At 39.1% G+C, this 72,089-nt stretch overlaps 1 protein-coding gene across 1 annotated transcript; it reads right to left on the bottom strand.

Moving 5' to 3' along the window:
* Nucleotides 1–36,211: 36,211 nt before the first annotated feature.
* Nucleotides 36,212–52,080, bottom strand: DAZL (deleted in azoospermia like). Its single transcript, XM_049870694.1, has 12 exons — nucleotides 51,873–52,080; nucleotides 51,536–51,795; nucleotides 45,635–45,781; nucleotides 45,266–45,357; nucleotides 44,541–44,592; nucleotides 43,612–43,675; nucleotides 43,388–43,527; nucleotides 41,941–42,012; nucleotides 41,168–41,218; nucleotides 40,320–40,433; nucleotides 39,133–39,231; nucleotides 36,212–36,265 (listed from the first exon to the last, which is right to left on the bottom strand). The coding sequence occupies exons 1-12, from the start codon at nucleotides 52,078–52,080 to the stop codon at nucleotides 36,212–36,214; spliced, it is 1,353 nt and encodes a 450-aa protein (XP_049726651.1).
* Between the last annotated feature and the right edge of the window lie 20,009 nt (nucleotides 52,081–72,089).

Genomic DNA, 72,089 nt, shown 5'->3' with positions numbered 1-72,089 from the left:
TCTACACTTTGCTTGGATCCTTCCTATGATGGGAAACTCACCACCTTTCTTTGATAAGAAATTCTCTGCCACAAAGCGATATGACTTGAGTTTGCTCTGGTTTTTAAAAGCACAGCCTCCTCACGAAAGCTCTAAAGCAAACAAGTAAGGTAAGCTTTACTTCCCCAGTGACTGCAGAAGGACGATCATGTAAATGTGGGTTGGCCAGATGTTCACAGATGTTGGTCTCAAATTCTGAATGATTGTTATTAATCCTTCTTTTAGAAGGTTAAGTGTGTTTGCTTTTTGGTTTCAGCAATACATAAAATTTTAATTTTGATTAAAATACATTAAAATGGGCTTAGAGGCAGCGTTCAGAAAATGAAGGAAAAGGTAAACTCGTAGAAGGTCAAGGCAGTGTCTCCATCAAACAAACACAAACTAAAATGCGTTGTCCCAGGATTACTTCACTTTGGCCATTTAGAGAGATCGCCTGTGCCCTACATAAATGAGAAAGAAAGCTTCGTCCATTTCTTTTTAGTCGGGGTAGTTCAATGACATTTGAAAAGTACCAGGGAGACTTCCAACTTAAATTTCTGCTATGGTGTGCTACTGAGGACACCAGTACGTGCCCCAAAGCCAAGAACTTTGTTTAACTTTCGTTTCCGCATTGAGGTAAATTGGTTATTGCTTTTGGATTTAAGATTTGGTAAGCATATGAAATTAAACACTGGTTGCGGGGATTTTACGGAGGCTGGGTAGGGTGTTGTGAGTGTTGGGGTCTACTGTTTAAACCTGAAATTAGTATGAACGTGCAAAGGTCAGACTAAAGAGATGTGTGCCCCTGTGACCTGCAAAGGGAAATGTAAGAAGGAGAGAGAAGTTGGCAAATAGGGGTTTTCAAACAGTTCTGCAGCAGAAGTTCATATTCTCATGTGTGCATTACACCAGTGGCCTAAAAGGAACCAGACTTAGGAGACTTAGGAGAAACTGAGGGTGGGGAATCACTGGCACACACAGAGAAGATGCCACCAATCTCAAGCCTCGAAGAGGTAAACGGCCATTGTGGCAGACCCAGTTGGTCACCGGCCTAACAGCCATCGCCTCCTTTTTTAATAACAAAAAACTAATTTTGTTCAGTATCCGGACAGCAGACGGTTGGGGAATGTTGGGCTCCACAGCAGGCTCAGTGTGCGAATCTTGATTAGCATATATGGTTTCCCCTGTCAATGGTTGATTTAGGACAGAGCATGTGACACAATTCTAGATAATGAAAAGTCTGCTGCAGGGGCTTCTGGGAAAGTTTTCCTCACTTTTAATGTTGCTGAGTAAGAATGTGATCCTTGGGCCTTGCAATCATATTGTGACCATGCGGGGACAAGTCTGAGAAAAGAGCAACATACTTAGGGTGGCAGAGTAGAAAGATGGAAAAACCTTGAAACGTGCATTATGTTGAACTGCTGTATCGATAAATGTCGGTACTGCTTACCTAGGGACTCATTGTTATTGCTAGATGTTGTTGTGTCAGTTCTGATTCATAAAACCAAAACCAAACCCACTGCCGTCAAGTCGACTCTGACTCATAGCGACCCTATAGGACAGAGTAGAACTGCCCTATAGAGTTTCCAAGGAGTGCCTGGCGGATTTGAACTGCTGACCCTTTGGTTAACAGCCGTAGCACTTAACCACTATGCCACCAGGGTTTCCTTCTGGTTCATAGACCCTAAAAATAACAGAACAAAATACTGTGCCATCCTCATAATCATTGCTATGTTTGAGCCCATTGTTGCAGCCACTGAGTCAATCCATCTCATTGAGAGTCTTCCTCTCTTTTGAGCTGACCCTCTACTTTACCAAGCATGATGTCCTGCTCCAGGGACTGGTCCCTCCTGATAACCTGTCCAAAGTACTTGAGACAATGTCCCACCATCCTTGCTTCTAAGGAGCATTCTGGCTGAACTTATTTCAAGACAAATTTGTTCATTTTTCTGACAGTCCATGTCAAAGACTAATCTTTCTTAGTTACTGAGTGACTTGGAAATAAGACACTAGAGTCAAAGTTCCCAGATTCAAATTCCAACTATAGCAATTACTAGCTGTATGAATTTAGACCTCGCTATGAGTTGGAATTGACTCACTGGCACTGGGTTTGGTGGTTTCTGGGTGCCTGAGATTTCTGATTTATGAAATGGAGGTACTGATAGTGGCTAGCCTGTAGTATTGTTGTTAGAATTAAATAAGTTAATACATGGAAAATGCTAGAACAGTACCTGACGTATAGTAACTACTCAATTTTTTTTTTAACATTTAAGCAACTTTCTATTGAGTTTTCTAGTTTTTTGCTTTTAAAAGCATACTTTCAAAAAGCATAACTTTCAACTAAATTTTTTTTTTTCCTGTCAAGAAGTTAGAAAATACTATGGGGGAAATATCCCATTCACAAAATCAATGTAAATCACACAATACTTGGGAACAAATACAAAATAAATATAAAACTTGGCCTAAGGTAATAAGAGAAGCCTTGAATAATGAGAAGTCTCAGGGCTGTAAAAATACCAATTATTTCCAAATCAATCAGCAAATTTAATAGACTATTTTTATTTTTAACTTGAAAAATTGATTTTTAAACTCCTCTGGAAGAATACATTTGTGAGAATAGCTAAGATAACTTTTAAAAACTAAAGAGGACAAGCCCCATTGAGACCAGAAGAAATAGACGGTACCCAGCTGCAATTACTGAATGCTTTGATCAAGGACTCAATAGATAAGTCCTGATCAAAAGGTGGAAAATTACGGAAAAGAACTTCAAATTCATATGAAAACCAGACTTACTAGAAACACTTAGACCGGGGGAACCCCCAAATCTATTGCCCAGAAGTCATCTTTAAACCTTGAACTGAAACTATCCTGTGAAGCCATCATTAAACTAAACAACAGCTTAGTGCAATTTATAAGGAATATTTGCCATGAGCGTTTTGTTCTTATAAGAAATTATCTACATGAGTTCAAACTGACAACAATTAATCTAAGGCACAGATGAGAACTTTAAAGGAGGAGAGAATCTAAATTAATGGTGATGAAAAAGTATGGGTAGAGATAAAGAGAACTGCAAGACAGTGTGAAGTATGTAACCAATGTCATTGAACTGTACATGAAGAAATTGTGAATAGATGTATGTTTGGTTGTATATATTGCAACCAAAAAGAAATGCATTAAAAAAGGGGTGGGGGTGGGGGGGAGAAACAGGCCCAATCAGGTAGTACAACATATTTCAAAACTACAATCATTTAGGAAGTTTGTTACCCACCTAGGGATGAACAAACAGATTATTGGAACAGAAATCAGAATTTACCACACGCTAATATTGGCTTGAAATAAGTAGGAAAGGAGAGACTAGCCTATAAATGGACCAAGAACAATTCATTAAAATCCAATATACCAAAATAAATTCCAAGGGCAGAAATAACAAATGAAAAGATTGGTAAATACATTTGACTATATAAAATGTAAAAGAAATGTCTGTAAATCAAGACAGTAAAATGTAAACAAAAACTTGGAAAAATGTTTGCAGTGCATATGATAATGAATTAATATTCAAAACATGTAAAGAGTATTTATAAACCAATAACAAAACAGTAATACCTCAACAGAAAAATAGATGAAGCATCCCATCCAAAACCCAGTGCCATTGAGTCGATTCCAACTCATAGCGACCCTACAGGACAGAGTAGAACTGCCCCATAGAGTTTCCAAGGAGCACCTGGCGGATTCGAACTGCTGACCTCTTGGTTAACAGCCGTAGCACTTAGCCACTACGCCACCAGGGTTTCCAGGTGAAGCATATGAACAGGAAATTTTTAGAAGAATAAGCATATGGAAACACTTTACTGATAAGTTTACTACTACTTTGAAAATACAATTTATTATCAGGTTTTTTTAAATCAAATTGGGAGTATTTTAAAAAGTTATAATTATTATCAAGGATGAAGGGAAAAATGTAACAAAAAGACAAATAACCCAATCAAAATATGGACAAAGGAATTGAATAGACATTTCACCAAAGAGGATATACAAACAGTCAACAAGCACATGAAAAGATACTCAACATCATCAGCCATTAAAAAAAAACACAAAAAACCCAAACCAGTTGCCGTTGAAGTTGGTTTGGTCTCGTGGCAACCCCACGTGTGCAGAGCAGAACAACTCCATAGGGTTTTCAAGGCTGTGAACTTTCAGAAGCAGGTCACCAGGCCTTTCTTCTGCGGCACCAGGGGTGAGTTTGAATCACCAACATTTCAGTTAAAGTTGAGCACATAACTGCTTGTGTCACCCAGGGACTCCACCACAATGGCATTACAAAGGAGGTGTGGGGGGTGAGGGGAGTGTAGACTGAAGCAGGTGACATTGTCAGAGGGGGGTGACGCTAAAATGACTGTCTATAAAATTTATGTGTAGTATTCAGCAGAAATTTATTATTTTTAATAAAAAAATCCCTGTAGTTAGCTATAATAACAACAAACAAACTTTGTACACCCAGCTTACATGTATCAATATACCTACGAGGCCAAAACTCTACGTTAATCTACTTTTTGAACCTCCTAATGTGCTCAGGTCAGAGCTGTCATCGTTATCCAATTACAATGACGCTTTGAATCACTTGGTTTCACCTTCACGCGCTGCCAACAGGCGCTGTTGTTTTTGTTGCTACCAGCTTATTTTGTCAAATTTTCTGGTGTTTTAGCTACAACATTGTGGTAATTGGCATGGGGGGTGATACCATGAGTTACTGCACTGGGTGACACCAACTCTAGCGACACCATAGCTCCACCACAATAAAACACCTCTCAGCCCCACTAAAATGGCTAAGATCAAAATTGGAAAATAACAGGTGTTGGCAAGGAGGTGGAGAAATTGGAACCCTCATCCATTGCTGGTGGAGATGCAAAATGATACATCCATTGTGGAAAACAATTTGGTGATTCCTCAAAAAGTTAAACATAAAACTACCATATAGCCCACCAGTGTCGATCCTAGGTATATACTCAAAAGAACTGAAAGCAGGAATACAAACAGGAGATTGTACACCAATGTTCACTGCAGCACGGTTCACAATAGCCAAAAGGTGGAAACAACTTAAATGTCCATCAACAGATGGACAGGTAAATAAAATGCAGTATATACATACAACGGAATATTACTTAGCCATAAAAAGAAATGAAGTCCTGATAATGCTACAACGTGGATGAATCCTGAAAACATTATGCTGAGTGAAATAAGTCAGTCACAAAAGGAAAAATACTGTATAATCCCACTTATGGAGCCCTGGCGATGCAGTAGTTAAGAGCTCGGCTGCTACTCAAAAGGTGGAATCCATCAGCTAGCTGCTCCTTGGAAACCCTATGGGCTGTTCTACTCTGTCTTACAGGGTTTCTATGATTCAGAATCGACTGGATGGCAATGGGTTTGGTTTTGGTTTACATAGAGACTAGAGTTTATTAGTGGTTAGCACGGGTGAGAGGGAAAGGTAAAGGTGAGCTTTTTCTTAGAGGGCATCGAGTTCCTGTGGAAAAGCCAATTTCAGGGAGGGATAGTAGTGGTAGTTATACAACGTAAGGAACATAATGAGTGTCACTGAATTATACATGTGAAACGTGTTGAATTGGCGAATGTTCTGTTATGTATATATTTACCACAATAAAACAACAATAAAAAAAGAGCAAAGGGGTATGGACACTCACGTTCTTGAATTTGGCAGAACTTTCTGGAAGGCAAACGGCAATACGTATCACAAGTCTTTAAGATGTGCCGATGCACTGACCCAGAAATTCTATGTTTGAGAAAACAACAAAGGTCCTGTGCAAAGACCAGGTAGCTGTGGATGATGTTTAACAAATACAGGAGTTATTCGTTTTTAAATGATCACACTGCCAGAAAATGGAATATTATGTAGCAATTGAAAGAGTGTTATGGAAATATGTTTACTGACATGGAAAGATGTTCCTAACATTGTTATTAGCTGCCTTTGACCCCTGACTCATGGCGGCCCACGTACAAAGGGATTGGACCCTTGTGATCCACAGGGTTTTCACTGGCTGATTTTTCAGGAGTAAATTGCCAGGCCTTTCTTCTGTTTCTGATATATTCAGTGCTATTCCTGACGTAGTCGGTGATGACAAAACTGGTTATAAAATGATTCATATAGTATGATAACATTTTATTAAAAAATACCATCTTTATAGCTATATAAAAAAAAAAATAAACCCTGTTTTTCTCTGGATATGGAGGGTGGTAGGCACTTTTCATTTTCTTTCTTCCTTTGGCCCACATGTGTTTTCCAATTATTCTTCGATAAACACATCATGTTTTTGAAACGAGAAAGTCATTTTTAAATTTGAAAATGTTTTGCTGAAAGAAACAAAAAATAAATATTTATGTATACCGTATTTGTAATTTTGGGCAGTTGGTATGTTGTAAGAGAAAAGAAAAGAAAATGAAATTGAAAAGATGGGTAATCTACTTAAAAAAAAGGAGGGGTGGGGTGGGGGAGATTCCAGAATGAGAGAGAAAGAGAATGGTAACATTTCCTGGCTGCCCTAAGTTAAGGAGAAATCTGGTGAAAGTGGCAGGCCCCCAACTCAAAGCAGCCTGTCAAGAGAGGAGAGTTTAGTTTATTGGAGGGTGCTGGATATCTCAGACAAGCAAAGGAAAATTTGTCAAAATGAGCTATTCACTCAACAAATATTTATGGAGTCCTTACCCGGGCCAGGAACAACCCGCGTGCGCAGTGTGCAGGCTCCAATGCCCTAAGGCCCAGGCCTGCCTTCTTGGATAGGCTAGGCTCTGCCGCGATAACAACTTAACCCAAATCTCAGTGGCTTACTCAACAAGCACTTATTTCTCACTGTTGTCACAAATCCAGTGACGGTTGGTGGAGAGGCCTTTGCTTCACAGATGGAAGAGCACTATCAGGAGCACGCAGTCTCCAGGGTCTGCAAAGCAGGGGAGAGATGGTGGACGACACACACGGGCTCTTAACATGCCTCCGACCGTGATCCACCACTTCCGCTCACATTCCCATTTCCAGACCCATCCACTTGGGCCAACCCAGGTGCAGGGGAGGCTGGGAAATGCACGTGGCTCTTTGGGAAGCACTGCCAGTTAGCTATGAAACAAAGGATTGAAACTCAAGGACTTTGTACCCATCCCTAGGTTTGATGATCTTACTAAACCTTTACAAGGAGCAAATTGTTAACTGACATTCAGGCTGCATGTTGGAATTTTCTCTCTTCTCATTCTTGTGTTAATAATGATGCTTGAATAACAGCCAGCAAGGACTAACTTGGGAGTGATTGGTTCAAAATTTCTTGCCAGTGGGAGATATGAAAGGACAAATGTGTTTTGGTTTAAGACTAGATTTGCCATAATAAGATGCTGAAGGCTGAATGTATCTGGCCAGCCTGCATGGTGAAGCTCCTCACATGGTGTGCTTGGCAAAAGGAGGGGCAGGTATGGAAGGGGAGGCCTGGGCTCCTGTTTAACTCTCTGGGCAGAAGTAGGTACAAAGGAGCTGTCAGAATAGTCATCCCGCTGTGCCCAGCCAATCTGCCCAAATGTTATACAGAAGCGTTAACCTCACCGAGGGCATGTCCATCCAGCCTCGCCTCTTCCCTCAGCGGGGCTTTCAGTGGCGCTTGTTGGAAAAAAAAGAAAAAAGTGCTCATTTCACTCCTAATTGTACAGAGCAGCTGATCAGTGACTGCACGACTCCTTGAACAAAGAATGTATTTCAGACCTTCTTATTGCTTGCTTACTTCATTTAAAATTTAACAGATGTCAATTGTGACACATAACCACTTTCTCCCTAGGTGATGGATTAAGGCAAATTTCATTTTACGCCTGGCACAGAAGCCACGCTATATTGTGTGTTGAAAGACCATTTTATTAAAAGAAAGAGAGGAAGAGAGGAAAAACCATTCTGGCTTTAAATCCTGTAATAATGGAAGAAAACCGATTTCCACAAAGGCATTGTACTGGAAAGCTTTGTTGGCTTAAGGCGCCACCTAATGGCGATGTGGCAGATTACACAAGGCGTTGTGTGGGCGGGAATTCAATTTATGGGATTTCTTTGCTCTCTGAGATGTTACCTTCAAGTTCTACATCTGCTTCTAATTAGTTATGTAATCTTGAGCAAGTCTCTCAATCTCTCTGAACTTACAAGATCCTCATTTAACCAGAGGTTCTTGACCCCTTCTTTGTGGGATTGTTGAAAGGACTAAGGGAAACCCTGGTGGTGTAGTGGTTAAGTGCTACAGCTGCTAACCCAAGGGTCGGCAGTTCAAATCCGCCAGGTGCTCCCTGGAAACTCCACGGGGCAGTTTTACTCTGACTCGACGGCACTGGGTTTGAAAGGACTAAGGGGCTGGGTGTATCTGAAAGCAAAATAAAATGAAGGATCTCAAACTCGGGTAACGACCAGGCAGGTGATGTAATAAAATTACCAGGCCCTACAAGTTTCCTTTTTCTCCTTGTGGTTAAATTGTGGGTTCAGAGGCGTGTTTCACAACAACAATAATAACAATAGCACAAGCTGGAAAACAAACGTCATACCTTGCTATGTGCCTATAACGTTGGTATTTTTTAATAAAATGGTATCATACTATATATCATTGTATAACCAGTTTTTTCACTGAATGTATCAGGAACATCTTTCCATTTTGATAAACATATTTCCATAACACTATTTCGATGGCTACATAAATATTTCATTCTGTGGCTATGTGATCACTCAAAAAAAAAAAAGTATATTTGTTAAATATCATAAACAGCTACCAGATACTTGCTATTTTCTTAAGATTAATCCCCAAACATGGAATTTCTGGGTCAATACATAGGCACAATGGTCCCTATGTGGTGAAAATGGTTAAGTGCTCAACTACTAGCCAAAAGGTTGGCAGTTCGAACCCCCCCAGAGGCACCTCAGAAGACAGGCCTGGTGATCTGCTTCCAAGAGGTCACAGATTTGAAAAGCTTATGGAGCAGTTCTACCTTGTCACATAGGGTCGCCATGAGTCAGAATCGACTTGATGGCAACCAGCAAGAACAGTAGAAATACTTCTTAAAGACTTCTGATACATATTGCCATTTGTCTTTCAGAAAAATTCTACCAAATTAGAGTACGTGAGTACCCATTTCCCTTCATTCCTGATGAATATTACATTTTTAAAAAAATTTCTAATTTGATTAGTTATAATTTATATTTTTTAATTAGTAGTAAAGTTTTTTTCATTATGTTTGCTGGTCTTCTAAAAATGTCCTGTCCATACACTTGGTCTGTATGATATGAAATTTCGAGGACTACAGTAAACTTGACAACACTTGTCTGGTCTCAGAGGGGCGGCCACTGTCAGCCCAGCCCATGATGACCAGGAGGGGCTGAAGGTCAGTGTGGCCAAAAATTTCTGTTTGCCAAAATAAGCTACCCACATAGGATCTCCTGCTTTGTGAATGTTGGCTCAGTTTTTAAACACTTTTTCCAGTTGCCATCAAGTCAATTCTGACTCACGGCGACCCCATGTGTGTCCGAGTAGAACTGTGCTCCACAGGGTTTTCAGTGATTGATTTTTTGGAAGTAGGTTGCCGGGTCTTTCCTCTGAGATGCCCCTGGGTGGACTCAAACCTCCAACCTTTCAGTTAGTAGCTGAGCATGTTAATTGTTTGCACTGCCCAGAGACTCCTTCTAAACACTGCAGGGCTGAATAAATCATAATCCAGAACTGAATTCGGCTCGTAGGTCTCCAGCTCGTGATCTTTGCTGTTAACTTCTACAGTCATATAAGAAGATGGGTTCTTGGAGCTGGAGCCTGCTCTGTGCAGGATCTCTTGGTGGGTAGAGGGAGCTCAACCCTCATGTCTGGGGGAGAGGGCAGTGAAAATCTAGTGACAGGAATGGGAGGGCTGATCTGAAGTCACCGTTTTACTGAGGTGAGAGGCTCAGCCTGGCAGAGATAAGCCCTCCCCTGTTACCCATTCCCCCTTCCCCCTCTCCCCCTCTTTCTCTCCTGCTTCTGGGACAACTCTCCCTGAACCCCCAGAATCTACTGCTGAGATCCCCCCAAAGCCAGGCAGTCACTGGAGGCCATTGAGAAGAATACCAGACGAGGAGTCAGACTCTGCTGATACTCTCTCTGTGTGACCTTGGGCAGGCACCTCCACCTCTCTGAACCTTTTTTAAATCTGTGAAGTGGTTAGAGAAACACTTTTCCTGGCTTCCTCTCAAGATGGTGCCAGGACCATAACGGATGATGTGTGAGGAAGCGCTTTGTGAATCTGAAAGTATTGAACATGACTTTGTTATTTTCAGACTATGTTATCTGCTTTGAGCAAGTCTTACAACATTAAGAATATAACATTCACTCGTTTAGTCAATCATTCACTCAACGAATATTTATTGAACACCTATTACGTACAAGATACTTCTAAGCAATATCTAAGACAAATAATTCCATGAATTTGCAGTCATGGAATGCAGACTCTAGAGTAGGAGGCAGAGATTAAGAAAAGGAGAGAAGGAAAGGAGGGAGGAAGGAAGGAAAGAAGAAAAGAAAGAAAGAAGGAGGGCAAAAAGGAGGGAAAGGGAAAAAAGAGAATGCAGGAAAAAGGGAAGAAGGGAGGAAGAAAGATAAAAGGCAGGAAGGCAGGAAAAAAGAAAGAGCATTTATACCACTAAAATCAACAAACTCTACAAATCAGGGTCCTTCCCATGAGCTGATTGTTAAACCTTTAACATCATCCCACTGGAGCCAGAGGGCAGATCCCAAAAGTGGGGAGCCACTGGGGGATTCTGAGCAGGGCAGAGACACGATTTGCTGTCCATTTTTCAAAGGTCACTGTGATGGTTAATATTATGTGTCAACTTGGCTAAGCCATGATATTCGGTATTATGTAATTATCCTTCATTTTGTGATCTAATGTAAGGGGAGTTTCCTTGGGGGTGTGGCCTGCATCCTATATATACGGACATTCTGGCAAAGCTCATTTACTCTCGATCCTGCATCTGACTTGTCATTCTCTGACCTCCAGTTCTTGGGATGTGAGCCCGCAGCCTGCAGCCTGTCCAGCAGATTTTGGGATTCCCCAGCTTCTGCAACCCTGTGAGCCAGCAGCCTTCAGCCTGACCTGCCAAATTTGGGTTCATCAGCCCCTGAAACCAAATGAGTCAGAAGAAGCCTCCAGTCTGACACCTGATGCAAGGATTTGGGACTTGCCAGCCTCCACAACTGTGTGAGCCATTTCCTGGCTTGAAATAAATCTGACCAAAAGGTCAGAAATTTAAATTCACTAGCTGCTCCTTGGACGCCCTATGGGGCAGTTCTACTCTGTCCTTATAGGGTCACTATGAGTCGGAATTGACTTGACAGCAATGGGTTATATATATACGTTTCACCGGTTTTGCTACCTGAAGCTGGGGCAGGGAGGGGTGCAGACCCACCTAAAAGGATTAGAGCAACAGTGACCAGCACACACACACGGCTGGGAATAGTGCATGTTCCCACCAGCCAGACTTGAAAAATTCACGATTTGCAGAACATTGGGTAGAATATTTGGAAGGCCTTGCCTCAGTAGTGGATACTAATATTTCCAGACTCAGCACTGATCCAAGTCTGCCTAAAAACTCGTAAAAGCAAGATCCTGATAGGTCAAACTATTTCCAAGTAACTTACCTGCATCTCGGAATAAAGCTAAAGAATATTTATAGGAAAAAAATAAAACTGGCAAGCAACAAAACAATTAGCCCCCAAATAAAATGTGTGGCATCCAGTCAAAGATGATCAAGCATACAAAGAAGCAAGAAAATATGATCCATAATAAGAATAATGATCAATTGAAACTGACTCAGATTGACACAGATGGTAGAATGAGCAAACAGGACATTAAAATTGTTGTTGTTGTAGTTGTGTTGCGTGCCATTAAGTTAATTCTGACTCATAGCGACTGTATATGACAGGGTATTACTACTCCATAGGGTTTCCTAGGCTGTAATCTTTATGGGAGCAGATCGTCAGGTCTTTTCTCCAGTACAGCCACTGGTGAGTTTGAACCATTGGCCTTCTGGTTAGCAGCCATGTGCTTAACTGTTGCATCACCAGGAATCCTTAAAATAGTTATTATAACTTTATTTTACATATATGTTCAAAAAGTTAAGCAGAAACAACCATGGGCATCTGCCTCCTTCTTTGGATCTTCTCATCTAAGCATAGAACCAGAAGCCCCACTGAGGACATCTGATGACCAACAGGTCAGTAAGAGGTCTCCAAAATGAAACATAACAAGATGCAAGAAAAGGAGGTAATGGGGTTTCCCTACCTTCGTTCCAGACTCTGAGGCAGCCTTCTGGACAGATTACTTTTGCCTATAATGGAGAGATATTTCTGTAGGAGATGCAGCAAAGACAGCGCAAAGCATTGCATTGCAAACACAGCTCTATTTTGGCTAGACCAAGGAACGCTCTGGTTAGGGCACTTCCTTTCTTAGCGCCTCAGACCCTGCCTCCTGCCCTCTCTTAAGGAAGCTATTTGCCACCAGATAAACTGAGAAGCCCCCACCTGTCTGTCAGTTTGTCGTATTGTGGGGGCTTGCGTGTTGCTGTGGTGCTGGAAGCTATGCCACTGGTATTCAGACACCAGCAGGGTCACCCATGGAGGACAGGTTTCAGCTGAGCTTCCACACTAAGACAGACTAGGAAGAAGGACCCAGCAGTCTACTTCTGAAAAGCATTAGCCAGTGAAAACCTTATGAATAGCAGTAGAACATTGTCTGTTATAGTGCTGGAAGATGAGCCCCCAGGTTGGAAGGCACTCAGAAATGACTGGGGAAGAGCTGCCTCCTCAAAGTAGAGTTGACCTTAATGATGTGGATGGAGTAAAACTTTCGGGACCTTCATTTGCTGATGTGGCATGACTCAAAATGAGAAGAAACAGCTGCAAACATCCATTAATAATCGGAACCTGGAATGTACGAAGTATGCATCTAGGAAAATTAGAAATCCTCAAAAATGAAATGAAACGCATAAACATCAATATCCTAGGCATTAGTGAACTGAAATGGACTGATATTGGCCATTTTGAATCAGACAATCATATAGTCTACTATGTTGGGAACGACAACTTGAAGAGGAATGGCATTGCATTCATCGTCAAAAAGAACATTTCAAGATCTATCCTGAAGTACAATGCTGTCAGTGATAGGATAATATCCATACACCTACAAGGAAGACCAGTTAATACGACTATTGTTCAAATTTACGCACCGACTACTAGGGCCAAAGATGAAGAAATAGAAGATTTTTATCAGCTGCTACAGTCTGAAATTGATGGAACATGCAATCAGGATGCATTGATAATTACTGCCGATTGGAATGTGAAAGTTGGAAACAAAGAAGAAGGATCAGCAGTTGGAAAATATGGCCTTTGTGATAGAAAAAATGCTGGATATCAAAAGATAGAATTTTGCAAAACCAATGCCTTCTTCATTGCAAACACCTTCTTTCACCAACGTAAACAGCGATGATACACCTGGACCTCACCAGATGGAACCCGCAGAAATCAAATTGACTACATCTTTGGAAAGAGACGATGGAAAAGCTCAATACCATCAGTCAGAACAAGGCCAGGGACTGACTGTGGAACAGATCATCAATTGCTCATATGCAAGTTCAAGCTGAAACTGAAGACAATCAAAGCAAGTCCACGAGAGCCAAAATATGACCTTGAGTATATCCCACCTGAATTCAAAGACCATCTGAAGAATAGATTTGATGCATTGAACACTGATGACTGAAGACTGGACGAGTTGTGGAATGACATCAAGGACATCATACATGAAGAAAGCAAGAGGTTATTGAAAAGACAGGAAAGAAAGAAAAGACCAAGATGGATGTCAGAGGAGACTCTGAAACTTGCTTTCGAACGTCGAGCAGCTAAAGCAAAAGGAAGAATTGATGAAGTAAAAGAACTAAACAGAAGATTTCAAAGGGCGGCTCGAGAAGACAAAGTATTACAATGACACATGCAAAGAGCTGGAAATGGAAAACCAAAAGGCAAGAACACACTCCGTGTTTCTCAAGCTGAAAGAACTGAAGAAAAAATTCAAGCCTCGAGTTGCAATAACAAAGGATTCCATGGGGAAAATATTAAACGACAGAGGAAGCATCCAAAGAAGATGGAAGGAATACACAGAGCCGTTATATCAAAAAGAATTAGTCGATATTCAACCATTTCAAGAGGTGGCATATGATCAGGAACCAATGGTACTGAAGGAAGAAGTCCAAGCTGCTCTGAACGCACTGGCGAAAAACAAGGCTCCAGGAATTGATGGAATATCAATTGAGATGTTTCAGCAAACAGATGCAGCGCTGGAGGTGCTCACTCGTCTATGCCAAGAAATATGGAAGACAGCTTCCTGGCCAACTGATTGGAAGAGATCCATATTTTTGCCTATTCCCAAGAAAGGTGATCCAACCAAATGTGGAAGTTATAGAACAATTTCATTAATATCACACACAAGCAAAATTTTGCTGAAGATCATTCAAAAACGGCTGCAGCAGTATATCGACAGGAAACTGCCAGAAATTCAGGCCGGTTTCAGAAGAGGATGTGGAACCAGGGATATCATTGCTGATGTCAGATGGATCGTGGCTGAAAGCAGAGAATACCAGAAGGATATTTACCTGTGTTTTACTGACTATGCAAAGGCATTTAACTATGTGGCTCATAACAAATTATGGATAACATTGCGAAGAATGGGAATTCCAGAACACTTGATTGTGCTCGTGAGGAACCTTTACATAGATCAAGAGGCAGTTGTTCAGACAGAACAAGGGGATACTGATTGGTTTAAAGTCAGGAAAGGTGTGCATCAGGGTTGTATTCTTTCACCATACCTAGTGAGCAACATGATGATAAATGGAGAAAAGATTGAAGTTGTCAAGGATTTCATTTTACTTGGATCCACAATCAACAGCCATGGAAGCAGCAGTCAAGAAATCAGAAGACGCATTGCATTGGGTAAATCTGCTGCAAAGGACCTCTTCAAAGTGTTGAAGGGGAAAGATGTCACCTTGAAGACTACGGCGCGCCTGACCCAAGCCGTGGTATTTTCAATCACATCATATGCATGTGAAAGCTGGACAATGAATAAGGAAGACCGAAGAAGAATTGATGCCTTTGAATTGTGGTGTTGGCGAAGAATATTGAATATACCATGGACTGCCAGAAGAGCAAATACATCTGTCTTGGAAAAAGTACAACCAGAATGCTCCTTAGAAGCAAGGATGTCAAGACTGCATCTTACATACTTTGGACATGTTGTCAGGAGGGATCAGTCCCTGGAGAAGGACATCATGCTTGGCAAAGTACAGGGTCAGCGGAAAAGAGGAAGACTCTCAACGAGGTGGATTGACACAGTGGCTGCAGCAATGGGCTCAAGCATAGCAATGATTGTAAGGATGGCGCAGAACCAGGCAGTGTTTCTTTCTGTTGTGCACGGGGTTGCTATGAGTCAGAACTGACTCGACGGCACCTAACAACAACAACAACAAACTGAGAAGAACCACTGAGCTCCCTGAGACCAAAGGTGTAGCTACATAAATATATCATGTCCTGAGAGCGGTTGATAAAATGTACAAAGGCTGGGTGTATGGAAGGAAGAACAGAAATCTCATCATTTCTGTGGGGCTCTTGAAATCTTAGAGTTTGAAATACCTACCCAGTCCCCTGCTCCCCCTCCACAAGAGAGCTCATAGTACAAGCCATTTTTATGAGCAGTCCTGAGATACCCGGGAGCAATCCAGAGCAAAGAGTAGTTCTATTATTTTATTGAAATTGCACTGCAGTTTTGCAGCTAAAGACACTCTCTGGGGTTGGACTCCCAGAGTCCCTCATTCTAGAAGACCGATCTAAACCATGACGTGCTAGGGAGACGCCCTATGCTGTCTGAGGTCCCTGATGACCTTCCATAGCAGCCCGTTGGGACCATTGAGTTGAAAGGGTCTGGGTGGACTTGATGGAGTCGGGTATTTTTCTCTCCAGGACCCTGCCGAAACCCAGCGGCCTGTTTTCTAGTTTCTAGAGTATGAACACACTAATAAAAAACCAAACTCGTTGACTTTGAGTCAATTCCGACTCGTGGTGACCCCATGTGTTACAGAGTAGAACTGAGCTCCACAGGGTTTCCTTGGCTGTAATCTTTATGGAAGCAATCACCAGGCCTTTCTTTTGCACACCCCTGGGAAGGTCTGAACCATCAACTTTTAGGTTAGTAGTCGAGTGCAAACCTTTGGCACCCCCCAGGACCTGAACACACTAATAGAGCACCTCAAAGTTTTGCCACGAGCCATTTCTCCTTCCTGCAGTTCATAGGGAATTGTGCTCATGAGGAACCTGTACATGGATCAAGAGGCAGTCTTTCAAACAGAAGAAGGGGACACTGAGTGGTTTAAAGTCAGGGAAGTTGTATGTCAGGGTTGTATCTTTTCACCATACCTATTCAATCTGTTGGAAACCCTGATGGTGTAGTGGTTAAGTGCTATGGCTGCTAATCAAAAGGTCAGCAGTTTGAATCCACCAGGCATTCCTTGGAAAGTCTATGGGGCAGTTCTACTCTTGGTAAAGCAGAGGATCATTGAAAAAGAGGAAGATCCTCAACAAGGTGGGTTGATACAGTGGCTGCAATAATGGGCTCAAGCATAGCAACAACTGTGAGGATGGTGCAGGACCCGGCAGTGCTTCCTTCTGTTGTGCAAAGGGTCACTATGAGTTGGAACCAACTCAATGGCACCTAACAAGAACAACAAATGTTATGGATTGAATTGTGCGCCCCCCCGCCCCCGCCAAAAGATATGTTGAAGTCTTAACCCCCAGTACCTGTGAATGTGATCTTGTTGGAGATAAGGTCTCCCAAGATGTTAGTTAACATGAGTTCATACTGGAGTAGAATTAATAAAAAAAAAAAAAAAAAAAGGTTTGCCATCGAGTCAATTCCAACACATGGTGACCCCATGTTATAGAGTAGAATTGCTTCCGAGGGTCTTCTTGGCTCTAATCTTTACAGAAGCAGTTTGCCAGGCCTTTCTTCTGCAGAGCTGCTGGGTTGGTTCAAACCACCAATCTTTAGGTTAGTAGCCAATTGCAAACCACCTGAGCTACCCAGGCTCCTGCTGGAGTAGGGTGGGTCCTAAACTAATCTAAGTGATGTCCTTATAAAAGAGAGAAGACACCGAGGGAAAACAGCCCTGTAACCATGAAGTCATTCTGTAGCTGCAAGTCAAGGACTACCTGGGGCTACCAGAAGCTGGGAGACACAAGAAAGGATCTTCCCCTAAAGCCTTCAGGGAGAATGTGGCCCTGCTGACACCTTAACTTTGGACTACTAGCCTCCAGAACTGTGAGACAATGAATCTGTGTTCTTACAAGCAAAAAAGAAACAGTTAAGCAGAAACATGAAAAAGTTTTAAAAAGACTCAAATCAAACTTCTGGAGATGAAAAGTACTTATGTGCAAGATGAAAAATAACCCAAATGAGATTAATGACATATTGACATGGCAGCAGAAAAGATCAGTGGACTTGAAGAAAGAGCAATAGAAACGATCCAAAATGAAACACAAGAGAGGAAAACATGAACAAAAAAACAGAGAGAGAGAGAAAACAGCATCAGTGAATATAGGATAACTTCAAATGGCTTAACGTGGATGTAACTGGGGTCTCCAAAGCAGAGGATGAGAGGACAGGGAAAAATATTTTAACAAATAATGGCAAAGAAAAGCCCAAATTTGACGAAAACTATATAAAACCCAAGAAGCTCAAAGAACCCCAAGCACAAGAAATAGGAAGAAAATGACACCATGGCACATCATAATTGAATGACTCAAAACTAGTAATAAAGAGAAAATCTTAAAGACCTTACACATTTGTTTGTCAGTTGTGCCCTCCCCCATGAGGTATTTTCGTAAGCGCCACTATGCCAATTTTTTTTACAGGTTGCTGTAAAAAAAATCTGCATAGTGCCCTTACTTAAATACCTCATGGGGGAAGGCGTGGTTGGCAAACAAACCTAGAAGGTATGCATTATTGGCATAAAAATACAGTATACACAGGGGAACAAAGATAAAAATGATGGAAGATTTCTTGTTAGAAATAATACAAGTGAGAAGGTAATGGAGCAATATCTTTAAAATATTGAAAGAAAAAAAAGAGCTGTCAACCTAGAATTTATATCTAGTGTAAATAAAAAAAAATACCTTTCAAAAACAAAGGCGAAAGATATTTATAGGCATATAAAAGTTGAAAGAACTACCAGTAGAGCTGCAACCTTGGAGGCATAGTGGTTAAGAGCTACGGCTGCTAACCAAAAGGTTGGCAGTTCAAATCCACCGGGCGCTCCTTGGAAACTCTTTGGGGCAGTTCTACTCTGTCCTGTAGGGTCGCTATGAGTCAGAATCGACTCAACCACAACGGGTTTGGTTTTTAGTTTTTTAGACCCACGCTGCAAGACATGTTAAAGAAGTCCTTCAGACAGAAGGAAAATGATACCAAATGGAGACATGATTCTACACAAAGGAAATGGTAACTACATGAGTAAATATATGACTTGTCCCTATTATTTAACTTTCTTTAAAAGACTGTTTAAACAAAAATAATAACAATGGACTGTGGAAGTTATAACATGTACAAATAAAAAGCATGGAAAAACAGTATAAAGCCTGGGGGTATCAGGGAGAGGTGGAAGAATATTAATGAAAGGTAATAAACTCTACATTAAGTAGTATGATATCACTTGAAGGTATACTGTGATAAGTTAAAGATGTATACTATATCCCTAACAGCAGCAAATAAAGTAATGACACAAAGAGTTACAGCTACGAATTATACCTATAGCTTTTGGGTTTTCTGGGTTGTACGTCTACAAAGGAGATTAAAATAGAATCATAAAAAATATTCAATTAATTTCAAAGAATTCAGGATAAAAAGGGAATGAAGAACAGGTGGAAAAATAGAAAAGAAATATCGAGCCTAGCTATATATATGATAGTATTAAATATAAATAGTCCAAATACTTCAATTAAAAAGCCGAGATTGTCAGATTGGATAAAAAACAAGACTCAAATTCATTTACTAGAAAAATTTGAATTGCACAATAAATAACTGGCAAAAAAAAAAAAAAAGGAATGAAAGTGTTCTTAAAGGTATTCATTTTATATCGATGGCTTAAGACCTTTTTATCACTCATTAGCTTTCTGTAATGACTGAAAAACCAAACATGATTTAGGGGGGAAACCCCAGCACGTTTCAAGGAGTTCAGATAGTCAGGCAATTGATCATGGCAACCAAATGAGCCTCTAGCTATTGATTTTAAAAGAAGGATTTCCTGGGAATGATGCAGCCAGACAGTAATGGCAGTGTCATTAAAACCAAAAAGGCTACACTGAAATATTATCAGATTAAAAATTGCCGCATCATTGATTCTTCACTAAAACGCTCCCACTGAAAGGCCCAATTTCTGTGGAGTGCTGAGGTGGGACCTGCAACCAGGCAGGCAGGATGAATCTGCAAACTCACCATTTAGGCTTCTTAAAACTTTTTTTACAAGAACTCTTGGCCTCTTGAGGGCCGTGGTAACTCCAATCAGGAAAGAGCTCAAACTCGCTTTAACTAGAAGCTGTGTTCCTGTACTTCCTGAGACCCCCTAAGTCTATTGTAGATTTAACGAACTACAGTTCACAAATGCATTTTGCATTCATTCCATAAACCCCACTGAACACCTAATTTTGTGGCAGGCTCTGCATACTGGGCACAGAATGATGAATAAAACAGAGTTCCTGCCCTGGAAGAATTTACAAAGAAATGAGTGTGCAAAACCATAAAGTGCATGTACGTGTTAATTGTATTTTTCATCATTACACTTTCTAAAATTTTTATTTCTTCTGTTTCTACATTCCCATTGTAGAAAATGCAAACAATTTAGAAAAGAAGAAGAAAATAAAAAGTTCCCCGAAATCCCACCATCAAGAAATACTATCACTAACATTTGGTGAACATCTTTGCAGACTTCTTAGGCATTCATGTTTTAAATATGAAATGCTATTTTTCAACCCGTCTTTTCTAAGCAACAATACATAGTGGATCTCCGACATGTTCATACGCACCGTGTTTTTTAGCTGCCATGTTAGCTATTATCATTATCACTATGTGAAGTACAAATGCCTTGCTTGGTCTGTCATAAAAGTCTACAGAATCTAACTAAACCTACCTCCCTTTGTTTACTTCCACCTTACCTTGTAGGTACTGTCAATTTCTTCTCCCAGGGTGGGAGAAACACTGACCTTGTAATTGAAAGGTCTTGGTTCTGGTGCTAAGCCCATTTGGACTCTGAACCACCACTTAAATCTCCTTAAGTTTCAATTTTTCTCTTCTGTGAAATAAAGGTTTTTACTATTTGTCCTGCTTGCCTTCCTTCATTCCATAAAGGGACTTCAGGACCTTTGCACTTGCTGTTCCCTCTGCCAGAAATGGTGCTAGAAACAGGGGAGACAACAAACCAGCTCCTGATCTCCTGGAGTTGATAGGCCAGTAGAGGAGACAGGAAATTACAAAACACTGCATCAAGGGTTGCCTCTACCCGGGTACTCTGTCTGTTCTCAACCCAGCATTCAGAGTGGTCCTTTGAATACATGAATCAAATCATGTCACTGCTCTGTTCAAAACACTTGAGTGGCTCTGAATTCACCAAAGTCCTCACAATTACCTACAAGCATCCATATGATCTGGTTGCCCATTACCAATCTATCTTCCTCTCCTACCGCTGTCTCCCTCCCTTCCTCCACTCCAGTCACACTGGCCTCCTTGCTGTTCCTCAAAACCACTAGGTATGCCTTTTGCCTCAGGGCCTTGCACTGGCTGTCCTCTCTGTCTAGAATGCTCTTCCCCAAGATATCAACATGGCTTCCTCCTTGATCTCTTTCAAGTCTTTGCTCAGCTGAAACTTTCTAGATAAGGCCTCTCCTGTCCATCCTATTTAAAATGAAACCCCATCCCTACTGCGGCATTCTGGATCCTCCTCGTACTCTGCTGTTATCACTTTCTAACTTACGATATACTTCACTCTTTATTCTGCTTATTGCCTTTCTCCTCCACTAGAATTTAAGCTCTACAAGGGCAGAGGTTTTTTGTCTGCTTTGTTCATTGATATTTCTGCAGTGCCTAAAACAATGCCTGGCGTATAGTAGGTGCTGAATAAATGTCAAATTCATTGGACAGAGTTGAATAGAGAAGGGAGAATGGAAGAGCTGCTTCATCACACAACTCCAGGGGGCACCCTTCACACTGTAGGCTGTGTGGATGGCACCCTCTGGAATTGCACAGTGCTCAGGCTACAGAGCTATATGAGGTGACTCTAACAGCAACCAAGAAACCACTTTGTCAAAAGGAACAAATCATTAAATGAAAATATTTTTTCTAATAAAAATATATAAAAACACCAAGAAGAAAGAAAAATCCAAATCCTTCAAACTAGAGGTAATCTCCATTAAGATTTCTTCCAGATATTTCTCTATGCATATGTACACATATAAATCTTCATTTGACTTAAGTGGCAGCATACCTGGCATGTTACACTAATATCTGTTTTACCCAATAATATATTATGATAAACTTTCCAAGTTAATAAATACTGATTCTTATCATTGCTTTAAACCAGGGTTCTGGAAATTAAGGTCCATGAAACAACTCCAGCTGTTATAAAGTTTTATTGGAACACAGCTATACTCGTTCCTTTCTTTACGTATTGTCTATAGCTGCTTTCATGCTACAATGGCAGAGGTGATTATTTGTGATAGAAACAATATGGCTCACAAAGCTTAAAAATAGCTACTGTCTAGTCTTTTACAGAAAAGTTTGCTAGCCCCTGCTTTGTGGCGGAGTAGTGAATGGTATGAAAATATCATAAATGAATTCTTCCCCTATTGGTACACATGCAGTTTGTTACCAATTTTTGTTGATGAACAAGGGCATATGTACGTCTATGGACACGTGTCCAGTGTATCACCTTAGGATAAATTCCTAGAGTTGGATTGGCTGGATGAAAGCATGAGCTCTGTAAAGGTTTTGCTACCCATGATCAAAATGCCCACAGAACAGCTGTACCAGGTGAATGAATCTGTTGTTCTCACTAGCACTGAAACATAAGCTCTTTGACCTCATCCATTTCTACCCTTTTGTATTTTCTTTGTGTAATTTGGTTTTGTGTAGCTGGTTCAAGTAAGTGGAGTTCCTTTTGAAAAAGTTCAACATGTATCAGCTCAACTAAGGGGATAAGACATTTCTGTCCCCATCCAGGCCAGTGGCTTGCCAGAGTCAGGAGCATTCATGGTCAGGCAGCCCCAAAGAGAAAAGGCCAGAAATCTGGTGGGGAATGGAGAAGAGGAGAGGTTGAAAACTTAGTAGAGAGTAGCCAGGAGCTGTAGTAGGATACTTTGACCCTGCATTTGAAGCTGCCCTTTTGACACTGCAGATGTTTCCACTTCATCCTTATGACCTCATCCAGTAACTGAGAGTTTAGCTGCCCATGCATGACAACGGCAGCCTTTCTTCTTGTGTGCACATGTATCTCTGTCTCTTTGGATTGTACCAGATTTTCTCACTGATTATCTAGGAAGTAAGTACAATCAATCTTTTCCTTAATTCTTAATCTTGATTACTGGCAGAAAAAAAAAAATCGACATGAAATGAAAATGACAACAGATGAACCTACATGTGGCCAAAATTGCTATTGACTAAATAAAAATTGACAGAAGGATCAAATTTTGACAAAATTTAGATCTGCAAAATTTGACCTCAGGGAAATTTGGATTTGGAAAACGAACGAAAATCACAACAGTTGAGACGCAGTGAGGAAAAATATGATTTGAAAAACTGATCGAGGAATCCAGTGTAAAAACAATGAAAAATACAAAAAAAAAAAATTCAATTCAAAGTAATTTAAATACAGTAAAAACACAGCTAACACTGAAAATAGCTTCATTGTGTTATATAAAATTATCAATCAAGAGATTAAACTGACTTATTTGCGATTACTCTGGAAAATATTTTGTTGCTGAAAATTTACCCATGTTGGAGATGAGCTATCTTTAGACACTGAGCTAGACTAACAACTTTCTACTCATTGCCCAAATCAAGGAAGCTTGTTCTGTTTCTTGTTCTTGTTATTTATTTTTTTTAAGACTTTTGGGGTCTCTGGAGCCACTAAGGTCCGAAGGAAAAGAAAAATGGAATCTACACCTACTTCTCACTTCTTGACTATCTCGTAACCAACATTTTGCATTTATGACCATAGTAAAAAATCTACTATCCAACTACTTTGAGCATCAATGGGTACATGTCTGGCAGTAACGAACACCAAGATGTGACAAGAGAGTAACGCTGGCTGTGATGGTTAAGGTTATGTGCCAACTTGGCTGGGCCATGATCTCGGAGGTTTGGCAGTTATGTAATGATGTAATTTGGCAGTTGTGTCATGATGTAATCATTCTCCATTTTGTGATCTGATGTGGCCGTCCTTCATTTTTGTACAACACCAATTTTCACATGATTACCTGGTCTTTGGAACTTAACCACGTCAAAAAGTGAGGAGTGGGTGTTATTTTCTATCAGTTGTTCTGTGCAGAATCTTTTTTTCAAGTAAATGGCAGCCAAATTTAACAATCCTTGTCTATTCATCTCTATCCCTAGAAGCCAAAAAGTTTTCTGCATACAGACATGGCATAACTACTATAGCTCTATCTAACAGTTCCAAGGAGGCTAACATTATTGTACCATTTCAAAGCCGTTTTTTAATATTGTTTTTGTTGTTAGGTGCCATTGAGTCGGTTCCAACTCATAGTGACCCTATGTACAACAGAATGAAACATCGCCCTGTCCTGTGCCATCCTCACAGTGGTTGCTATGCTTGAGCCCATTGTTGTTGTTTTTAATAGTGCATATTTAATAGCAATAAAAGAATATTTTACAATTTAATGACAATTTTAAGTGCAAGTTTTGTTTGGTTTACAGGCCATATTTTGCCAGTATATTTCTTTATTTTGTTTGGTTTTTGGTCAGGATTTTATTTGTCTTGTTTTTATTAAAATATTCTGTTTATTGAAGATTATACAGATATATAGCTGGATATACCTATCTATCTATCTATCAACCCAAACAAACAAGGGAGAGAGATGATAAAATGCAAAGATCAGGCACCACCTGTGACCTCTATAATGTGGTGCCAGTGTACAAGGGATAAGGTACATCCATTTTATTTTTGTTACAACTCCCTGTGACTTCATTTAAAAAGACATTTTTCCCAAAGTAAAATTATAAATGAAAGAAAATTTGGGAGGTGGGAAGCAAGGAAGTAAAAGTGCAAACCCAATTAAGCAACATCTAAAACACCATGAATGATTCAGTTACCTTCTCTTTCCCTCATCAGGACTGAACCTAGACCAGGACTTCACAATTCCAAAAAAGACCAGTCAAAAAGACCCCAAAACTGTTTGAAATGACTGTGGTCATGCAGGTGAAATTTGGTTTTCTTAACAAAACAAAATGAAGACTTAGTTTCTTGAGGGTAGAGTAGGCGTGTAGTTTTATCTCTATATTCCCAGCACTTAGTAAACAGCTGGCACAGAGTAGGAGCTTTTTGAGTAAATAAGTGGGTAAATTTTTTTTTTTAAGTATAAACGAAAATCTCTCATTATTTAAGTACTTGAACTCATTTGTCTAACTCAGCAGTTCTCAGCCTTGGCTGCACATTAGAATCTTATAGGGACTCCTTTTCCCTTAAATTTTTATTGAAGTATTAAATACAGAAGACTGTACATATCTTGGAGAGTTTTTATAAACTGCTAGTATACTCTTGAATGGTTAAAATGAAAAAGATTGACAATATTTAGTGTTGTGGCAAGAAGGTAGAGCAACGGGAACACTTAAACATTGCTAGTGGGAATGCAAAATGGTACAACAGTTTAGAAGTTTCTTCTGATGTTGAACAGACAATTACCATGTGACCCAGCAACACTGCTCCTAGGTATTTACCCGAGAGAAATGAAAACATAAATCCATATAAAGACTTTTACATCAATGTTCGTAGCTTTATTTGTTATAGCCAACAGCTGGAAACAACCAAATGTCCACGAACAGGTGAATGGATATACAAAATGTGGCATGTTCAAAGAATGAACTTCTAATCAGAAGGAAGAATGAACACGTAACAATACGATGATTGTCAGAAATGCTATACTGAGTGAAAGAAAGCAGTAATGTTCAATTCCCTTTATATGAAATTCTAAGATAAGCACAATTAATTTATATGGGCCAGAAGATCATTGGTTGCCTGTGGCTGAGACTGAGGGGGTATTTTGGAAATGTTGGAAACGTTCTATATCTTGACTGGAGTGTGTTTACAGTGGGGTAGGTATACATTTTTCAAATCTCATCAAACTTAAAATAAATGAATTTTATTGTATGTATACCTCAAAAAAGTTGATTTAAAAAAAAAAACTGTTGATTTTCAGAATCCACTCCAGAACAATTGAACTAGAATCTCTGGGATGGAAACTAAACATTGAACCAATTTAAAGAGGTCCCTGGGTGATTCTAGAGTGGTGAACCATTGGCTTCAATTTTAAGAGAATATTGGGGGAGGGAGCAAACAAACAAAATTTTTTAAAAGAGAACGTGAAGGATCACAGGTGAATTTTATTTTCTGCTTTAATCTGTTCTCTATTTTCTGATTTTTTTCCATCATGAACTGTATTATTTTATTTACCTATTTTGTTTCTCCCAAATCTCTCAAATTTTGCTTTACCATTAATTTTGGTTTCTAAGTCCCCATTACATTGTTCAGATAAACCATTTCTGGACATTCATTCATTCAAGGTTAATTAAACATGTCCCACATGCAAAGGGCTGTTTTAGGAAAGAGCAAATAAGAACAAAGAAAGCTTCCTCTCCAGGCAATCAAAGACACAGAGTAAATGGATGCACACACTTCTTGTTATGTTGTTGTTGTTAAGTGCTATCAAGTCGGTTCCAACTCATAGCGACCCTATGCACAACAGAACGAAACACTGCCCGGTCCTGCACCATCCTTACAATCGTTGTTATGCTTGAGCTCATTGTTGCAGCCACTGTGTCAATCCACCTCGTTGAGAGTCTTCCTCTTTTCTGCTGACCCTGTACTCTGCCAAGCATGATGCCCTTCTCCAAGGACTGATCCCTCCTGACAACATGTCCAAAGTATGTAAGACGCAGTTTTGCCATCCTTGGCTCTAAGGAGCATTCTGGCCACACTTCTTCCGAGACAGATTTGTTCGTTCTTTTGGCAGTCCAATGGTATATTCAATATTCTTTGCCAACACCACAATTCAAAAGCCTCAGCTCTTCTTCGGTCTTCCTTATTCATTGTCCAGCTTTCACATGCATATGATGTGATTGAAAATACCATGGCTTGGGTCAGGCGCACCTTAGTCTTCAGGGTGACATCTTTGCTCTTCAACACTTTGAAGAGGTCCTTTGTAGCAGATTTGCCCAATGCAATGCGTCTTCTGATTTCTTGACTGCTGCTTCCATGGCTGTTGATTGTGGATCCAAGTAAAATGAAATCCTTGACAACTTCAATCTTTTCTCCATTTATCATGATGTTGCTCCTTGGTCCAGTTGTGAGGATTTTTGTTTTCTTTATGTTGAGGTGTAATCCATACTGAAGGCTGTGGTCTTTGATCTTCATTAGTAAGTGCTTTAAGTCCTCTTCACTTTCAGCAAGCAAGGTTGTGTCATCTGCATAACGCAGGTTGTTAATGAGTTTTCCTCCAATCCTGATGCCTCGTTCTTCTTCATATAGTCCAGCTTCTTGGATTATTTGTTCAGCATACAGATTAAATAGGTATGGTGAACGAATACAACCCTGACGCATGCCTTTCCTGACTTTAAACCAATCAGTATCCCCTTGTTCCATCCGAACAACTGCCCCTTGATCTATGTAAAGGTTCCTCATGGGCACAATTAACTGTTCCGGAATTCCCATTCTTCACAGTGTTATCCATAGTTTGTTACGATCCACACAGTTGAATGCCTCTGCATAGTCAATAAAACACAGGTAAACATCCTTCTGGTATTCTCTGCTTTCAGCCAGGATCCATCTGACATCAGCAATGATATCCCTGGTTCCACATCCTCTTTTGAAACTGGCCTGAACTTCTGGTAGTTCCCTGCTGCAGCCTCTTTTGAATGATCTTCAGCAAAATTTTGCTTGCGTGTGATATTAATGATATTGTTCTATAATTTCCACATTCAGTTGGATCACCTTTCTTGGGAATAGGCATAAATATGGATCTCTTCCAATCAGTTGGCCAAGAAGCTGTCTTCCATATTTCTTGGCATAGACGAGTGAGCACCTCCAGTGCTACATCTGTTTGTTGCAACATCTCAATTGATATTCCATCAATTCCTGGAGCCTTGTTTTTCGCCAGTGCGTTCAGAGCAGCTTGGACTTCTTCCTTCAGCACCATCGGTTCCTGATCACACACCACCTCTTGAAATGGTTGAATATTGACTAATTCTTTTTGATATAACGGCTCTGTGTATTCCTTCCATCTTCTTTTGATGCTTCCTCTGTCGTTTAATATTTTCCCCACGGAATCCTTCACTGTTGCAACTCGAGGCTTGAATTTTTTCTTCAGTTCTTTCAGCTTGAGAAATGCTGAGCGTGTTCTTGCCTTTTGGTTTTCCATCTCCAGCTCTTTGCACATGTCATTATAATACTTTACTTTGTCTTCTTGAGAGCCCCTTTGAAATCTTCTGTTCAGCTCTTTTACTTCATCAATTCTTCCTTTAGTTTCAGAGTCTCCTCTGACATCCATCTTGGTCTTTTCTTTCTTTCCTGTCTTTTCAGTGACCTCTTGCTTTCTCAATGGATGATGTCCCTGATGTCATTCCACAACTCGTCTGGTCTTCGGTCATCAGTGTTCAATGGGTCAAATCTGTTCTTCAGATGGTCTCTAAATTCAGGTGGGATATACTCAAGGTCATATTTTGGCTCTCGTGGACTTGCTCTGATTGTCTTCAGTTTCGGCTTGAAATTGCATATGAGCAATTGATGGTCTGTTCCACAGTCGGCCGCTGGCCTTGTTCTGACTGATGATGTTGAGCTTTTCCATCATCTCTTTCCACAGATGTAGTCAATTTTGACTTCTGCGTGTTCCATCTGGTGAGGTCCATGTGTACAGTCACCGTTTATGTTGGTGAAAGAAGGTATTTGCAATGAAGAAGTCGTTCATCTTGCAAAATTCTATCATTCGATCCCCGGCATTGTTTCTATCACCAAGGCCATATTTTCCAACTACTGATCCTTCTTCGTTTCCAACTTTCGCATTCCAATCACCAGTAATTATCAATGCATCTTGATTGCATGTTCCATCAATTTCAGACTGTAGCAGCTGATAAAAATCTTCTATTTCTTCATCTCTGGCCCTAGTGGTTGGTGCGTAAATTTGAATAATAGTCATATTAACTGGTCTTCCTTGTATACATATGGATATTATCCTATCACTGGCAGTGTTGTACTTCAGGATAGATCTTGAAATGTTCTTTTTGACAATGAATGCAACACCTTTCCTCTTTGAGTTGTCATTCCCAGCAGAGTAGATTCTATGACTGTCTGATTCAAAATGGCCAATACCAGTCCATTTCGGTTCACTAATGCCTAGGATATCGATGTTTATGCATTCCATTTCATTTTGGACGATTTCTAATTTTCCTAGATTCATACTTTGTACATTCCGGGTTCTGATTATTAATGGATATTTGCAGCTGATTCTTCTGAGTCGTGCCACATCAGCAAATGAAGGTCCCGAAAGCTTTACTCCATTCACGTCATTAAGGTCGAGTCTACTTTGAGGTGGCAGCTCTTCCCCAATCATCTTTTGAGTGCCTTCCAACCTGGGGGCTCATCTCCCAGCACTATATCAGACAAGGTTCCACTGCTATTCGTAAGGTTTTCACTGGCTAATGAAAGGAAGAAGGACCCGACAGCCTACTTCTTGTTATAAGAGGCTCCAAAGGTGATAGTAGACACAGGTGACAGGAGATAAGATGATGCTACTTTATTCTTGTGTGACTTTGGAAAATAATCTGGTAGTTTCTTAAAAAGTTGAAATGCACCTACCCAGACACTCAGTTCCTAGGTGTTTACCCTAAGGAAACGACAGCACATATTAATACAAAGATTTACACATGAATGCTCAGAGTAGCTTCATTTTTCAAACCAAACGTTTCAAGCCAAAATGTGGAAACAAGCCAAATGTCCATCAACTGAAGAATGGCTAAATTGTGATAAATCTATATTATAGAATACTACTCAGCAATAAAAAAGTAACTACTGATACATGGAACAACATGGGTGAATCTCAAAATAATTATGCTGAGTGAAAGAAGCCAAACGCAAAAGAGCATCTACCATGTGAGTCCATTTATATAAAACTCTAGGAAGTGCAAGCTAATATATAGTGACAGAAAGCAGGTTAGTGGCTGGGGTGGATGGAGAATGAATTACACAGAGGTGATGGAAATGTTTCTTACCTTGATTGCTGTGGTGGTTTCACAGTTGTATACGTATGTCAGAACTCATCAAAACATACATCTTAAATATGTGTATTTTATTGTACATAAATTATATTACAATAAAGATGTTAAAAAGAAGAAAGAAGGGAGAGAGAGGGAAGGGAAAATGACATCAAACAAGGCTGCAAATGTACCTGAATGGGACCCATGGTCTCCAGTTTGTATCTCTGCCCCAAATTTTGTGGGCCTGGGCTAGGAAGAGGAATGTGGCAGACCCCCTTAGAATTTGATAGCTAACAGGATAAGCAGCAATGGAGAGGTAGACTGAAGAGCTTGTTTGGATAGTAAACAAATGAAGGAAACATAGGCACGGTCACAGCATTTCCTGTCCTGGATGATTCTTTAGATTAAGTTAAAGTGATTATAATCACTTAAGATTGTTTTATAAAGGATTCCATTCATTAAAAAAAAAATGTGTTTTAGGTGAAAGTTTACAGAGAAAATTAGTTTCCCATTCCATCGTTTGTACATAGTGTTCCATGGCATTGGTTGCTTTCCCCACAGTGTATCAGCCCTGGGTTCTTTGTTTCCTTCCCTCAGGATTTTCTACCCCTTCCTGCCTTCTCATCTTTGCTTTTGGACAAATGTTGCCCTTTCGATCTCCTATAATTGATTTTCCTAAGGAGCATAATCCTCTCTGGTGGTGTTTATTTTCTGGGCCTATTATTTGGCTGTCTATTTGTTTTTGACACGTTCCCAACTCAATGGCAGTGGTGGCCACCAAACACACCATGGGTCTGTGTAAACCAAAACATTCCAAAGAAAGAGTGGAGCGAGGGAGGATTGAGGCTTAAAAGTGACAATCACAGAGTTTAGGGTAGTGGTTAAACTTGAGGGCTCTGCGGCCAGACTCCTGACTTTGCAGCTAACTAGCTCTGAGACCTCAGGCGAGACATTTTCATACTCTAAACATCTGTGTGCTTATCTGTGAAAACAGGGAAAATAGCTAACCTCATTAGGATGCTGTGAGGATTAAATGAGGTGAGCTTCCTAATGCAATTAGCACAGAGCCTGGCACACAGTTAAGTTCTAGCTCAATCTATTCTGAGTCATTTGTTTTTCCTCCCTCAAATACTAAGTTGTCCATTTTACATTCCAGACAGTTACAGCTTTTATGGACCCCAGTCAAATACCGCTATCCTCTGTATTTAGAGAAACAGAGTCTTGGGCATATTAAGATTCATGATTTTTGAACTTACTACTATATTTCTGAAATTCATTTATTATTATCATTCTTGTTACAGGTATGAGTAATAGTAAAAGGAACAATAACAGGCCATGCTTTTCTAAAAACCATAGGTAATATCTATCTTGAAAATTTGCCCAGTGGGCCAAAGGCATGGTTGCCTGCAGGAGGCAAACACAGTAAATCTGCCTCCATATTGCCCATTCTGCCCCTTCATGGCCATGCCCCCTCCCTCTCCCTCAGCTTGCCTGCACTTGGCCTTGGAACCTAGCTTTGCCTCTGCAGTCACTCCTCCCTAAAACTCATTTCTAGCCACAAGTCTTGGTTTTCCGATTTAATTTTGGGCAATGCAATTCACTTTTCACCCTGTTCATAAGTCACTCTTGCCTGTGGGTAAGTGGCACTCATGGGCACAGGCTCAGTAGAGAAAGATGAACTGAGTCAACGAAATCCCTTACAGAAGTCAAGATGGACCTGACAAAAGTTGTTCTCCAGATCCAGTTATCCCCAAACTAAGGGTAGCCTGATATGATATAATGAGAGATCCCGGGATAATACAACAGTATTCCTCAAAGTGCATGCTCGAGAGAGCAGAACCACCGGCGGGACTTCTTAAAATGCAAATTACGAGGCCCACCCCAGACCTACAGAATAAGAGCATCTGAAAATGGGGCCCAGGAATCAGTCTCTCTGAAAAGAAATCCAGGCACTGATTCAGATGCTCTTTGCCTTCCCTGTGAAAGGTATCATTAAGAAAACTGAACTTGTCATATGAAATAATGGGCTGATCTAATCATGAACGTAACCTTGAATGGTGAATGTTACTCTGTCAAAGACGGACACACTACCATCCAGAATGATGAGCAACCATGTTCTGAGAAAAAAAAAAAGTGTAGTCAGATTTTTCTCATATAGCAGGTGTGCTGTTCAGATTTCCACTAGATAGGGGAACAGCTTAGGTAAAAAAGAAAATGGCCTCTGTATTTTAAATGATCCCTCTCAGTCTCACTGGTCCAGCTACATTTATTCAGGGGGGGAATATATTAAAAATTTTTAACAAGAGTGCAAGGGCATAAGGGACATACCCACTGTAGACACTGGTCTAGATGTACCAGTGCAAACTGGTGGCGTGTCAGCCCTTTCTTCTATAGTATATAACTTCACCAAGATTAAGACAAAATAGTGTGTATTGCCATCCATTTTATTTTGAGGGAAGACAATAGATGTGATTAGAGCCTTAATGTACTTCTGATAGATTTGTTTTCTGTAAAAAGGGCTGATTAAGGATTATAAAAACTCTTGACTTCCTGAACTGCTTGAAATGTTACTATTGCTTCAAATTCAGAAAGAGCTTTCATGACCTGAACCATCCCAGTCATACAACCATTTGTTCTATTGCTAAAGACCTAGCGAACGGGTATCTGGGAGTTTTATACGTGGGGAAAGGCACATTCCCGGCACGCTGCCTCAATGGAGGTGCAGATAAGATACAAAGCCTTCGTGTGCTTTGGGAGAATGAACTGGAGATTCAACTAGAAAACTTTGTTTCAGACCAGTTAAAAAAGTGAAATATAGCTACCGCAATTGAATTGTACAGTGGTAGCTTCAACTTCTGTACCAGGAGACAATTTTTGCATTTTCTTGGGTAATCCCACAGCTACAGCCATATTGGACAGATGTTTTTAACTCTAAATGCAATACAGAATTACCTACCATTTCTTCGCTATGCAGATTGAATATTTTGTGTGAGCATTCAAAAATGCATGTTTATAGTCTAAACTTCTTATGGTTATTGTTTTCTACCACCAAATGTACTGTCTACAGATGGAAAATTCAGTCTTAGATGGGTGGTGAGGAATTGCTCAGAAGAATCAGTCACGCACAGACACACACATTACACATAACGTTGAGATGGGCTAGATTACAGAGTTATCAAAATATGTACAGGAGCAATCCTCATCTAGAAGAAGTGTTTCAGGGATTCCCAACGATCATACTCAACAGCTGGTCCTATCTGCAAGACTTGGTCGATGGAGAACACTGCTGCTTTTTTCCCCGTTCTGGTTCCCCACACACTCTAGCGCCATCTTGGTGAAGGCAGAGTGGCACGCAGCCTTAGCACTGCTGCTCCGTATTACCCCCCCGACGACAGCAATGAAAGCAGGCGAGACGACCAAACAACACGGCAGCCCATTTTTATGAGTTTACCTTTACAGGCAACCTAGAGAGTTTCAGAGGGGGAAGGAGTAGGGAATTGCTCTGGAGTATTTATTTTTCAAAGTTAATGGGTTCCTTGCAATAAGGATGCTAACCTATATTGAAAGGTTATTTTTTTTTTTACAAAGGTACCGTGTTCTTGGGGGAAAAAAAAGCATGCAAGATACACTTCTTATAGGGGTGTCCCATGCTTCTGGAATCACTTGATTTTGTCATACTTCAACTTTTTACAAAAAAGCGCTATACAGAATTTCTTCTACAATCCCAGAGACTTGGTTTTGAGATTTTTGTTGCAATCGTAAACTGCAAATATGTTGAGATATCAACGCAGGTTTAAAGATGTATGGAGCCTGGTTTTAGAGCCTCAGTAATATTGTTACTTAGCTTGGACAGGGCTAACCAAATGTTCTGGATAATGGTTACTGTAAAGACACATACATAAAAAAAAAAAATACATGCATGCATATTTAAGGATTACCAATTTTAAACAATTATTCATTAAACATCAAAATTGAATCTTTGCTGACGACACTTGCAGAACCTTGTTATCTTAATCAATTTTCTGTTAATAAGTCAGTCACAGAAAGATTTGTCGCTGATGAACTGTAGCATAACAACGTCCAGAGGGAGAGTTTCCTCTCCCACGGCTCCAGCTTATAGAATTGGTAATACTGGAGCTAGAAATGGAAGCAGGGGTAAGCACTAATTTTTTGATGCATGCTCATATGAAGTAAATGCAATATGAGAAATCTAAGCTCTATCAGACAATTCTAATATCTTGAAATAAAAAGGGTCAGAGAGATTAAGCCCAATGTGTGCAGCAGACAAAAGGATTTCAGGGTCCAGAATGAAAGGGCCCTCGGCCATGAGAATTCCAAGGTGGGGATGTGTTCTCCAACATTCCTACTAGGTGCTGCTCCGTGGATGCACTGAGATGGAGTCCACTGTCAACCATTTCCAACCCAACATAAGAGGAATTATTTTTTTCATGAAAATCCGTTTCTTAACTGCACAACAGGAAACAACAAAAATACAGTGTTCCAAAATTTGCTTTTATAAACCAACTCTGCCAGACTAGTAAACTGAACTATATTTATACTTTTAAATCTCAAAGATCTAAGCCTCATCACCCAACAACCAAAAAAAAAAAAAAAACAACCAAAGCCACCCCATAAATCATTTCTTTAGATATGAAATGAATAAGTAGGTCAAAAACACTTTTGGAAAAAAAATTTCTTTATTTCTATTTGTTCATTTATATAAAGACAGTATCAGTAATAGGTAATACAAACATATTTTTAAGTTTAAAATTAATTTTTCATTTTGAAAGGTTCAGGACTTTGTCTTTTCTTTCTACCTTACTCTTTTAAATACTTCACTCCAACAAATTAGCAGACAAATAAAAAGCATATTCCCTTACTCTTCCTTAGGGTCATATTGGACGAATTAGAATTTAATGTTTAGAATTTAGGTACCGTTTACAGTAAGCTCGAGATTTAATCATAGAATGATAGATGTGAGAATGTCATTAGTTCACACATTAAAAAATAGACAGTTTAAAAAGGACAAATTTCAGGGGAATTTCTAGTTTTAAGTTTAAGAAAGTTCTCTTAGGTATCCTTGAAAGTTTAAAGATTTTCCTTCAGATTCAGAATGAAAACAATAGGAATTATAGATCATAATGGGTACTGGTGACATGGCCCAAAGTAGCTACATTAAAAAAAAAAAAGTTAGGGATAAATGGAGTCTCCACATTTTAGGGAAAGGGCTGATGGGAAGAAAAAAAAAAAAAAAACCCACCAGGGAGCCACTTTAAACTCATGTCCATAGCAGGTCAAATGATGCTGATACTATTTCCTTTAGAAAGGTACTATGTCATCTCTGTCTTTCTGAGGGTTAGCTCCTGAACTGCTCACATGGCTACTTCTCTTCTTTGTATCAGCAGTTCTAGGAGCAAACCTCCCAGGGGAACAATACTACAGACTGGAAAAGCAAGACTGCACAGGGGCTCTAATGCTTTAGCTGCTCATCAGGGTATCCACGGAGGAGAAGACCTAATCTCACTCTGACTCCAGGATATTCTTGGAATAGTAAATAACTTCTTTGGTTTAGAACTGTTAATACTACCTACTACTTTGACTCTCCTGGATGTATCGTACTTTTTAAATAAAAAATGTGTAACAAGCTAACAAACAAAAATAAAAAATCTACTTGCTTTATAACAAATAACTAATATTTTAATGTTTTTACAAAAGCAATTCCTTTCAGGTACTCTGATTAACTTTTAAGTGACATAAAAAAGTCTCAGCATTCTTTAATACCAATATTTTGCACAATTTAAGATACAGCCATTGAGTTTAACCTTTTAAGGAAAAAAAAAAAGAATGGTAACTCACTAAGAAGCTTATGTAACTAGTAAAGTTTAGTTTGTTTTAGATTTTTTACAAAAATTAGGCCCAGAATTTTAGTTATCCTAATTACCATCCCAATCAAATAGAGTATCTATGTGTGGATTCTAGATAACAGGTAAAATATCTTGAACTAATAAATATAAGACCCACTGATTGGACTGTTTGTTCAGAATCTGTTTTTACTGGGTTTAGATAAGGAAGCCTTCAATTAAGCTAATTATACATTGAGTTCCACTGATTAAAAATGAAGTTTGAAAAACTCTGCTTTTGTGGTAAATTTCTAGACAAATTATAAATGCGAAGTACTGTTTGTAGGTACTTGTTGGAGAAGTGAAATGCTGGTATACAAACTATCAAAATTCTGACCTTTCAAAACAATAGGTTCTTAAAACAATTTTTTGAAAATCAGCATTTTCTTTTAAACACTTAAAATGTCAACTTCAATTAAAAAAATCCTTACAGATAAATCTTAAAGTTATTCCTTCAGTATCAATTATTCTTAACGTTTAACTATATATTCAACACAGAACCAGTTTCTAAATAAACTTCTAATGAAGAACAGTTTCAATGTAAAATAAAACTAGGTAACCTAAATTGTACATAAAATATGCATGTGATTTATCAAAATTCAGAATTAAATTTGTATAACAATGAAAAACTTTGTCTCTTCTTCAAAATCAGCAACCCCCTGAGACTAGAAAGTTAGCAGAGAGGGTCAAACAGATTTAAGCACTGCCCGGCTTCTTCTGAAGTGATGTACTCTTTTATCCTAGAAAAGAAATAGTCCTTTTTACTTCCCCTTGAAAATTTTCTATTATCACTATGACCTAAGAAAGATGCAAAATACTTTAAAGCATTTATTTTGTATTTAAAACCGGTATAAATAATGAGAATAAAGGTGATCCTTTGAGGAAGCATTCCTGAACTTTGTGATAATGAATGTACCACGGTGGCTAGTTTTATCCAATAGTTAATTAAAAAAGAAATACCAGTAAACTCAGAAATAGAGGACTTAAAAAGAGTCAATATCATTTTATACACAGTCTTAGTTAATGATTTGGCAATAATGTCCCATAGACAGTTGGTGGAATATGTATGTAATTATTAAAAGTATTATTTTTACTAAGTGAAGTGCATCTCTTAGAAATGATAGCTTGAAAACAGCAGTCCAATCTGAAATCCCACGCTTTTAGGTTAAAAGATGTAAGTCTTGTTATACTTAAAGGAACTGGCTCTTTCTTACCTACAATGGAAATACATCACTCTTTGCGAAGGAGAAAAATCAAAAATACATGCAAAAATTTTCTATCACTTTGTGGCCTAGAGATGTGCAAAGAGATGGAAGTGAGGCCTTACAAAGAGAAATGGGGGTGTGTAAACCAGTAAAAATTTTCTGCTCTACACATAGTCAGCTTAACTGTGCCATTTTCCTAGGGATTAAATCAGGCTGTGATATAAAGAAGAGTGACTTCTAGAAGGGCAATATCCTATTTAGGATATAAAAAGATAAAGCCTAGAAAAGCAGTCAAACTCAAATATCTTCAGGGAAAACCTGACTATGAAGAGGCTGGACAACAGAGAGTATAATTTATTATGGGAACAGTGTAAAACCAGCCTCAATGATTCTAAATTCAATTAAAACAACAACACATTTCGCCAATCAAAATAGGTAAGGATGCCAGAGAACTACACACTGCCAACTCCTGACTCTTAACCCAGACGTTGCAGAAAACTCTGTGAAGTTGGAAGGGAGGCTTTTGTCTAGGTGAAAACTCAAATTTAAAGACTTTATTTTACACTTTCCATACAAATGATAAATGCTACCTATTCACTTTGGGTAAGGTAAGCTAACATACAACCCTGCTTCGTTCTTTTCTAAATTGTACTATGTAGATTAAAGCAGTAACAGGATAAATGTCAACTTTAAATGAGTATTTTTCTCCCTGTTGCAAAGATGGTGAGAACTCCATCACGCTACAGCTGCCTCTACTCTTCTATATTATAGGAGGTTCTTAGTATATCCTTTATAAAGGCTTTCTAAGCTTCATCCTATGTCCATTCATAGATGAAAAAAAGCTATTTTCCTTCCCGTTTAAGACAAAAAGCAATGGTTAAAAAATTCTCTTTGAATGTAAAATGGTGCAGCTGCTTTCCACAGAAGTCTGGCAGTTCCTCAAAAGATTAAACATAGGGTTACCATATAACTCAGTAATTCCATTCCTAGTTATATACCCAAGAGAAGCAAAAACATATGTCCACACAAAAACTTGTACATGAATGTTCACAGCAGTATTATTAAAAAAGTGGAAACAACCTAAATGTCTATCAGCTGATGAATGGATAAACAAAATGTAGCGTAAACCCAAAATGTAGCATATACATTATAAACAAGAATGAAGTACTTATATATGCTACCACATGGATAAACCATGAAAACATTACGCTAAAGAACACAGTCACAAAAGATCACATGTTGTATGATTCCATTTACATGAAATGTCTAGTAATAGGCAAATCCACAGACAGAAAGTATACCAGTGGCTGCCTAGGGCTGGAGGCTTTGCGGGGGAAACGGGAAGTGACTACTTATGGGTAGGAGGTTTCTTCTCGGGGTAACGAAAATGTTCTAAAGTTGATTACGGTGATGGTTGCACAACTCTGTGAATATACTAAGGACCGCTGAACTGTACACTTTAAATGGGTGAATTGTATGGTATATGAATATCTCAATAAAGCTATTAAAAAATTTCCCTTTACTAAGCACAATATCCCTCCCCTATCAGGGTGATGGAAACCTTGGTGGCGTAGTGGTTAAGTGCTACGGCTGCTAACCAAAGGGTCTGCAGTTCAAATGCGCCAGGTGCTCCTCAGAAACCCTACTGGGGAGTTCTACTCTGTCCCTACAGGGTTGCTGAGTCGGAATCGACTCGACGGCACTGGGTTTGGTTTTGGTTTTTGGTATAGAGTAATACAGGGTTGCTGTGAGTCAGGATTAACTTGACTGGAACAGGTTTGGTTCTGGTATCAGAGTTAGTCTTTTTCATATTCACAGACCTGTAGCCCTGCCTCCGAACTTTAGACGTGTAAAAACTGGAGCGTAAGAAGATTTAAGTGATTTGTCCAAGGTGGTAGAACGAGAAACAGAAACCAGTACTTTAAGTTCAAATACCCTCATTCTTTTCCACTTCACCAACTCTGACTCAACTTCCATTTCTTTCCAGTGACTGCTTCCCTTTACCCTCCTCCTCCTAAATTGTTCACAATTGATTGATCCATTTCTTCTCTGCTCTCTTCTACATTATTTATATATTCTTAAGTTTTGCATTTTCTATCTAGAATTTTCTCTTTTACTGTTTGGTCAAGTCAATATTCTTTTTCAACTCTCTTCTTCTACAAATCCTTTCAATTCTAAATTTCTGTTAAAGGCTTCTTCCCTAAGGACAAACTGCACCATAGGAAGGTTTGAGCAGCTTAAATACACTAAGGTAAAAACCACTCACAATGATTTACTACGTCAGTCCAATGTCAACAGTTTCATTACATGTTCTAAGTAACCTCGAAATACATATATGACAGAAAAAGAAGACCCTTCAAATCTGACAAATGTATTTTTTCAAGGATATTATTCTTCCATACCTTGAAGTAGTCATCCTGGGTAACAAGAGAGTTTCTCAGTCGGCTCTCTGGATTAAATAGACAAGATACCACAGTCTGTATGCTTCGGTCCACCGATTTCTGAAACAAAAGTTTCCAGTAATCTAATGACTACGCCTCCTTTTACTCACTGTTGACAAGGAGTTTGTTTTTGGGGTGGGGAGAAGTTCAATGAGCATATGCTTATTTTCAAAGAATTCCTACATAATTAGTAATTTTTACCACATACGTATGTAAGTTTTCTGCCAAATAAAAGAAATATTTTAGAACCTTAGTGACAGAATACTGGTTAAAGACAAAAAGACAGACTTTATTCGAGCCCTGAGGTATTTTTCTTAGGGCTCTTTCATTTTTCCTGTTAAATAAGAAACAGTGAACTTCAATATTTCAAGAAATAATATCCAGAACAAAACTTGCTAATTATACAGTAAGCTATGTTAGTTTTTTTTTTCCAAAATTTTAATTATGTATCAAATCAGGAAATTATTTCACCCATGGCTGAGTAGTTCTCAAAAACTTTTTCCACTGGATAAAATGCACACACTCAATGGGAATCAGTCAGTGACACGCATATTCTCAGCACATGAGCTATATTCACACTCCCACCCATTCAAGAAGAGAAGAAAATGCAAGAAGGAGAGTATTATTATAGAAATCTTTTCTAAATGATAAAAATAAACTGCTTATTTCAGTATTTTGATTATTAGTGACTTTACCACGCTTGAGAACTGCTCCCATGTGTGTTACAAAGAGCATACCATAAGGAACTGTGTATTACTACTTAGCTAAACAAATGTTTAAATTGGCAAAAGAGCAGATAGATAGAATTTATCCTAATCCCTCTTTTGAAGAACAGAATTCTTGAGGAAACTTGCCCACTGCATGTTGCTAAATCATATTAACCAATATTTATTAAAGAACAGAAAAAAAATGAAAACTTAAAAGAAAGGAATGCTGAGTATGAAACTTCATGCATCTGTTGCAAGTCTGGGGTTTGAGGGTGTTTGAAATTTGTCAGCATTTACAAGGACTGCTGAGAGTTATTATTACGTAAGCTCTGTAATGTTTACGGCTTCCATATATAAATTTGGGTAGAGATACTTGCTTTTCAAAAAGCCATTATTAAAACTTGAAAGAATAAATATTAATAAACAAAATTAGATGTTTGCCTTTTGTGGGCCATTTCCAGAGGATGGAGTAGCTTCATGAACTGAGCATTCGCTTGTCAAAACTTCAGTTCCTGGATCAACTTCATTACAGTGGTAGTTAACAGTTGTATAAGCCTACATTTAAAATGATAAAAGTGTAATTGAAGAGATATACAGATACATTTCTGAACTATTTAATCTTTAAAATGGTGAGCTGACATTGAACTTTAACTGTGGGTTATGTTTAAATGCAATAAAAAAAAATAGGCAGCCTTTTATTTTGAAATTGTCTTCTAAGCACCAACATAATCAGAATTAGAAGGGCTCTAAGAAAAAAAAAACTCCAATATGTAGTAAGGGAGTGCCTGGGAATTTTCACACTTTCTACATCCTTCAAATATCCAATCCTACTAAAAGACAGACAGTACCTCAGGGGTTGTAGGCAGCACTCCCCTTTGTTTTACTCCTTTTCTTACTTAACAGTATTACCAGTAATAACATCTAGGTTTCTTTTTAACAGAGTTTCTATGGGTAGCAAAACCAGAAGCAGATTCTAGGCAGATTCAATGCTAATGCTAAATTCATATTAATACAACCTTTCTTGGGTTATATAGTCTATCAACAAGTAACTGAGCACCTATTGTGTGTACAGCAGCCACTGCTTTAAGCACTCGAACAACCTGGGAAACAAAACGTATAGTTTCTCTCATGGGAGTACATAATCAGATTAATAAAAAATCAAAAAGCACATTTTAAAATATTTCTAAGCCTGTATGATATGGCAAAAGGCCAAGAGATATACGCTAATTAAGTCAGAAAATACATCTTAATAAAGAACAGGAGGTATATGTCTGACTAATTCATTTTACCGGAGGTATAACAAAGCTCCTTTGTTCTCCTGCAGGCCACTGCGGTGGCATCTTAAAAAAAAAAAAAAAGGAACAACAATTATTTAAATATTCCCACACATTTTATCAAAAATATGAAATCGATAATGTCCACGTATTCGTTATGTTGGCTCCTTGAACTTACTATAACAAAAGAAACAGAATAGAAAAAAGTAGTACCTTATGTTTCTAATATCTGAGGTTCTTAACATTATTTTCATATATAAGCCCGACCTTTTTCTCAATTTTCTGGAGTTGGCTTTCAGGAAAATTAAAGATAATAGCTTCCTGAATTTCTTACCATAACTATGGCCCTAGGTCATACATATGGTCACATCTATGGGAAGAAATTCAGAGAACTACTATCTTGGAACAGCCTGCTCCAACACTATTAAATACAACTAGAATTCAATGCTCTAAGAATTTAGTAATCACTTTATATCAACCTATTTATTCCCCTAGAAAAATCTGTAGAGTCAGCCTGGATACTTCAGCTATTTGGCAGCAAAGATGGAAGAATATATACTGACATACAGAAGGGGACATCAAGTCTTAGAAAATAGTTCTACAGGAAAGTTTGCTACATATATTCCTGTCAAAATACCACTTCTTTATTTCTAAGTAATATAAAAAGTTCTAATTCTAGATTAATTCTTTTCTTCCTTAAATTTTAGGCATACTTCACTAGCTTAAATGACAAACTAAAGGACTCAGTAATGTCCCGACATAAATCATTTTGTATTCTCTTAAATTACCTGATAATTATATACCGGCAGTTGATATCCAGTGATGACCTGAACTGGTGAACTTGGATAAGGAGGGTATGCCTGAAAATAAAGTTTACAGAAAGACTATATTAACAACGTAAACAGAAAAAATAACTAAATAAGGAATATCATATCCAATATAAAATATCAAATTAAATATTAATAAGGTCACCTTTTTCTACATGCAATGATACACGATTCTATTTGAGTTTAAGTCTAACCTCATACAGAAAAAAATGTCAAATGTTGGCCTTCTGGGTGGGGAAGAGGAGGGGAAAACTGATGAGAAAAGTGATTTTGCCAGCCTGAGTTTATCTTATTTATTTATCCCCACCTAGAAGTTCTTTCTCATACTTGTCATAAGGCTCTATTAGGTCAGATTTCCATGATAACACTGTATTAATGCATCTGCTGCTTCTCTGTAAAAATACTTTCAGGCAGTTTTGCATTCCACTGATAACATTGTGGGGAAATGTGTAGTCCTCCTACAGACTTTTGGCTCTTTCTGTATTTCACTTCTAAAAATTAAGGGCAGTATATATATAATCCAAAACTGGAAGAGTGAGTACAATGTCTTACATGTTTCAATATATACTGATAAATAAACACATATAAATACACCCAGAATAGATAATGGCTCACAGTAAATGTGAGGAACAAGTAGGGTTTTTCTTCCAGCCATGTTCAGAGCCAGAAAAATAAGATATATCCTACACTTCATATAGATAAGAAAATGTAAATTCAAAAGAAAGATACTGCAGAACTATTTTGCTATTACTTTCTTTGTTTTCCTCCAAAAAAAAAAAGTCTTTTAAGTTGAAAAAAGTAAAACTAAGAAGGAAATAAAGGTTATCTCTTATCAACAGGAAATAGTTAAGTATGCCAAATCCCACTTTATTAAAATAACTAGAACCAGACAAATTATATGCCAGAAATTCAGAGTTTACAAATATAGTCAAATCCATCAGAAACCTACTCATCCTAGAGCTAGAATATACTCAGGAGTCAGCTATCTATATAGGAAGCATCTGGAAATCATTTCAAATAAGGAATAGCTAGAAGAACTGCTAAGCTTGTAGAAGAAAGACAGGCAGACACATGAGGAAAGCTGTCTTAAAATATTCTAGGAATATGGAGGAAAAAGAGGAAGAAACTTGTTCTACACGGCTACAAAGGCTAACAAGCTATACAGAAGCAGATTTTAGCTTAGTTTAATACACTAAGAATGACAGATTTCTAACAAAGGTAATAGATTTCCCATCATTCAAGTATTCAAGCAGACTGTATTGCCATTTGTTAGGGAAGCTGGGGCTATAATTCCACTGAGGGTAAGAAGTGAGACCAGCTTACTTTTAAGGTGCCTTCCAGCTCTAAGATCTCTAGTACTATAACAAACAAACAACAAAAAACAACCAGGAATGTAGGTAATTCTTACCTGAACGTATTGAGTTATAGGGTTCATCATAGTTGGAGGCTGCATGTAAGCTTCGGTGTTTGGATTACTCCAGACACTCTGAAACTGTGGTGGTGGAGGAGGATTGAAAACCAAAGGACGTGGCTGCATATGATAAGCACCTTTTTAAACAAGAAAACAAGTTCTATTTTTAATTCTCTGAAAAGCTACACTTGCTGTCAACAACAATTTCTACCTTTACTCACACAAATTTTGTTTCCTGATTGCAGGGCCCAGTTTTAGCTTTTTACCATGGAAATTTATCTGTGACTGAAAATAAAACAATAACAAAATTAGAATTAATTTTCAAGCCTTTACTTCCAAGACTTCAGTAAACACCCCTGTTATGGATTGAACTGTGTCCCCCAAAAATATGTGTTGTAAGTCCTAACACCTATACCTGTGGATGTAATCCCATTTGGGAACAGGGTTTTCTTTATTATGTTAATGAGGTCATATCCATGTAGGGTGTGTTTTAAACCAACTGCTTTTGAGATATAAAAGGAGATTAGGCACAGAAGCAAAAGAGCAGGGATGGGGAAAGACATATGCCAGGTGGAGATTGTCATGGGATGCCAAGAAGAACGCTAGAGAAGCTGAGACAAGGATTTTCCCCAGCCAGAAAGAGAAAGCCTTCCCCGAGAGCCAGAGTCCTAAATTTGGACTTTTAGCCCCCTAAACTGTGAGAAAATAAATTTACATTCATTAAAGCCAATCCCTTGTGGTATTTCTATTATAGCTGCACTAGGAAACTAAGACAACCCCAAGTACCCTCAGGTTCCTACTATGCGAGATCAGTGGTGAGAAGAGACCAAATCAAAATTTATCACCATGAAGCTACCTTATTTACTCTCACTACTGCAGTCAAGTGTTTTGAGGTGCCAAATGGATTTGATAAAACCATCTTTTCACCCTGTTTTCATCCTGTCCTGTCTCTTGTTCATGAAGCTAGGTATCCGGTCAAAATTAAACAGGTTCTCACAAGTTATGTAAGATTCTGTTAAGACTGAATTTCAAGCAGAAAGTGTATCTTTCTCCACATTTTATGTAATACTCAATATAGTCAACACTCAAGCAATACTCAAAATTACAGCAATAGGCTACATAAGAGATTTTTTTCCATGAGATTACTTACTTCTACTATCTTCTGCACATCCACATCATTATAAAATGAAACAAATCCATAGCTAAAAAGGCAGATAAAGGAAGTGTAAAATCACCACCATACAATACATAGATAAAAAAAAAAAAAAAGAACGAGTTATATCAAGTAATCAATGTTAGAAGGTACTCAGATTAAGGTAGTGTGAGAATCCCTTTCATTAGCAGAGAAGTCATTCCTACGAACCCAAATTTAACCTATTATTTATGGCACCATGATTAAAATTTAAGATACTGTGCAACTTGAGAAGAAAATAATTGTTTATAAAACTGACTGGTCGACTTATGCTAAATAAACTATATGTTATACTTAAATACAAAATTAGGAAAATGATTAAAAGATCTGGCAGCAAACTTTTATTCTCTACATGAAACAAATTAACAAAGCAACAAATTTCACTTATATAAGAATACCAGTTTCAAAGACTTCTTGACATTTTATAGATGCTAAAGTTAAAACGTTGTCAAGTTGATTTCAACTCATAACACCCCATGTGTGTCAGAAAAGAGCTGTATTCCATAGGGTTTTCAATGGCTGGTTTTTCAGAAGTAGATCTCCAGGCCTTTCTTCTGAGGTGCCTGTGGGTGGATTCAAACTGCTAACCTTTTGGTTAGAACTGTTTACACCACTCAGGGGCTTTATAGATGCTAGGCTTCAGATAATTTTGATAATTTACACTGAAGGTATATTTTACTCACCCTTTGGACACACCAGTTCTATCCGTGATTATCTTCACTTCTTTTACCGAACCGTATCTAGCAAAGAAACTTCTAATTTCGCTTTCATCCATCTATGGAAAAGAATTTAACTTAAAGAATAAAAATTCGGCATTTAAATTTTTTGAATTTTACTATAAAAAAGGCTTGGTGAGGTGGAAGTGTCTCTTCCAAGCATCCTCAAACTATCTGTAGCTCTTTGTTAAAGATATTTCTAGTCCCTATGGGTTAAACATAAAACCAAATAAAAACTGACATGAACTACAAAAAAACCTTAAGTTTGCAACAGGGCCAAAATTCCATTATTCACATTATTTATATTAAGATAAAAATAAAATATGAATACCATACCCTAACATCAATTCCACCAACAAAAACAGTGTTTGGCATGATTTTGCCTTCTGGTAAAACATAGCCTTGGCTGGTTGTAGTTGACGAGGACTGGGTGCTGGCCTCTCTGGAGACTGTTGAATTTGGAGTCTCAGGGTTTGCAGCAGACTGTAATTTGGAAAGCAGACAACATAACCACATACAAAAACAAAAACCATATAATGTGAAATATAATTTTTATATTTTAAATACAAAATATTTTTATATAATTATTTTCATTATAAACTAGTCATCAATACAGCTTAGTTCAGGTTCAAGATTTAAATCAGAGTAGGTTAGCACAAAATTCTAACAAAAGGATATAGTACTTTCTTAAATGCAGCGTTGTACATTGTCATCTCTTATACACTGCTGTGATAAAATACTGAGTTTATACTGAGTTCATGAAAATATTTTGTGAATTGATAAAAAAATTAGAAAGTTCAGATCTGTAAAAACTGAATTTATTCAAACCATTCTGTTCTATGCCAATAAACAAGTTTCATTTTACTAAGTACATTAATAAAAAGCTTTTAAAAAAAAAACCTTTTAAAAAAAAAAAGTAAAAGCCACATCAAAATAAAAACAAATATCAGAGTTTTAAGCCAATTTGTTTTGCCTCGCCTCTCTATTCACCAAAATTAACACAGAATTTATAGCATTCCCTTCTGAGTATGCCTACTTTACTTTGGAAATGGATTATGAAAATACTATTTGCTCACGTATTATCGCTCCTGCTAAAAGAGGCTTAAAATCCTCTTTTCTAATGCTAGGATCCTTAAAGCATCTTTTGAAATAATGTTTTTCTTTCTGAATAACACCAATTCAGTCCCACTAGTAATGCTAATTTTCACGGGGGCCTGGGAGATAACTGATACCATCTTTAAGATTTAGAAAAACCCGTAAAACTCATCATTATTTTTCCGGATTCTGGTAAGAATCTGTCTTTAGTCTTCCCACAGTCAACTCTAAGGTTAATGTAAAATTTTCTGAAACAGAATTTACTGGTAATATATACGTTGGGAGAGGCGGTACAACACAGTGTAACAAAAACTTATTTAGTCAGAAGATCTAGGTTCATGTCCCCTACTAGGTAATACGCCACTTACCTGCCAGCTGTGTATCTTTGAGCAAATTGTTTTGAGAATAGAATAACATCTGTGAATTCATTTTGTAAAGTATGAAGTGCTATGCCAATATAAGTTAGTGTCCTGTTATCTGAATTTATTTTCAATAGGTTAAAAAAAAGTTTCATTCCTAGCTCTACTATTTACTGACTTATTTTATAAACAATTAACAACTGATTAAGTTGGAATTTCAAGAAAATACTTTAGGGCACATTTACTCATTTGAAATTAAATTATGAAGTGCCTATTGTTCATAAGAGGTAAATACAAAAGGCTGCAAGAGAGAAAACTACTGCCCACACCTCTGCTTATGGAGGAAAACAAAAACAATGGCAAAAGAAATCAACTGACACATCCTCTAAAAAAAGGTAAGCATAGTGGTCGTAAAAGAAATTAACAGCAACGATGGCAGAGTTCTTGTTTTGTCAATACTAGAAGTTAACGATGAATTTAAGATCTTACAAACTACTATACTTTATTGCTATTTTTTGTTTCTATTCAAATACACCTTAATTCTTTCATTTAATCATGGCAGTGATATTTTATAATAAATTATGAGAGAATAAAAAACTATTTCTGAAGTTTTTTTCATTTTTAATGTCTTATTTTAGCTTTTTTCTAAATGAGAGTGTATTACATAAACTATGTATCTTCTCTCTTGAGAACCCAACTTGACTTCCCTTCTCTATATACAATTTACCAACTTCTTCTCAATTCAAAAATCCAAAACACAAATAAAACAAAACAGTGGTTCTGAAACTCCTCCCCTTCATTCTCAATTAACCCTTTCATTTGTGGAAGAACTTTGGGAACTTTTTTATTTGAAAAATAAATTATTTATGCTATTACCTGTCTGTACACCATAATGGATGGTTGTATTTTAATTCAGGAGTGAACATCTGGACTGAGAACTGTGCCAGATTAAAAGGGGTTATGACAGTGCACTGGCTGTGTCCTCCTTGCAACATTTAGTAATGTCTGGTACATTTCTAGTTGTCACAACTGGTGACTGCTACTGGTATCTGGTGGGTAGAGGCCAGAGACACTACAATGCACAGGAGAGCCTCCAACAACAAAAAATTACCTGGTTCAAAATTTCAATAGAATTTAGGTTGAGAAATCCTATGATAGCGCCACCAGAATTGAACAGAAAAATGATTCTTTATGAAGAACCTGCTTTTTATTTTTAGTGAAGTAAGTATTCTCAGGGTCTTGGTTTCCTCACTTGAAAAACATGTGGTAGGAAAAGTTCTCTGATGTCCTTCTAATTCTCACATTTTACTTACAAAAGTAAAACTGATATTTGAGACAACTAGACAGTAATTTGGGAAAGAGAAAAAAAGCTGTTAGCTATTATAGGAAGTATAGCTTTGGCTTGAGTTTTAAAAACTGGCTCCCTGCTTAATTGAGGTATTAAATATGAAGTTCATCAAATCATTTTTACCAATGTCATAAGCTCTTAAATCAAGGATGACATTACCGTATTTTATTTTAGTCATCGGCCAGCAGGTGGAGCTCAAAGTTAACACAGTAACCAAACTACTCCATTTTAACCAAACTGAACAGCAGCGATTTAAAAATACATATTTAAACTCATACTGTGTATTTATATATAATTTATATATAATTCATCCACAACCTAATAGACAACCTTTGGTTACTTTTAAACTATGGCTAAAAATGCTCTACAAATGAATGCTTAGGCTACAGCAAAAAGTTTGATGTTAAAGGAAAGTATTCATGCTAACCATCAATAAAAAAACCAAACCCACTGCCCTTGAGTCGATTTTGACTCATAGCTACCCTACAGAACAGAGGAGAACTACCCCATACAGTTTCTTTACAGAAGCAGATTGCCACATTTGCCTCCTGTAGGTTTGAGCTGCAGACCTTTCAGTTAGTAGCTGAGCACTTTAACCACTGTGCCACCAGAGGTCCTTTAACCAGTAATAACATTACATACTGAATATAAAATTGCATTTAATGTAAGAAGTAATTATTTTTCTTAATGATACCTTCAAAGAAGTTGGTGGGTTTTGAAATGAGAACCGCTGGGATATTATTTAAATAGGGATGAGTTTGGAGGCCATCATATGCACAATTATTAACATTAATATATCTTTTAATATATTTGGATAACTAAGTGACAAGGTTAACTGAAAGCCTAAAAGTTTTTATCATTACTAAAGCATAGTTCCTGGGATGTCAGTGCCTCTGACAGTATTATGTCTACATGCAAGCAAACTGATATCTATGTACAATTGACCAAAAAAAAAGTCTATAACTTGTAGTCATCAAAGTTATATCCACAGCAGGAGGAAGGAACTATACACATCAAAGCTAAAATTAAGGAAATAGGAAAATGAGACTCAGAATAAAAACTGTAAGTAAATCCAAGAGTTGGTTCTTGGGGGAAAAAATCCAAAAAGTAAATAAATAGTCCCAGCAAAGCTAAGCAAGGAAAAAAGCAAAAATATACATTAGCCACAAAAAAGGGAAATAAGCTCTATGGGAATACATTTGAAAATCTTGATAAAATGGAGAATTTTCTAGAGAAATATAAATTTTCAAAGCTACCTTAGGAAGAGAAAAAAACAACTAGATTAATCAATAACTACGGCAGAAACTAAGGAACCCTGGTTAATGCAGTGGTTAAAGCATTTGGCTGCTAACCCACAAGGCCTCGGTTTGAACCCACCAGCCGCTCTGCCAGAGGAAGATGTGGTAGTCTGCTTCCGTGAAGATTTACAGCCTTAGAAACCCTATGGGGCAGTTCTACTCTGTCCTATAGAGTCCCTATGAATTGGAATCGACTCGATGGCAGTGAGTTTCGGTTTTATGGAAGAAACTGCTCAAATGATGCCTGGTTGAGCTTTACTGGGTGTTTTTTTTTTTTCAGTCTTTAAAGAAACAAATAATTTGTGTGTGTGAGTGTCTGTATGTTAAAGAGAGACAGACAGACACACTTGCCAAGACACAGAAACACTGGTAGAGAAGTGGCAGCGGAGAGGAAAGAAAATTCACTTTTCTTTAAGAACAAAGAAAGAAAAACTTTCAGAGAAAACAAGAAAAAAATTCTAAATGCATTTTACAAGCTAACACCATCTAAATAACAGAATGTGATTAAGATGGTCCACCTCCCCAGTGCCCCCCAATACAAAGATGAAAAGTTCCAGTAATATACAAAAAATACACAATGAAGTATAGTATATACGAGAAATGCAAAGATGGCTCATTCTTAGGAAATCTGTTACCGTAAGTCATCATTGAAAAAGCTTCTTTAAAAAAATACAGCACTCATTTAAAAAAATTTTTTTAAAAACCCAAGTAAAATAAAAACAGAAGAATCCTATCTATCTCTAAGCCATAACCAGGCTTTTATTAGAGTCATTTCCTTTGAAATTTAGGAATATGAAGAGGGAACCTACTTATCACTACTATACATTTCTTCTACGTATAACAGAGTTTAAAGTCACCATAGAGTTCTCATAAGTCAGTAAGAAAAAATAATATTCAAATAGAAAGATGAACTAAGAAGTCACAAGATATTTAAAAAGCTAATGGCCACATGATAAACTTCAACTTACCTGATTAAAAAAAAAAAGTGTATAACACAGTATAACATCATTTTCCAGCTAACAGATTGGCAACGTAAAAAATTCTCTCTCATTGGAACTGCTGTGAAGAAAAGATCACCCTACATGCTGTCAGTGGGAATGTTAATTGGTACATACCAAGAATAGCTTGGCAAAAATATCTAATTTGAAATGGGCACAAATTGGGCACAGCCCTTTCACCAAGCAATTCCACTTCTGGCAATTTATCCCAAGGAATTAGTAGAACAAGCATGCCAAGATGTTTGCACAAGGACATTTATTATAGTATTGTCATAATGTTGAAAAACTACTCATTCAAAGGGATTTGGTAAAATAAGAAATGATATAATCTTATGCTCTAACATTATATATTCAAAATTACTTTAAATTTATTTTTGGAATAATGCTTACTTATCTCAAAACAAAAAAGCAGGCTGTAAAATAGTATATAGAGTGGTCCAACTTTTGTAAAATAAAATTTACCTATCTATATGTAATCTGTGCATAAAAACAATTATGAAATGGCATACATCAACATTTTAACAGTGGTTATAGGTTCTGGGACTAAGATGGATCTCTGTTTTCTTATACCAATTATTTTCAAATGAGTGAATATGCTACTTTATCAGAATATTTAAATGTTAGCATGTCCTCTCTTTACCTCTAAAAATGGTGAGGAAAAATTATTATAACTATTTATAATAAGATAAATACATGATACTACATAAATGATAACTACAAATAAGTTTTGGTAATTATAAACATTTAATATATTTACATATAAAATACATATAAATTTCCTCCCTTTACCTCTGAAAATGAAGACAAAAATAATTATTATGAAATAAATACACAGCATATAATCCACACATTTGTGACTTTATGGTTGATCAAAAGTATTTCATCTTGTAGTTAACCAACTCCATGCATTTATCAAAACTCATAAACGTACACTAAAAATGAGCACGTACTACTGCATGTAATTAAAAAAAAAATTCCTGGTTTATCTAAAGGAAAAAAAAAAGCGTTCACTGAGTTAACAATTTCGAAAATTCTTAAATCACTAGATTTAAATATATTTTACCCCAAATACATTTTCTTTTTTTTTTTTTTAGCTCTACAGGAACGGCGGTCTCTCAGGACCAAGAGCAACTACCGACGCCAACATCGTGCTGACATGATGGCGTCCGGCTGGATTTGGCGCCGATTAGGGCCCTCAAGGTAGCTACCCGCAGCAGGTCACACACCGCAAGGTGGCACGTGCGGCCACCGCCAATGTCCTTGGGAGCTAGTTCCTTCCCCAGCTCGCGGGCCGAGCGCTCGCGTCTTTGTTGGAGGGTCCTCCCTTCCCACGTCCCACAGGAACACACCCCCAGAGGTCCCCCCGACAACCCCGCCGACCCCAGCCCCGCCGAGGCCTCTGAGGCCCGGAAAGAACCACGTCCCGAGCAAACTCCCGCTCTCCAAGTCTAAAGCAGGGCGCCCCTCAGACCGCGCCAGGCGGCGGCGTTCGGGCGGCTGCAGGCCCGACGCCATCTCTCAGAGGCCGCCGCTCCCAGTCTCCACACCAAGGGGCACAGGAAGGGGACCGCGTGGGGTACCCGGCACCCCAATTCCCAACGGGGCAGAGAACCCGACCTCCTCGCCCCAGGCTAGTTCTCGACCAGGCGGGAGGTGGACAGCATGTGGAGGCCGCAGGCTTCATAGGCACTTGGCCTCACAAGATGAGGGAAGCGGCGTCTTGGGGCGCCCTCCTTCCATCCTTCCACAATACCCCTCAGGCGGCCCCGTCGCGGCCGCCTCCTGCCCGCCGCTCTAAGCCTTGTAGGCCGCGCCCCAAGGCTGCGCCCAGCAGGCCACGTCCCCCCTCCAACTTTGCAGGCCAAGGCCTGCAGTGCCCCCCACTAGGCCCCCCAGATCAGGAAAGCTGGAGTCACCCCCACTTTCAGCCCCTCACCCTGAACCACACCCAAAAAGCCGAGTTCCGGCCACCCTGCAGGACCCCTCCGGCCTTGCGCCCCTCAGGCCTCCTCCCTCAACTCACCATGATGGCGGCAGTCAGCAGTTCCCGCCGACAGGGCTCGAGGGGAGCAAGGCTGCGCTTCGGGCACTACTCCCGGGGTTGCTTCCAGCCCCGCTCGCACCCGCGGCCCGGCTTCGAATGGGCAGCGGAAGAAAAGGCAGATGTGTGAGGAAAATCAAAGTTGGGTGGCCAGGCTGAGGAGCCCAACAGAGCGGCAGGCCAGGTTGAGAGGAGGCAGGCGGACTGAGGCGTGGCCCACGGGGCTCCCGGAGGTGGCTCCTGCTCCGGGTACTGGGGCCCGTCGTGCTGCCTCAGCCAATGGGTGACAGCGCCTCCGCCTTCCACCCCGTAGGGGGGCTTGCGGGGGACGACGGCGCCCGGCCGGGGGTGCGCAGGGGGTGCGCGCAGGACGGCACTGCGCATCAAGGGCGGTGCCCGCAGCATTAGACGGATGGACAGACACACTTAGCTCTTCGGAAATGCCTTTGAAGCGTATTTCAAATGAATACGCGTACCTTAATATATATTCACATTTTTTTTTTAATATTTATGTATCTAGGTTGTATTTTCAAGATGGCGTCTTGAACGCGCTGTATTAGCCGAATCACTCTCAGCTCTATAGCTCATCCTCAAAATCCATTTAAATGTTTATAGAAGTAGAAAAATAGCAGCAAGTTTATGGAAAAGAAGGAAAGAGACATCGGAGAGCCAGAAACATGGACACCTCTTGTCAAGTTTGAGGTAAATGGGATTGGCTTGGAGGAAATGCCAGTTGAGGCCAGGCAGCTTGGCATTCAGAATGTTCATTCTTTTAAGAAATATTTATTGAGTGCCTAGATTGCCAGATGCTGGGGATGCAGGAGAGGACGAAATAGGCAGACATGTCTTCCCTCGGGGAGTTTATCTTCTAGGCCTTACAGGAAGAAGCTAGGCCTGCCTAGAGAATTCTAGAACATTCTCAAAGTTAGAGAAGCAGAGCCTGGAGCAAGGATGAACTTTGAACCAGTTGCTGGAGCAATTCACATAACTTTGGGAACCACTCCAGCACTGTGTACTCATGGGGCAACTAACTATGACTTTTATCCTCAAACTTCACTTTTATGCTACTCTCTAAACTCACAATATAGTGGCCTTATAGTGGAAAACACCTAGCAATGTTGGGTAAAAATAACTAACCTTATCTTTAATATGTAGCTAAACGCATAAGAAACGAAAGGAAATCTCAAAGTGTCAAAAATGAAAATAAACTGAAAACCAGAGCAATGACTTGCTGAACTGACTCTTTTCTGGCCCTGGGTGTGAGGCTAGATTGTAGGCTGACCAAGCGTCCTGGTTTGTCCAGAATTTTCTTGGTTATAGTACTGAAAAACCCCATGTACCTACAACCCTTCAGTCCTGGGCAAATCAGGTTGGTTGGTTGTCCTAGATATGGGAACGTTGGTGTTGATCTCTTTAACTTGGGATGGGGTTCTACAGGGGCAAGAGTTAAGGGCTTGCAGTAGCTCATGGTGGGAGTGGGAACTGAGTACCCTGCAAAAAGCTATTGTCCCTGACAGGCATCATCCTCAGGAAAAGTGTGGACTAGGGAAAATGAAAAAAATACCTAGTGGACAAGCAGATAAGGAAACTTGTTTCTGTCTGACCTCTAAAAAAGAAAAAAAAAAAAAGTATATATATATTTGTATGTATTTAGGAGCCCTGTGGCACACTGATTAAGCTCTCAGCTGCTCACTAAAAGGCCACCATTCAAACCCACCATACACTCCAAGGAAGAAAGATGTGGCAGACTGTGTCCGTAAAGATACAGCCTTGGAAACCCTGTTGGGCAGTTGAACTCTGTCCTGTGGGGCCGCCATGAGTCAGAATTGACTCAAAGACAACGGGTTTGGTTTTATTTTTTATTTACCATGAATGAGAGTGACAGGTAACAAAGAAGATTAAAATGTCAAAAATTTGTAATAAAGCAACAGAAGAGGCTTCTTTTGGATTATGTGTGTGTGTGTGTTTTCTTTTTCTCATGCCATGTTTTCTCTCAACATATTTGAGGTAATACATTCTATGTATATTTTAAAGGGATTTTTCTAGTTCTTTTAACATGTAAAACTTAAAGTCTAAAGCAAATAAATTACTTTCTTCTTGAACAATTCAGAGATCTTACAGTGTTTTGACTTTGCACGATCCCTCCCAATGTATAACCAATTGGCATGGATTCTGACTCATGGTTGACTCCGTGTGTGTCAGAGTAGAACCGTGTTCCACAGGGTTTTCAATGGCTGATTTTTTTGGAAATAGATCTCCAGGCTTTCTTCTGAGATGCCTCTCAGAAGAGAGTGGATTTGTACTGCCATCCTTTCAGTTAGTGTCAGAGCACGTTAACGTTTGCACCACCCAGGGACTCCTCCCTGATTTATAAGCTATTTTTTTTTTATAATTCACTAGTTCTATAAATTAGACTTTTTTTTAGCCTCACCACATATATGACAATATCTTTGCTTACCATTTCTTTGTGTATCTCAGAACTTCCTTCTGGATCATTTTCCTTGTGCCTGAAGTAAATGCTTTAAAATTTGCTTTGGAGAGTGTGATGTGGTAAACACTCAGGGTTTTTTTTTTTTTTTTTAACCTGAAATATTATTTTGTCATTATTCTTTCAGGATAATTCTATTGGATATATAATTTTAGGTTTACAATTGCCTTTCTTTTTTTTCCTCAGAATATTGAACACATTATTCCGTTGTCTTCTGGTTTCTATTGCTACTGACAAATCTGCTGTCAGTCTAATTGCTGGTTAAGATCTATTTTTCTTCAGTGTTCTGAAGTTTCACAATGATGTGATTAGGTGAAAGTATTCTCCTGTTTAGGAGTTTTTGAGTTACCTGAATTTGTGTCTTTAGCAGTTCTAAAAAAGTTTCACCAGTATCTTGTGAAATATTAGCTGGCTGAAGATTTAATCTGTTTTTCATATTTCACATTCCATAAGCAACTCTTATAGTTTTTTTATTTAGATCATGAATTTTTCGAATTTTGGTGGCATTTTCTTGAAATCTTATAAAATCTCCACATAATTAAGAGAGAAATAATTGTTATTTAAGATCAAAATTGACTGGAACCATTTCCATGTGTTAATATTGGTGGCTGTCTTAGTCATCTAGTGCTGCTCTAACAGAAATACCTCAAGTGAATGGCTTTAACAAACAGAAATTTATTCTCTCAGAGTCTAGAAGGCTACAAGAGTCTGAATTCAGGATGCCAGCTCCAGGGGAAGGCTTTCTCTGTTAGCTCTGGAGGAAGGTCCTTGTCATCAGTCTTCCCTTGTTCTGGGAGCATCTCAGTGCAGGAACCTCAGGTCCAAAGGACGCACTCTGCTCCTGGGGCTGCTTTCTTGGTGGTATGAGGTCCCCCTGTCCCTCTGCTTGCTTCTCTCTTTTATATCTCAAAAGAGATTGGCTTAAGACACTAGCTAATCTTGTAGATCTCATCATTATAACTGCCGATGTTCCATTTTGTTAACATCATAGCGATAGGATTTACAACACGTAGGGAAATCACGTAAGATCACAGAATGGTAGACAGTCGTATAATAGTGGGAATCATGACCTGGCCAAGTGGACAGATATTTTGCGGGGACACGATTCAATCCATGACAGTGGCATAATTCATATAAGTTCAGAAGTAAATCTCTCTGTTGTCTCTGTATCCTTCAGAGACTGATGAGAGACAAAGAAGGAGAAAAGGTTGATATTCTTAAATTCCCCTGCTAGTTCTACTCTCCTGAAGGCAGGGGCTTTGGATAGAAGGTCTGCAGTTAATAAAGGCATTCCTCAACTTCATTCATTTGTAAGCCATTTTTATAATTTTTGTTTTATCTGCCCTGAATCTCTATATTATTTACCTCATTAAAAAAAAAAAATGACTCAGTGTTGTTCTAAGCAATAGTATTTATGGGATCAGATTTATTGTATTAGTTACAGTTTAAACAAATTGAAATAGATATATATTATATATACATTATATAATGTATATGTGCTATACATTAAAATAAATATATAGTTATTAAAGTTTAAAATAGTGTTTGTTCATGTATCACTTAAAAAAGTCGCACTCTCCCATGGCTATAGGTAATAAACTAGATTAGCAGAACTCTTTATTTTATCTTTGGATATGCAAAATTAGGCCCAGGAGGAGTAGGGGGTGGAGTGCCAAATCGTTCTGTGTAATAAAATGAGCATAATTGACATTTAAGGGGGAACCTAGGGGGGCTGGAAAAGTGGAACTCTGGGAATTTGGGAAAAAGAAAGAAACTTGCAAACAGAGACCGCAGGTTGGGCAGCAAGGTGGTCCACAGATGAAATAATTTAGCAGGAACAGAAGCTCAGAGCCAGAAGTAACCTCGGAGAGCATATACCAGAATTCCCGGAGAGATAGGAAGAGACATATATGTGACTCCCACGGCATGTGGGCTGGAATTTGAGCCAATTCCATTTAAATCTCAAGGTATGGTACCACAGCTAATATGGGGTCTGTCCTTACATGGCCCCATGTAGCAACACACATCTCTCATCCATTTGTGCATTCTCGCAGAGATGTCTGTCCACTGAACAATGCTGCTTAAGCCCTGCTTATTCACCTTTAACCCCAGTACCTGCATAATAATTTATTCATTCAATACTTAATCCCCTAAACAGATTGTCTGAATTTTGGCATTGGTCTGAGCCAAGATGACCTCGTCTTCATGATGGCCTCATAAAACTTGCCTAAGCGTGTAACCCTGGAAAACGATTGACTAATGAGAAGTAATAGTAATGATACTAAGCACTGATATGGTGCTTACTATGTGCCAGGAACTACTGTAACCATTCTGTTTATATTAGTTCACCTAAACCCTGGTGGCGTAGTGGTTAAGTGCTATAACTGCTAACCAAGAGGTCGGCAGTTTGAATCCACCGGGAGCTCCTTGGAAACTGCGGGGCAGTTCTACTCTGACCTATAGGTTTGCTATGAGTCAGAACTCAGTGGCAACAGATTTGGTTTTTTAATCCTTATAATAATAAGTACTACTATTTCCATTTTACAGAGAAGGAAGCAGAGGCACAGAAACTAAATAACTTGGTAAATAGTAGAACTAGAATTTAAACCCAGTCTGGCTTCAGAGTCAGAGTTCTTAACCACTGTAGAATATTAGCAAACTTTGGAGGGAAAAAGGGCTAATATAGTGGTATCAAATAAAAGTTAGGTATTAAATCCCTGGTGTCAATGAGGTAGCCAAATAAAGAAGGAGGCTGTGAAGGCTTCCCTCATTAAAAAAAAAATAATTTTTTTTTTCCTGGTCATTTCTGATATCTCTGCATTAATAGGTGGGATCAGGATCAAGATTTCTGATGTTCATCAAATCCCAAATCCAAACCCAAACCAACATGTACCAGTGAATTCCCCCAACACATTCAACCCCTGAGGAGGCTGCGCACTTAACAGAACAGAAATTCCTTCATTTCTTGCTGAATTTTACCTATCGGTGTGACTCCTAGTCCTTTTGCCAAGTGTTGGGACCAGATAGAATGTGTCTGATAACCTTAACTCCAGCCCTACTCACACACATACTCTTCCTAATTGTTTTGAAACAGCTGTTTCTGAATTAAGAGGCATCACCGAGCCCGTTCCCATTGCCATCCAGTCAACTCCAACTCATGCTGACCCTGTAGGACAGAGTGGAACTGCTCATAGGATTTCCTAGGGTGTAGTTTTTACGGAAGCAGACTGCCACGTCTTTCTCCTATGGAGTGGCTGGTGGGTTCGAACTGCCAACCTTTCTGGTTAGCAGCTGAGTGCTTAACCACTGTACCACCAGGGCTCCTCATCATTGAGCAGACCTTTGCAAATCAGAGAAGCAGAAGCTGTTCGAACACTTATGGAAGGGGTGTGGGGGCTGGTAGAACTCACTCTTTCCACATCTCTAGTCACGCTCACAGCCATTTCCATAGTTTTATTTCTTCTGTGTTGTCTTAGTCATCTAGTGTTGCTATAACAGAAATACCACAAGTGGATGGCTTTAACAAAGAGAAATTTATTTCCTCACGGTCTAGTAGGCTAGAAGCCCAAATTCAAGGCTTTAGCTCCAGGGGAAGGCTTTCTCTGTCTGTTGGCACTGGAGGAAGGTCCTTCTCATCAATCTTCCCCTGGACTAGGAGCTGCACAAGAACCCTGGGTCCAAAGGATACACTCTGCTCCTGGTGCTTCTTTCCTTTTGGTATGAGGTCCCCACGCTCTGCTAGCTTCCCTTTCCTTTTATCTCTTGTAAGATAAAAGGCAATACAGGCCACACTCCAGGGAAACTCCCTTTGCATTAGATCAGGGATGTGATCTTAGTAAGGGTGTGACAATCCCACCCTAATCCTTTTTAACATAAAATTACAATCACAAAATGGAGGACAACCACACAATACTGGGAATCATGGGCTAACCCAAGTTTACACATATTTTTGGGAGACACAATTCAATCCAAGTCATTCTACCCCTTGGTCTCCCAAAATTCATGTCCTTGCTACATGTAAAACACATTCACCCCATCATATTGTAGCAAAAGTCTTGAATCAACTCTAAGTCCAAAATCCAAAAATTCCTCTTCATCTGTGAAATCTAGAATACACGTTATCTGCTTCCAAAGTACAATGGCAGAACAGGTACAGCCTAGACATTTCTGTTACAAATAGGAGAAATTAGAGGGAAAGAAGGCATAACAGGCACCAAGAAAGTCAGCAGAACACATTGCATTAGACCTCAAGGCTTGAAAATAATTATCTGTTGTCTGAGACCATTTGCACGATTGCCCTGCCTTCCAGGCTATAGGTATTGGCCACACTCTCTGGATTCTGAGTGGAGGCCCCTCAGCACTGGGCTTCAGCTCTGCCTTCCAGGCCAACTGGGATGGCAGCTCTGCTCCCTTGGCTTTAGGTGTACCATTTTCCTAGTTCATCTGAGTGGCGGCTCCACCCTTAGAAACACCAGAAGCTGTGGCTCCACCATTTAAAATCCCAAAAGTCATGGCCTTGATTCCAGATCGTAGTTTGGAGTGAATCCTTTCAGATATTTTTCTAGACATTTCCTTTCATATGTAAAATACTGGGTATTTGTACTTTCAGAAACTACTTGTACTAATAGAAAATATGTAGTTCTTTTTCTATACTTATAGAAAATATCTAGCATAGTATACAGTTGTACTTAAAGAATCTGTGTATATATACACACTATTTTGTTGTGTGTGTGTTATGCATAATAAAAATAGTATACTGCATGTATTCTGCAACTTGATTTCTTCCTTAACAACATGACTCGGATCTGTAATGTTGGTATATAAAAACCAAAAACCAAACCCGTTGCCATCAAGTCACTTCTGACTCATAGCAACCCTAAAGGACAGAGTAGAACTGCCCCATAGGGTTTCCAAGGAGTGCCTGACGGATTTGAACACAGACCTTTTGGTTAGCAGCCATAGCTCTTAACCACTTCGCCACCAGGGTTTCCATGTTGGTATTAAAAAAAAAAAAAAAAAAAAGCCCGTTGCCATCGAATCGATTCTGACTCATAGCAACCCTATAGGACAGAGTAGACTGCCCCATAGAGTTTCCAAGGAGCGCCTGGCAGATTCGAACTGCCAACCCTTTGGTTAGCAGCTGTACCACTTAGCCGCTATGCCACCAGGGTTTCATGTTGGTATATAGATCTACCTAATTCTTTTTAATTGTGGCATGATTTTACATAATATGGAAATATCATAGTTGTTTAGCCATCCCCTGGTCAGTTGACATTAAAGTTGTTTCCACTTTTTCACTGTTACAGATAACATACAATAAATCTGTCTCATTGGAGCCACACAACTATTTTCTGGGGTAAACATCAAGAAGTATAACTGCTGGGTCATGGGATACGCATATTTCAAATTTTAATAGATATCATGAAAGTGCCCTCCAATATGCCATATCAATGTACACCAACTTACACTCCACCAGTTATGAGCGTGTGTCCCCATTTGTCTATCTGCTTGTCAATATTGATATTATGACATTTTAATTTTTGCCAACCAGATGGGTGAGAAATGGCATCTCATTTTCATTTTGCTTTGCATTTCCCTGATTGCTCATGTAGTTGATTCACTTTCTGATTGTTGACTGTTCAAGTTCTTCTGCGAACTGCCTGTTCATAACATTTGACCATTTTTCTCTTAGGCTGCTTGTCTTTTTTCAGATTGGTTTGTGGGAGTCTGGCTTCCTACTTTCTTTTCCTCCATAGGCTCTTCCTTTGGGCAAAGGGTGCAGCTTATTGGTGCCCCTTTGAAGTTCTAGTCCAGTGTAATGAACTAGAGTTACTTTCGTTTCCAAAAATTTATTTCCCTGAACTGAAGAGATTTAAGCCACAAACAAGAGAGAAAAGGAAATGTCGTGTGAAAACAACCGTTAAACTGTTCAGTGCCTTTGAGCATCAACTCTTTCCAAGACCTCCTCCTAATAAACCAGATGAAAGCTTTCATTTAAGTCAGTCAGTTTGTCACTTTCAAGGAACAATTTTTAAGAAATCAAGGAATTGCTAGAGAGAGGGAGAAGTGTTAGCAGGTGTTATTTCTAAAGAGCTTGTGTATATATATTGTGTGTTCTAGGCAGTATGACAATCTCAAAGAAATTTACTTAGGTCAACAGTGTGGTAAGGTCCAATAATATTTGAAGTCCTCTTCTTGCCCCTGATCCCCTCAATTTAGATTGAGAATATCTGTAGAGAAAAGAGATGAAACATCAGGTAATAGATACAATATTCACAGGGCTAGATTAGCAGGAAAGACTCTGACAACAGCTTCATTACACACTTAATCTCTGATCACCCTAAAAATGAAAAGCTAAGCTGTTCCTATCCCCCATTTAAGGATATGTCCTGTATGGAATTGACTGAAAAAGCCTGTCTGTAATTTCAAAATCACTATGGTTTGTTTTTTGGCAAAAGCTTTGTTTTGTGTAGTTGCAGCTAGCATTTTAGCCAGCCCGGGCAAGGAAGAGGAAGTGACAGGGCAGAATAGAACACACAAGTAGAAAAGAAATCACAGAGCAAAGAGAAGTTACACGAAGAGAAGAGAATACACGTACTTGAAAACAAGACAATAAAGGAAAATATTCTTTTGCCATCTCCTATGACTGGCCAGTCAACAAGTTCTACTAGTCTTCCTTTAAATTGATTCTCTAACGCATCTTCTTTTCCATTTCCACTGCCTTTATTTAGAACCCAGGACATATCCTTGGTTAAAAAATAAAACAAAACACAGGCCATATTCTCTTCACTTTGTACATGAATTATTACAATAGCTGTCTGAATGGTATCCCTATCACCTTAAATCGCCTTTAAATACTACTGTCAATATGTTGTTCTGCTCACAAAACTTCCAAGGTTCCCTAGTTCCAGCTTTATCATGTTAAATTTAAGCTTTTAGCCAGACTCTTGAAATCCTGCAATATCATTCTACCCCACCTAGCCCTAATCAGACTGTTTCACAAACATTTCCTTCTCATTCTGCCTTCCCTGTTCCTTTTGTTTGGAATGCCCTTCCATCTTTGCTTTTCCTCTGAATTCTACCTGTTCTCCTAGGTCTGGTCAAGTTTCTCCTTCTCCGTGAAATCTTCTCTGTCTATTCCACCTTTATCTTCCTCTCTCTTAGCCATCTCAGTGCCTGCAGTATGTACTGTGCGATTTTGGATGGTACCACCTGTGAAGACTGAGGAGGGAGTAGAGCAAGTCTTTGGAGTCAGACAGGTACGGGTTTGCATGACCTCTGGCACTTACTGACACTGGATAAGCTACCCTCTCTCCCTGAAGCTCTATTTTCTGTCCATAAAAGGGGGATAATACTGCTTTACCTTAGCGGATCAGTGGAAGGATAGAATAGTTGGAAAGATTGGTATGTGGCATATAGCATTATGTCTGGCGCATGGAAAAACTCCACTGGAGATGCCCATCATTTCTTTCCTATCTCCACACCCTCTTCTGAAAGAACCTACTCCTGCCACAGTTCCAGAGGAAATACCTACACTTAGAATGCTTTTCAGGAACCCTTGGGTAGTGCAAATGTTTAAGCACTCAACTGCTAGCCAAAAAGTTGGTGACACGAACCCACCCAGAGGTGCCTTGGAAGACAGGCCTGGCACTCTGCTTCTGAAAGGTCATAACCTCAAAAACTATGTAGATAGCACAATTCTACTCTGACACGTGGGGTCACCTTGAATTGTAATTGTCTCAACAACAACAGGATGTTTTTCAGATCTAGGTAATAGAATATCTGACTAAAAATGATTAAATAATACTACTTTTTAAAAAAATCTACATTAACACAAAGTCTGTTGTAAGTTACAGCATTGGTGCCGAGGCTCAATAATACCAGGGCTCTGAAATGACACCTCTGGTAAATGACACTCTCTGGTAATCAGTACCATAAACCCACTGCTGTCCAGTAGAGACCGACTCAGAACATGACGCAGCAGGGTCCAGAGTATGGAAGGAAGGGACTCTATTCTAACATGTCTCTCTTCTTTATTCGGGAGAAAAATCTTTCCTAGCAGCCTCCCAGCTGACTTCCTTTTATGCCTCATTGGCCACAACTGTGCAATATGCCCACACACCGATCTAAGGGAGTCTAAGTAAGTGAGTATCTGGCAAAAGAAAAATGCAGTTGTCATCCTTGGCCTTGAACAGTCATGATTCATTCCCTGGTCTTAGGTATGTTGCCTCCTGAACCCAGAAGTGGGGTTCCATTATTAATGAAGAAGAAGGGATGACTCTAACGTAGGCACCAACCATGTCTGCCCTTTGGACAACACAACATGCCATATGACCTCTCTCTTCTTCTGGCCACAACTGATCGCATGGGAATGAATACTGACCCAAGCTGAATTCATCAGATTCTCTCTAATTCAGTTAGAATTTTAATTAGGAACCGAAGGATCAGTAGTCCCTAGTTCCAGTGCCTTGGTAGTATGGCCAAACTTGAAAACCTTGCATCCTGTGATATACTCCTGCATCTTTCCAGTAAAGCCTCTTTTTAGTGAATTTCTGTTTTTTGCAACCAAATGAACCCTGATTAAACTACCAGTTGCCACTGAGTCCGTCCTGACTCACGGCAACCCCATGCGTACAGAGTAGGACTGTTCCACAGGGTTTTTATGGCTACGACCTTTTACAAGCAAATCACCAGGCCTTTCTTCTGAGGTCCTTCTGGGTGGGTTCTAACCACCAACCTTTTGATTAGTAGTCCTGTGCTTAACCATTTGCTCTACTCGAGAACTCTGATTAAGTCACAGACTCACGTAAATGGCCTCTATTGATAACTATTATAATATTTACTGCCTATTTTGTTTTTTTAATGGTTTCATACATGTTAATCTCATCTTGCACACAACTTATGTTTCTTAAGGCAGGAATCAACCATATACATCTTTATTTCCCCTGGTTCTTAAAACATTGTTAACAATAATGTGTGATGATCTCTTTAATACTTATTGATCAATTGTTTGGTTGATTTTTACCTTTTTAGTTAATATTTTAAGCTGTTCCAGAAGCAGACAAAAAGAGAAATGTGGTGATGTATTGTCCATCAGATTAGCAAAAGGCAATCCCAGATTGCTGGTTTGATATATTTAAAATCTTTATTGCAAACTGATGAAAGAATAAAAAGATCCTCCACTCTGGCAACAGTAATTGTGTTACCTATGAGAGGTAGGAATATGGGTGTTTTAAGCCGTCTTGTTCATACTAACCTAAATATTTCAGATTTTCTACACAGAATGAGTTAATTCCAAAGTCTAAAAAAAAAAAAAAAAAGTTAATTTCCAAAAAGGCAATCATGAAAAAATATATTTGGCCATTTAGCCCACATTTCTTAATTTCCTTCTTTTGTTTACGGGTATGCTACAAATAAATTTTAACATTGGAGACACCAATTTTGGCCTTAATTGAGTAGTGTAAAAATTGGATTCTGATTGCTTTTACCTTAGAAAAATAACGAATTCCATAGGAAAATTTAACACAGTTTCAAGCCCCCATGATATCAAATTATAGGAAACTTTAAAAAGTTCTTATTGAATTTGAAACATGATTTAAAAAATGAACAAAAGACTGCTTGGCTTTAAGTCTAAAATTGTTTGCATTTTCTTGACATCTCTGCTCATTGTTTAGAAGGAATGCTACTCTGCTAATAGACCATTCAAATGTTTAATGGGCAGTTGTGCAAAGTCTGACAAGCAAAAACAAAATTCCCCCAGAATCCAGAATCACAAAAAGCTTTTGTTTCAAGCCACAAATTAGACAAATTTGTATTTTCCTAACACTCTGGGCATTTTATATCAAACAGCCGCAGTTCAGTTTAAGTCAATATTCATCTCTTTGAAAAACAAAATTAATATTAGAAATCTCTTTGTTTCAAAAAAGAGCTAGATTCAACAGGTTCCAGATGTTGCAAGTGGACCACAGATGCATTCAAAATCACTGAAAGGGGGAATACATGTTTTGTTTTCATTCCAAGCAGAAACAATTGCCACTTACTAATCCACATTGTTGTTGTTGTTGTTAGGTACCATCCAGTTGTTGAGTTGGTTCTGACTCATAGCTACCCTAGGTACAACAGAATGAAACACTGCCCGGTCCTGCGCCATTCTCACAATTGTTGCTATGTTTGAGTCCATTGTTGCAGCCACTGTGTCAATCCATCTTGACGAGGGTCTTCCTCCTTTTCACTGACCCTCACATTAGGGCCACAAAATATTGTACTTTTGTGTCCAATAAGTAAACACTATTGTTTTAGCAAATGGTAAGTACCACATCTTCCTATTACAGGTTTGGCAGCAGATACACAGATTTATCATCTAAAAACCCATTGCTGTTGATGCCATAAGGGTAACCAGGCTCAAAGATTCATGAATATTACATTCGGATGTGCAAAGAAAAGGTGTCTTTCATGTTTAACTTTCTTCAAAAGCACCCCCACAGGGTTGCAGGCTGTGGGGATGGGAAAGCGTAGGTATGAGTGAGGGGCAAGCTCTAATTTGGCCTCTGCTGATGTCAGCAGCCCCCTTTGGGATGAAGGTTCAGTGGATGTATCTCAGAATCAGCTTAGGTTTGCTGTTCCTGCTTCTCTGCAAGATGACGGCCATTGGCTGGGGGTTTTATAAGGCTTTGTGGTAATGGAGGAAGGCTCCTGGGTGGTACAAATGGTTTGTGCTTGGCTACTCACCAAAAGATTGGCAGTTCAACCCAACCAGTGCCACTGTGGAAGAAAGGCCTAGTAATCTGCTTTTGTAAAGATTAAAAAAAAAAAAAAAAACCAGAAAAACCCTACAGAGCAGTCCTACTCTGTAACACATAGGCCCGCCATAAGTTGGAATCAACTTGAGGTCAGTGGGTTTGGTTTTTGGTGACAGAGGAAGAAGGGCCTCTAGTCTATGCTGAAGTCTTACTGCTTGCAGCCTCAGAGTGACTGGCCAGTCCTGTTCTCTGTTCTGGTGGTCCCTGAGGGACCAGCCTGGCCTGGTCCTTGGGCATAGGCATCACCTCTATTGCCTAGGCCCCACATCAGCCCTCACTGGGCCTTTCATTACCCACTGACCCTAGTGGCAGGTCAGGGCAGAGTCTGGGAAGAGACTGGGCAGTACCTGCTCTAACACCCTCTCCTCCAGCCTTACTGCGAAGTGCCTACCCGGCTGCTCCAGCATTGTTACTCTGCACAGCCGGCCACTGTGAGACTGGCTCCCACAGAACCCCTCAGCTTTTGGGTTTTTCCCCCTCCATGTGACATACTCTGGTCCTCTAGGGCTTTGACCAGAGTGTGTAACTCAAAACACACAGTCTCACAGCTGGCGCTCCTCCCGCTTCCCACAGTGCACCCATGCAAAAAAAGGGTGCCTTTTCTTTTCTCTGTCTTGCTATCCTCCTTCTCCCAGAGGCAGAAATGGCTCTGCCCACTTCCCTGGGACCATAATGAGGATGAGGAAAAGCCAGCTCACCCATAAAGAGAACATAAAAATATGGAAGAATTGTTTAAATATTTCAACAGTTCCCTAACTACATCAGGATTAGGTTTGTCTGGAGTAAAAGAGCCTCAGAACAACAGTGGCAGAAATAAGGTCGAAGATTTTTTTTTTCTTATGTAAAAGTCTGGAGGTGGGCAGTCCTGTGCAGGTATGTCTCCAGGAAGTTCCTGGTGACTCAGGGCTGCTTGGGTCTTTGAACTCTACCATGTGTGACATCTATTCCCAAGGTCATCTAGTGGTCTGAGATGGAGGCTATAAGTCCATCCATCATGTCTGCACTCTAGCCAGAAAAAGGAAGAGAAGACAAAACACAAAACGTGAATGCCACTGGAATCTTCCAGAAACTGCCACAGGCCACTTTTTAATCTCACTTAGTCCCATGACCAAAACTTGGTCACATGGCCACATCCAACTGTAAGGAATGCATAGTGGGCAGCCATATGCCAGCCAGGAATGAGGATTTCTTCACTGTGGAAGGAAAGGAGCTTGTGTTTTGGAAAGCAGCTGGTAGTTTGATACTTGATAAGTTTTTGTTATTCCATCCTAACAGCACGTTTCAGGAATACGTTTTTGAGTTCCTAAATTTATGGTGATACAGAAAGGGCATTTGACAAAAAGTAAAAAAAACTTGCATTCTAGTTGCAGCTTTTCCACAAGCTCTTTTTGTGGACTTGAGAAGGTCAGTACCCTCTCTGATTTTGGTTTCCTTTTATGTAAAATAAGGAGGTGAACTAGATGCTTCCGAAGGATGCTCAAAGCTTTGGTTGTATATGTGTCCATAAATCCAACCAAAATTGTAAAGACCTATGTTTTATAATTCTTATTTATATAAATACCAAAACATATCATGATAGGTATACATGGAACATAATATATGTTAGAAAGCTGGTTTAAGTTGTGTTAATGTAATAACGTCACCCAATATGGCACATAGTTCTTATCTTAAACACTTCGGCATAGTGGTTAAGAGCTATGGTTGCTAACCAAAAGGTTAGCAGTTCAAATCTACCAGGCACTCCTTGGAAACTCTATGGGGCAGCACTACTCTGTCTTAAAGGTCACTATGAGTCGGAATCGACTTGACAGCAATGGGTTTGTTGTTTTTTCTTTTTTTAAATATAGTTGTTTTTGATCTGATTTTTGAATCTTGCCAACCTGTTGGAAGATGAAGAACATGTAAACCTAAGTGGTCATAATAAGATGAATACATGTATCACTAACTACAGAATACATTACATATTGGTATTGGTATTGGTTCAGAGCTGCTTTGGATACTTTATGGATGTTAAATTTATAATAAGTAGGTTATTAAAGGTGGAGATACTTGTTACATATTCTTACTCTCTGAGATTGATGTCATGTATTTAACTAGTCTACCCCAGAAAAAGCCTGCATATTGTCAGGGACAAAATAATTAGTTAAACTACTGTTTTGGTCCTGAATGCCATTATTTTTAATGTTGTTATGAATTAGACCACAAATAAACCTTGGCATAGCTTGGCAAATTCAGAGGACTGTGTATGTCATTTGGCATGGGCAGATTTACACCCACTTGCGAAGTGCCCTCCTCATCTTCAGTACATACGGGTTTGCATATTGGTTCCATATCTGTTCTGACTTCACATTCTCTACAGAGGCTATTTCCTACCTAAGGTGGGTGTTTCTGAGAATATAAAATGCAAAATCTATTTTTCTTCTTTCAACTGTATATTTTTGGTGAGAAGGGAAAAATAACAGAAAAGATGGTAGGAATAAAACCTCAGGTTGTGTTTATAACCACTCTGGAAATCATAGTTCGTTACCAGTGTTGAGAATGTTCTGGAGTTCAAAATTAAGTGGCCACTTTTGTTTCCACTCTATTTCTAGGATTTCTTTCCTCCCTTGAGTATACAGAGGACCTAAGGACAGCAGCCATTCAGCCATGTTTGGCCTTCACCTTCCTCTGAAGACCAGCAGCTAGGAGAATGAGACATTCTGAAACACCTGCTTTACTGTTCTCCACACTACCGTCAGTGTGTTTGTTGGTGCAAGAATCGGGTAAGGACAGGCACATTGCAGATAACTGTGTTTACGTCTAACAGATCGAACATTCAGATTTAAATACGTGGCAGATTTTTGATTGAGTCGGGAATACGAATCCATTTTTTCCTTCTCCATATTTTCCTGCATCTCACTAAATCCAGATAATAACAATACTGGTCATTAGAACCTTGATTGCTAATAATATTTGCTTTTGCCTTTCCCCCTTAATCTTCGTTCTGTTGACTTTAGCGCACAGAGCTATTTGAATTTCCAGGTTCTTATTTGTACATCTCCTTTTGAAAGTGTGGTAGTGTTTTTACAAGTAAATTGTTGTTATATTTGTAACTGGATGACTTTACAAAAAAACATACAACAAATTATTTTGAAACAGATTTTTTATTTAGGAAATAATACTTAAAATGATCTTTCTTGCTTATATAACTAGAGATACCCATTTCCCTGGAAAAAGGGTACAATGAAATTTTTGTGGCTTATTAAAAGCCAGTCCTTCAGATGGGTACACTGGCATATGCTAGGAAGTCAAATAGTAAGGAGTAAAATTGATGATTTCTAGTGTGATCATGTTCAATTCATATATTAGAAATTAGTAGTCTTTGAGGAAAAGTGGGTTTGAACCAAGAACAGAATTAAAAATACAACGATGGTGAAAAATCATACAAATAATACCACCTGGTGTCTCTGGTGGCATAGTGGTTCAGTGCTATAGCTGCTAACCAAGAGGTCAGAAGTTCAGATCCACCAGGTGCAACTTCGAGACTCTATGGGGCGGTTCTACTCTGTCCTGTAGGGTTGCTATGAGTTGGAATCGATTCGACGGCAATGGGTTTTTGGTTTCTATAATATAAAGCAACATCTACTTCTCGGCATAATTTTGATCAGCAAAGAATGATATGGCTTACACATACTGTGATGAAAACCAACTGGCATTAAGGTGTTCATCAAGAAATGGAGAAAAAGCGAAAGAGTCTGAGTCTTAGATAGCATCCCAGCGATGATGAAGATGGCACAGGACTAGGCAATGTTGTGTCTGTTATACTAATTTGGCAGCAACTAACAACAACCAGTATGCCTTATATCTCATGAGCTCTGATTAATCGATAAATTACACTTTCCAAAGTGTTCTGTGGTCAAGCAGGTTTGAGAAATGTTGCTGCAGTACATTTCTTTGCATACTTTTACACCAGAAAGCAATACAAAAAAGACTGAATGTTTACCATGTCATTTGGAGTATGTTAGATTATGCTACAGGAATTAACAATCTCCAAATCTCAACTGCTGATTAAACAAAGGTTAACTTTGAGCTCACATTCCAGTCTAATGTTGGTCTGCAGGAGTCTCAGCTCACACAGTCAGCATGACAGCAGCTCTATCTCTATATCCTCTTCTAGGATTTCCTTGGAGCACATTGCCGTGTTTCACATGGGCAATTAAATGCTTCTCCCCGGAAGCAACACAAGTCTCTTCCGCTCACATTTGACTGGCCAAACCAAGTTACACAATCAAGTCTAATTTCAGAGAGGGCAGGGATGTGCAGTCCTACTGTGTGCCCGGAAGGAGGAGTAAAGGACGACTGAACAGCAGTACTCTCTCTCCCGCTTGCCCTCCAGTCCGGCGCTGTTCAGTAGAAGAATAATGTGAGCCATAAATGTGATTTACAGTTTACTAGCAGCAATATTTAAAGAGTAAAAATAAGCAGGTAAAATTAGTTTTAATAATTTAACCCAATGTATCTCAACTATTATCGTTTCTGCGTGTAACCAACATAAGAATTATTAATGAGCTATTTTATTGTTTTGGTATATACTAAGGTGGCCTAGTGGTTAAGAGCTACATCTGCTAACCAAAAAGTCGGCTGTTCGAATCCACCAGGCGCTCCTTGGAAACTCTATGGGGCAGCTCTACTCTGTCCTATAGGATCTCTATGAGTTGGAATCGACTCAATGGCAATGGGTCTGGTTTTTATTTTTTGGTGTAAGGCTTTGAAATCAGGTATGTATTTTACATTTACAGCACAGCAAGTTTTAATTTGTACTAGCCACATTTCAGCTACCCCATAGCTGTGTGTAACTGGTGGCAGCCATACTCACAGCATAGCTCCAGTGTTTATGGCTAGGGACCATAGCCTTAAGCATTCCCACAAGCATATTTCCTTGAAGATTGTTTTGTTTTTTAATTCACCTGTATATTTTAGTATAAAAAAACATTTTAAATAGTTGTTACTTTATTTGCATTGCTCTGGGAAGATGGGCCGTGTTAACCTTGTGGCTCTGCTTCTCCCCAGAACATTACCTTGAAACCCAGAAGGACAAGGGTTGGATATTTTTTAAAGAAAAATTGGCCATTGGTGCAGTGACTTATAGAGTAACCTATTTTGAGGCCAGTTTTTCAAGGATAAGAATGGCTATGCCTTGCCCCAATGACTTGCCATATAAACTGTCATTACGGAGCAGCCATTGGCAAAACAGGGTACCCAAAGTTGAGCGGCACAGGCAACTTGGGAGATGCTGTTCTGAGCACACCCCCTTGGAAAGAGCCGCTTCAGGTATCAGGAGTTGGAAATCAAGAGTTGTTGACAGCAGATGCCTAAAAGGGGGAGTCTGACGAACTCCCTCATCTGCCAGCCATTGCCACTGAAATCCCACTGGGTATTTCACCTCAAGGCAAGGAAGAAGTCCAGCGTCTGTAACTGATTAATGATCCACAGGGTGTTTCAGAGGCCAGAGTAACTATCTGAATAACCAGGAAGAGAGAAATTAAAACTTCCTGCTTTTACTCCATAGTCAGTGAAGCAGAGTCAGGATGGGAGTCGGCTCCTGCACCCCTCCGGGGATGGTGACCGTGGTGGTCTCGGTTACACCTTGCTTGGACTGTAACGCAGGGAGACATGGGCACAAGCCCTGTGCACTTCCAGGTTGCCATCTGCTGAGGTATTCTTCAGACATGGACTCCTCAGCCACTTGCCTCTTCTGTAGATTTTCAGAGCAACGGCAACGGAAACCCACGTGTCTCCCTGCAGTCCCCTCTGAGTTCACTCACAGGGCAGATGTTAGTTCCTCTAATTATTCTAAATCTCTTCTCAGACAAGGCACCAGGGTTAATTAGCCAAGTTCATTTACTGCTGTCCATGCACCTGGGAAAAAAGAATTTACAACCAGGTCACGAGGTGAGTATAATCCATTGAGTCTTCAGGTCAAAACAGTTTACTTAGAAATACAATAATGGCTCTTTGTCGTATATAGATTGAATAAACCCAGTACCGTCGAGTCGATTCCGACTCATAGCGACCCTACAGGACAGAGTAGAACTGCCGCATAGAGTTTCCAAGGAGCGCCTGGCGGATTCGAACTGCCGACCCTTTTGTTAGCAGCCATAGCACTTAACTACTACGCCTCCAGGGTTTCCGTAGATTGAATATGTACAATATTTTCTAGTGTCTTTCTTCAAACTCGTCTAAAATAATACATTAAGTGTTTTTATGAGACTCTCTGATTTAAACTGTGGAGCTCCAGTGTAGGTAACTAAAGAGGGGAGAGAAAGGAAGTGAAAAATAAAGAACTAAAAACCTCCTGCTTAAATGATAATATTTAAACTTGGCTA

Source organism: Elephas maximus, chromosome 27, assembly GCF_024166365.1.
Source record: "Elephas maximus indicus isolate mEleMax1 chromosome 27, mEleMax1 primary haplotype, whole genome shotgun sequence".
Classification (NCBI taxonomy): Eukaryota; Metazoa; Chordata; class Mammalia; order Proboscidea; family Elephantidae; genus Elephas; species Elephas maximus.
The sequence above is the reverse complement of the archived record's forward strand: the minus strand, read 5'-3'. Positions and strand labels throughout refer to the sequence as shown.

What these genes read in the sequence shown, in the direction of transcription:
- DAZL (XM_049870694.1), bottom strand. Translation starts at nt 52,080, where the DNA reads ATGAAGCCTGCGGCCTCCACATGCTGTCCACCTCCCGCCTGGTCGAGA. An exon ending in CGCCCGAACGCCGCCGCCTG is followed by an intron (nt 51,796 to 51,872) that starts GCGCGGTCTGAG and finishes TCCGGGCCTCAG; the next exon opens with AGGCCTCGGCGGGGCTGGGG. An exon ending in CTGGAAATGGCCCACAAAAG is followed by an intron (nt 39,232 to 40,319) that starts GCAAACATCTAA and finishes CTTTTGTTTCAG; the next exon opens with AAATCGGTGGACCGAAGCAT.